Source organism: Mauremys reevesii, linkage group 3, assembly GCF_016161935.1.
Source record: "Mauremys reevesii isolate NIE-2019 linkage group 3, ASM1616193v1, whole genome shotgun sequence".
Classification (NCBI taxonomy): domain Eukaryota; kingdom Metazoa; phylum Chordata; order Testudines; family Geoemydidae; genus Mauremys; species Mauremys reevesii.
This window is the reverse complement of record NC_052625.1, coordinates 35,004,311-35,076,399: the sequence shown is the minus strand read 5'-3', so window position 1 is coordinate 35,076,399 and position 72,089 is coordinate 35,004,311.

The window sequence follows — 72,089 nt, the reverse complement described above, 5'->3', positions numbered from 1 at the left end:
ATTGAATTTACTGCGGGCATTATATTGCTTAGTCTTAGGTGTAGTCTCAGATATTAGAATCTTTTCAGGGCCTGATCCAGTGTCCAATGAAGTCAACAGGAGTATCTCCATTGATTTCTATGGATATTGGAACTGGCCCTATTGAAACAGGTGTGTGGGTCAAGATAAGGGATTCTTGAAAAGTGTAATTTTTTGTTCAGGTTTTTTTAAACATTCCCCTACACAGCCAACAAAGAAGATACCGGTGTACAGTTGATTTCATTGGGATCAGGGCTGGGCAGGTAGGCCCTGATTCAGCAAAATACTTTGCTGATTCAGCAAAAGGGCACAAGGGCACATTGTGACAACAACAGCCTCCACAGAGAGCACCACAATCGCTCCACTGCCAGAGGAAGGAAGACTCCTTGTTTGGCCATCCTGAAGATCTGCCCAGCCTCGTTACTCAGGCTAGTCACAGCAATAAGGACTTGGCCCTACGGATCCCTGGCTCATAGGACAATTTGGAAATGCATCATTTCACATAGATGCCCCTATCCTTATGAATTATGGCCTCTAATGTCTGCCAATTTGTTTTAATCATGATTCTGTTAAACTGGATAGTAAGTTCCAGCAGTTGTCATAGGACAACGCAGAACTGTTTCTTGGGCAAGGAAGCTTTTTTAAAAGTAACGCCGATTTTATAATTTAACATTTGATTAGGAATGGGGTCATTTATCCCAACTTTAAAGGTTAAATACAGACATGTGTGTCACATATGAGGTCGTGAGTAAATGATGTAATGTCGATGGCTCCATAACAACCAAATATATTTCAGTGCTGCATTTTGGCAGAGGTCTGACTCCATATGAAATCTAATGAAATGGAGATACATTTCATAGGGTGTGAATCAGTGCACTGTAAAATAATACACTATTTATTAAAAACTTTCCAAAAGGTTTGATTACATTAAGAAACTATTGCTCTGCCTTTAAATTAGCAATTTAATTAAATAGGTTTGCAGCAAATAGGTTAGCTTTTGTAGTTTTATTTCAGCAAAGTTATGGTATGAATTAGAGGCTGTTTCAACTGCAATATTTTAAAGTTTCCCTACAGTAAAATCAGTGATCTTGTGGCAGAAAATTTTCAGTCTTGAACTACATGCAGCCTCGCTCTTCACTAAGGATGAAATGCACCCCTTTGCAGAGTGCTTGCACAAGGTCTATTTGCCACTTACACCCTCAAAATAGGGTTTTAATGGGACTTCAGTAGTGTAGATCTTTCACAGGAGTGAATTTCACTGTAAGGGCCTGATACTTGGAAGAGTAGAGTGCCTCCTGCAAGGTGCCTTTAATGGAAATGGAGTGCACTACACACCTAGCAGATAGCACTCTGCTCAGTATCTCTATATCCCATTAGTATCTCAGTAACAGTTCAAGCTATATGTATATATGCCTGACTCTAAGAAATGGATTGAAAGTTTGAAACTGATAAATAAATGTCTGTAGGGAGCTACTGACAAACTAATAGGCAATCACAATAAGGAAAAAAAATCAAGTAAGGAAGTTAAGTTATCTACTGTGGGGCTGGTATCAAACGTCTGTATACACATTAAGCCCCTCAGCATTAACTGAAACAAACTAAGCTTCAAAAGACACTATGCCCATTCTACATACAGTCATTGAAGAGCTTCCAGATAAATACATTTCCAGAAGTGTTTTTTGGTAAAAGATGTGCTGAATTTTTTTTATATCAAGTCAAGGTTTGTAAAGGATACAGACTCTTAAAAATTCAATACTACCAGTAAATCAAACCTGTTTTAAGGAAGAAAAGCAAACCCACAGAACTATTACATTTAGGAGACAAAACTGCTGCTGCAAATTGAGTGCTCAAAAATGGATGAAGCCAAGGGTCCATTTGAAAATATTGGCCCTAGCTAATAAAGAGAATGATTAAAGGATTGGGAAACATGCCTTGCAGTGAAAGACGCAGCACTCAATCTGTTTAAGTTAACAGAAAGAAAGTTAAGGGGTCACTTGATCACAGTCTATAAGTACCTACATAGGGAACCAAAATTTGATAATACCGGGCTCTTCAAATTCACAGACAAAGGTATAACAACATCTGATGTCTGGAAGCAGAAACTAGGCAAATTCAGACTGGAAATAAATTGCATGTTTTTAACAGTGAGGGTAATTAACCATTAGAACATTTTATCAAAGGTTGGGTGGATTCTTAACCACCGGAAATTTTAAAATCAAAATTAGATGTTTTTTCTTTAAGATATTCTCTAGTTCAAAAAGGAATTAATTCAGAGAAGTCCTATGGCCTATGTTATCCAGAAGGTCAGACTAGATGATCGCAATGGCCCCTTCTGGATTTATAATCTAAGAATCTAGGAATTTGCACACACAATGTGTTCCAGTGAACTGTGGAAGCAAGACTGCACCTGCAAAAACAAAGACAGAATTGAGCCTAGATGAAAACTCCCTTCAGAGTCAGGCACACAGTCAGGACAGTGTGAAGAAGCCTACATTACACTATTCTGTAGATTAGCATAATTGGTAGCCAGAGAACTTCAATCCACTATTTAGAGATGACATTTGAATACCTTTCACCAGCATTAAACTCACTTTGAATGAAAGCAGACCTAATGAGAGAAAATGATCACATCTAGTAAGGAAGTATTATCTCTTTTCCTCTTGAAAGACTGATATCTGACACTCCCCTGCAAATTGTCCCCATAATAAATATGTTGTATTATTACAACGAGACACTTATACAGTCCATACAGTTTTGTAGATACTGATACTGGTTATGCCAGTGTGTTTTCCCTTGTGAAAATGATGACCTTCAACTGAATCTTTTCCAGGTTTAAATTTGAATTAAATATGGAATCTCTGAGGTATAATCTTAGCTCCTCAGAACCAGATCAATGGCAGGAACCTCCTTTGCAACTCCTGATCTTCAGGCTGCTGGCTCAGCCTAAGGACAATTTAGTGCAGTCTCAGGGTTGTTATGAGATGGGATGACCCAGCAGAGTCTGCATCCAGATACTGCCAAGTAAGAATTTGGGCAGTGGGGGTGGAGTTTTGCATAGGACCACAAATGCCACTGGGCAATGGGATTTCTGCTCCTAAATCACTATGGCTCTTTAGAAAATACCACTCCTGAAGGCTGCCAGAATCACAAGAATCACTCACAAGAACAGCTCAAAGCATAATTTCTGCTATTTCCATCTGCCATCTCCTTCCTCCTCCTGTTCTCTCTCTTCTAGCACCATCCCTATATGTGGGGGTCCCATTAGCTGTTGCTCTCTGGAATTACCTTCACCCTAACTTTTGGACTCTTCATGAAGGCATCAGCATCTGACATCCCCACCCCCACCCCACTCACACAACCTACCCCCATTCCCTTTTTAAACTATAAATCCCTGAAGCCTCTGCAGTTCCCTAGATTCTAGGACTTGTATATTCTAGGACAGGGTTGTCTCACTCCTCACAGGGTGGTTTGACTAGGAAGTGTCCAGCTGTGTCCCCGAAGGAGCCCAGAAGGAAGGGGACATGAAGTCTCCTCCTAGACGACAGCAACAGTAAATGTGGGGACTAGAATGGGAGAAAAGTGCTTAGGGTTAATCATATTTTTCACCCCCAAACTCCAGAACGGCAGTTCACTTTTTCCACCTTTGAATCTCACTGGATCCAAAATCCAGATGATAGATCCTTATCAGGCATTAACCATCCAGACACCCCAAAGACTAAGCCTGTCTCTAGTAACTTCAAAATTATTTCATATGTTATTTCACCAAGAAAGGATCAGATGAAGACTAAAATGAATCCCATACATAGCAGAATGCAAACCTAGCTCCTGATTGCTTTATTAGTATGGTTGCAGCTAAACTCAAGGGAAGATGATGCATGTAAAAAAATAACTCCCAGGTCACATGTCAATTATATATATTCCATGCTTTGTGTGAGCTACAGATTTATACAATAAGAAACAACACTTACAAAGCAATTTTCAGAAGGAAAGGGGTTGGATTCTGATGACTGATTGGATCAGCAAATCTTTAAACTTCATACCCACAGGGTGGTATCAAAATCTGCAAAATGGGCATATTGAATGACCTGCAGCCTGCATCCAGTACCACAAAGCAGATCTTAATCAGCATGGAAACACAAAGAGTGCTCTTATACTACCCATATCATGATTAATCAATTTCTGAATTTTTTTCTAATAGGCTTGTTCTTTTATGTTACTACAATGCTCCAGAAAATTTCAGCATCTAGGGGGAAGTTAAATGTTTGCTGTTCTAGGACCATTTGAAGCCATGTAGGCAAAGACGGCAAAATCACTTAAGTCTGCCTGCAGGAAACCTATCTTGGCAACCAGACAACTAGAATTAGTTATTAAAGGCTTGTCAAATGAATAAAGGTACCTCTGTAAGGAAAACTGCAAAAGCATTGACCTTTTCTAATGTGAATAGTGAGCTAATACTTAATAAGCTTTCATTTTCTACTCTCCCTTCACCTCCTGGACCAGTAAAGACACATCCAGTAAAGACAAACACAAGTGAAAACCATTTAGGTTTTTTGCATCTATTACAAGTTAAACATCCTTAGCAGATGTATATTAAATGGCACTGCCTGGAATTTAAGCAAACTCAAATACTCTGATGTGGCAATCTCCTTGTGGAACTGGTTCACTGAAAGGCAAAGAAGTCTGTGGTATTAAAGACCAGGCGGCACACCCACACGTACCAAAAGAAGCAGAAAGATATTTTTCCTCTTAGGAGAAAAAGAGGTAGAGGAGAGGAGAACCTTAAAGTTCTGTAATGAAAATTAACAGTAATTTGCAAGTCTATATTAAGGGCCACATTCTGTCATCCTTATTCACGATGTGTAGCCCCTTTGAAATCAGTGGGGCTACTTATATAATAAGAATACAGTGATACCATCTTTTCTACATGGGTGGACCACGTTTCCCGCACAGAACCCCACTGACTTCAACGGAGTTGCTCCAGTGTTAGATCAAAGTCAGGCAAATCAGCACACTGGATAGACTTGATCTAATAACACTCCAGTTCTATACTGCTAACCAATTTGTGACTGGAAACCTTCTTTAAGAGGAGTAATTCCTTGATGCAGAAAAGGACTTTATTCTAGAAAACATAACGGAAAAATTAAGATGCCTTTTCAAGGCTTATATAAAAATTAAGAGAAGTACTTTGGAGATAAATTGCCTTTCATCGCTTATTGAACATAGAACTGCCCTGACACATGCCTTTTTCTTACTTGGATTAAGTATTTTAGGGTATAAGAAATCAGATATAATTATTTAAAAATGAGGGTACCTCCAAACAAACCAATCACCTTCCAAAAGCAAGACAGGTATTTTGCCTACAAGTCTCACTCAAAGTTGCAGGTCATTTACCTTAACCTTCATGAGTTCTTTTAATAGCTGCCTATCTTACTTTAGCTGTATAATTTTATTGGTAGCATGCCCCTACAAAACTGTACACTCCATTCTTCTCCGATGTAATAGTTCATAAACTGGCTTCCTGCTCAATTTTTTTATTTCACATAAAATTGCTCTGTTCGTGTTTCAAGCTCTCCATCAGTCTCCTTTGCATATCTCATTGACCATGACAATTTACATTCTGTGTGGGCTTGTGATCTAGCTGAGCAGGTCTGGTAACTCCTAGATAAGAACTCGAGGCCTTTTAATAGGTTTGCCCCGAAGATCAGAAACCATCTCTATTCTGTGGTACAAAGGAAAGAGCCTCTTTCTGAATTTAAGACTTTAATACTAAGTAAATATTTGTATAATATGGTTTAGCATTTTCAATATAATCTATCACTTATAAATTACCTGGTTTTGTGCATAATCTGCCAGATTAGGCAGCTAGAGCTCTGGATTCAATTCCTGGCTGTCAAAAACTTCTTGTGTGATATTCAGTAAGTTACTTAGTTCCTCCTGTCTCGTTTCCCCCATAAAACTGAGGTAAAAATATTTATTTTCCCCATCATTTTACTGTCTGAATTAGACTAGGATTTGCAGGGCAGGGACTGTCACTTCATAGAATATTAGGGTTGGATGGGTCCTCAGAAGGTCATCTAGTCCAACCCCCTGCTCAAAGTAAGACTGATCCACAGACAGATTTTTGCCCAGCAAAAGTCAGCTTCCAGTATGTCTGCAATTCCACAGTGTAGCAAAATATATATCAGTAACCATCTCATTACTATCTGAATGTAAAAAATAAAAGAAATTAAAGGAACATTTTTTTATTTCTATAGGTACTGGTGGATATTGATTCAATAATATGACTCACTATTCAAAATAATAAATGCAAAAGCTTGTCTTGTGTAAAATTGTTCAATTATTTTTATTTATTTTTCATTAAGGTATCCAGATGCCTGTAGTGTGGTGAGTGGAACTGGAGACAGAGGGTTAGGTTTCAGGAGAAACATAATTTGGTGTAACACCAATGGCTCAAGAATGTATGCTGGGAGGAGTGAAGAGACTAACTGGCAGCCAGTACATTCTCTAGCTGGGGTAATCATTGGCAAGGAGCCAGGAGCAGAGGAGGAGGACAGCTGAGCTGTGGCATATGGGGGTGCTGAGAAATTATCTTTTTAAAAACAAGGAAATTAAAAAATTATCTCTAAAAATATGTTCCAGACTAAATTGGCAATAACTAAGACTCTGATTTTTTGTCATGAAAATCGAGAATAAAGTCCATGAAACTGAGGGGCACAGCGACCTAGTTTATTGGGTTCCAAAACCACTCAGGTTTGATCCGTCTGATTTTCTGCCTCCATCTATGGAGTGTCGGACAGGGCAAACCTGAGTGGAGCTAAATTAAATACCAAAATTATGGTTGTCTAGTGGTGCCTCATGTCCTTCCAGAATGTGGCAGGTGGCTAAACTTAAATCTCTGTAAACCAGGATATACACAAGTTAAGGAACATGCCACCCTTGCAATACAATATTAGGTCTGTCCTCTCTGAGCGATGCCCCAGTACACCAAAATCAGATACATTAGCACTCTACCCTTACAGATGTAAGGGGACAGGGCACATGGCAAAGTCTAAGACCTTTTCTTTGCTAAGGCAAAACTCAGTTTTAGTTCAGACATAGCAAACAGGAGTTGCCTGCACTGAGGCTACTCCATACAAACCACCCAGACTTGCTAAATGTTACCACCTCTTCATCCCTGCATGGAGGATTCTTTCTGAGACATTGATTTCACTCACCGCTCACTAAGCTCTGGAGGCCACTGTCATGTATACCACCACACTAAAGCTGTGTGAATAATGGATTTTTCAGTTCACTGCCAATTCTGAAAAATCAGGGGAAAGAAATGTACTTTTGGATCAACCTGAAAATGAAATGTTTTTGAAGGGTCAGCCAATCAAAAAAAAATGGTTTTGGATCAAGCAAAATGTTTAACCCAAATGTAAGACATTTTGTTTTAATTTTGAACATTTTAAAAGATTTTTTAATTTTTTTAAATCAAATTAAAGGAAATTTCAAAACAAAAAGTCATTTCAAACCAAAAAATCAAAATGTTTCATTTTGAAAACGTCTAACCAAAACGCTGACACTCCTGGGGAAAAAAAAATTCCCAACATGAACAATTAAGCAAAACCAACATAACCCATGAACATTTCTGTGTTGTCAAATAATCACGTTTCACCAAAATTTCCTCCCACCCCAGCATTATACCAGATACCAAGAAGACACCCTATGCACCTCTATTGACACAACCTATTCAGCACTGAAATGAGGCACATTTGATCTCTCAAGGAACATATGCAACTTTCTCTCTAACCATAGTCACAACTCTGCCAAACTGCTCCAACTAATCCCGCCACCATTCAATACAGCTACACATAAGAGTGGATGCAGCTGGAGTGCATGCAGAAAAATGCTGGAATTCAAATCTGTGAAACACAACATAACCAATTTGCCACGTTCTCTTAATTCTCCCTCCTGTCTACTTATTGTAGATTCATAGATTTTAAAGGTCAGAAGGGACCATTATATCAACTAATCTGACCTCTTGTGTAAAACAGGCCAGAGATTTTCATTCAGTTCCCGTATTGAGCCTAATAACTTGTGATTGATTAAACTATTTTCCAGTAAAGCAGCCAGTCTTGATCTGAAGATATCAAGAGATGGAAAATTACCACTTCTCCTGGCAGCTTGAGCTATTCCCAGTGACTATTGCCAGCTGTGGGGTGGGGTGGGGCAGTGCAGTGGAGTGGAGTGGAGTGGGGGGGAAGAGGGAGTGGGCAGAGTAAAGGTTGCTTTGCAGGGATAGTGTGTTCCTTAATTCTTCATTTCTTGGTTTTCAGAGGCTTAATTTTAGCCATGCTCCACATTATGGAAGGGCACAAGCCACCTCTGGACAGCCTTAACTCTGTGTGAATAAAGTTTCTGCATATTTAATAAATTATTTACAGTGGTTATTGAGGAGAATTCAATAAATACTCACCACAATTCCCATACAGTGGTACTGAAGATACCACAGTTATTTCATATTGTAAGCACATGTGGAACAGTAGTAGCTCTGATACCAATCTGTGGGAACTACGGTAAATAGGAAAGAACATAGCAACTGCCATATGGGATCAGACCAATGGTCCATCTATTTCAGTATCCTTTGTCCCAGAAGAACGAGTATCAGCTGTGTTGGATGTAGGTGAAATTAACCCAGCAATGGGCAATTATGGAAAAACTTGCTCTCAGGGGGAGTTTCTTCCTAGCCCTCATGAGTCAGAGGTTATTTTATGCCCTGAAGCATGAGAGTATAAATCTTTACTATTATAATATTGGATGTACTTGTTGTCCACATAAATGTCCAACCTTTTATTGAATCTTGCAAAGTCACTATCCCCCAGTGATATGTTGTAGTGCTCAGCTCCACACGTTAACTGTGTACTATCTGAATAAGTATGTCCTTGGTGAATTTTTAATGGCAACCATTGGCGTCTTTACTTGCAAAGCACGAGCTAGTTTTAGTACCGCCTGAAACCCGTCATCAGCTATAACAACCAAGCTCTTTTGCTTTTCAAATGTGCACAAAAAAGCTTTGGTACATGTTGGCCGCTCAGGGAGCCCAGGGTACTATTCTGCTATTTTGATTTTAAAGCAATTCCCTTTAGAAAAATTTGTCACTTGTCTTTACAGAGGGAAAACCATTCACAGTAACAGAAAGGGTGCTTGATTTAAACAGCCATGAATGAAAGACATTTACCGCAGGGAAAAAAACATAATTTCCCCATGTAAAATTAGTAAAAGCAACTGCTAATAGTGCTTGTTACATGCTGATCTCTCTATGAAACAGACTTGTTCCTTGTTTCTTCAAGAAGTCTCCCTATAAAACAGGGAGAAAGCTGGCTGGAATGATATCTAGTTTTTAAATGTGCTGCTTATCGCATAGCATGTTCACCAAACCGCCTCTGCTGTCAAATTTGCCTCTAAGTCAATCAAATCACGCAGGAAGAAAGGTCTCAGACAGCTCCCCTCCTTTTTCCTTCCAGGCGACACAGTGTGCGCAATGACGCTGTTTCATTTCAACAGATTATACCAAACCTCCATGTTATTGTAACTCCACCATTGAGCATGTGCTTAATTTCCTGTTCATCCTCAGTGCACCAGAGGCCGAGAAGTACAGCTTGTACTATTTTCTCACATACCAAGACAATAAGGAACCACGTAAGTTGTCCAACAGATGTCTGCCACTAAGATATGGTTTTAATCACTGGAGGAGAAATCTAGTAAGATAAGTATTTTTATCATGTGTGTCAAGTATTTTCTATGATCCCCTCAATGGGCACTAGCTATCTGCTTCTGATCACACAGTTACCAATAGGTCAGAAAACAGAACGAATCCCATCTCATTCACCAGTGTTTTGTAGCTTTGGCATGTTCATCTAGAACTTTGTATGCAAGAGCCAAATCAGTGCAAATTTGTACACATAAAACCTAAATTTCAGATTAGAGTCACAAATTTAATTTCCTATCCCTTTAATTCCACATCTTAGTTTTGTTTTTTATTATTTACATGAATTCTCTTTAATGGTCCTAAAATGTTGCCCGCTTGCTTTTTTATTTATTTATTTATTTATTTTTATTTTTAAGGTTGATCAGTTAAAAACTGATCAGTGCTTTAATTTTATTCCATTCTGGTTTTAGTTAGTTTCTGAAATGAAAGACAATCAAATGAGAATAATGAACATGCTCTTGAGATGATTAATTCATAATAACTAATCCATGTACTGCACCTCACAAAAGAAAACACATGAGGAACTAAATCTTTCTTTTTTAAGCCATAAAAATATAAAGAATACATCCTGTACAGCCAAATTGATCAGTTAATAAAATCCAGAGAAATTAGTAGATAGGTACAAAGCTGCATGAGAGTGCATTGTTGGAAAATACTGATTAATCAAACTGAATTTTTTCCCAGGAAAGGGTCCGTTTGACAAAAGTTTTGCTAGGAAGATTTCTCAGGGCCAGGATATGATTTCTGAACAAAACCAGAGACCTAACCCACAATGGCCAATAATCCAGTGGTTAAACCACTCATCTGGGATGTGGGAGACCCAGGCTGAGAGTCTTAACTATTCTGGGGTGCTACTCTCTCTGCATTTTTTGTGTGAAATTTGTTGAAAGGTCTCAGGTTCATCCTGATACAGATTGGGAAATTTTTTTGAAATCTTGAAAATTTTTGAAGGACAAGAAAACCTTTTTCTGCCCAGCTCTAATCATGAAAGAGTGAATTGGAGCACCATAAAACATGAGGGAAAAATAAAACTGTTTCCCCATAATTACTTTACTTTGGACGCTATAGCACTGTTTCAGGGCTAGAAGGTTAAAATCTAGTTTTCTTTGTATTTTTTGAACCACTGAATAACTCCCAAAATTTTGCTCTGCATTTGTTAATTTTTGCTTTAAATGTGGTTGTTTTATACATTTAAAAAATTAGGAATTTTTTTAACACATTACCGTTTTGCACCTTTACATGGTTCACACAGCCTACTTTCTGACACTATCTGACACTTGGAAATGACAGTGCATAAGAGAGGGTTTGCCAATGGGCAGGGAATTTGCACACCTGAACTCTGTTCCTGGCATTGGGTTTATGTAAGGATGAATTTTGTTTTTCTGTCACGAATTCTCATAGACTCATAGACTTTAAGGTCAGAAGGGACCATTATGATCATTTAGATTGACCTCCTGCACAACGCAGGCCACAGAATCTCACCCACCCACTCCTATAACGAACCCCTATTGAAGTCCTCAAATTGTGGTTTGAAGACCTCAAGGTGCAGAGAATCCTCCAGCAAGTGACCCATGCCCCATGCTGCAGAGGAAGGCGAAAAACCTCCAGGGCCTCTGCCAATCTGCCCTGGAGGAAAATTCCTTCCCGACCCCAAATACGGCGATCAGTTAAACCCTGAGCATGTGGGCAAGACTCACCAGCCAGCACCCAGGAAAGAATTCTGACTGAACTGATAATGTAAATATTTATCAAATGGACTCCCTCTCCCACCCCAACTTCCCAAGAAGTTTTAAAGAACACTTCGCAGAGACAAGCACTACTGAGTACAAGAGCCCCATAAAAGCAGAACATTTATAACCCTTTGAAATTTAGATGATTTTTCAAACAAGTTATGAATTGTGAATGTCTTCATAGTCATATTTACCATCCTTCAGAAATCTGATTAGAAAACATATGCAATGCATGTAGTATAGATTGCATTTTACAAGAGTATATCAGAAAACAGTATCCTCAAAGAAATTCAAGTTTTTTCTGTAGATTAATACTGTAGTAAGGATGCTGGATTTTTGCTTGCATGTCCCTCCCAGCTACTGCTAATGACTTTTTCTAATTGTACCTCATTCTTTCAAAGTGGTAGATGACTAATATAGTATGAAGGGGCCTATTGTAGAAGTAGAACATTTTAAGAGTGAAATATTTTAATACCCATGTACTCAGTGTAAGCAGTTTGCTGTGAAAACTATAAGAAGTTACTGGAATTTCCATTAAACAGCTTCCAACAGAATTCCACAGGGTAACTGTGATTTCCACAGACTGCGAATTTTCACCGATTACCTTAAACTTTAGTATAAACCCACAAAAAAGCCACAATTTCCATTGTGCATTATCCATTTCTTTACATTTTTGTAATCACAATACTTATTTCCATTTGGCCTTGATCCTGATTCTATTAATACACTATCACACTTTCATTAATCCTCATGTTCCCTCTCTTGATGTCAGTTTTACTGAACACATCTAGGGTTCAGGGCTACATTATACAAAGTTTCCTGAAGTGCTCAGAAATAAAGCTTTGTAATATAGGGTTGCTTGGACTTTTGAGTTATTATTTCCCTGATTGCAGTGGATTAAAATCAATACTGGCAGCATCAATGCTTTGCTTTTGGGAAAATGGAACATGAACATTCCAAGGCCAAGCCCACACCACTGCCAAAGCAGCAGCAGCAGACACTACAGCAGCGGTAGCAGCAGGGAATTTTGGAGTAAGGCAGCCAAGGTTGAGTGCTCCTCCCAGCTACCCCACTCAACGTCGCACATGACCCCTGTGGCCCATTCTCCCCTTTGGGGGCACCACATGAAACAGGAGCTCCCCCAGCTCCTGGAAAAGGGGGGAGAAAGAGAGATAGAAAGAGAGAATTGCATAAGGCTGGGTTCCTACCTGATAGCCTCCCCTCTGCCAACTTAGCACCTGGCCCAGCAACCCATTCCTCTCTCAGAATAACAACCTTTTCCTGCTGCTTGCTAATGTCGTCCTGTAGCTCAAATGGTAGAAGTCAGTGCTGAAGGTTCAGGGCTCAGACCTTCCTGATGTATGCATGATGTAGGGGGTATTACAGCTGCATTTAAAAAGAAAATGTAAAACCAAATTCTGTTAAAAAAAACTCAAGTAATTACATAAAAAATGTGTGTCCTCTCCTCTCCCAGGTGAGAGAAGCTGGAAAACACCTCAGCTGGTTGATCCCCAATATTTTTAGTCTCTTTGCTCTTGTTTTTGAACTCATGTCTGAAAATAAAGCCAGTCCTGAAGAAAAAGTTTTTGACTGAATATTTGTTGAGAGGTTTACTCTACCTTCCCTGGCTAGTGAGTTTTATTACTGGCTTACACTGGCATTTCCCAACTTTGAGTGCCTGACTTTTCACCCTACATAATTTTCTTTTAAAGCAGATTTTTCTTTGTATGTAATACCATATTACTAATATATCGGTAAGTAATCTCAGCTATACTGCTGTGAAAGTGGTTTGTGGTAAAGCATAGCACTAAATTATTACTAACCTGCAACCAAGAATACACGAGATGGTTGTGACACAGACATACCCAGGGATACCCTGCCGCAATAATTACTTCATTTGTGTCTACATTTTGTTCCTTGTGTCGGCAGTGTGCAGCCTCATCAGGAGGTGTGTTTGCACCAATTGAACTGTCAAGGTGGGGCATTGTGTGATGGCTTCTGAAAGTCAGCCACAGTCGATGTAAACAACGCAGTGTTTACACTGACACTACATCGACCTAGAATAGACACTTACAGAGTTAGATCAGCGTAAGCTGCCTCGAGTCAACCTAACTCTGTAGTGTAGACCAGGTCCTGATGTAGACCAGGTCCTCTGTGTAAGCTCAAAACCTTGTCTCTCTCACCAACAGAAGTTGGCCCAATAAAAGATACTGCCTCACCCACTTCTCTTACTGTGAAAAATTGACATCCATCAACTCAGTCAGCCCTGTATTTATATTCTGGGGCAGATGCAGACTTGAGCATTGACAAAGGGCTGGGACTGTACAAGAGAAGGAAAGAGGTCACAAATATTATCCACTATGGAGCCAACATTTTGCATCTTGGAGAGTCTCATAAAAAGTGGATACCAACCCCCAGGACTGGAAGGATGGACCACCGGGTGAGAAATACTTTAGCCAGGAAAGTAACTTGTTAATAAGTATAGGTTACAAACCACATTTTATATTTTTCTTTTACTTGTAACTTTATGTTTCCAAATCTTTTTGTTTTTATTTGAAGCTTTAACTCAAGCTTTGTTAAATAAATTTCAATTTGGTTTTACTATAGAGATGCCTAAGTGTCAGGCACTAAGCAAAGTGCTGAACTGAGATGTAGCTGGTAAACTGGGTGCACTGCTTCCAGGCAGACAGCAGATTGGTGTACATTGCAGGTGCCCAGAAGGCAGGGGACTGAGCATTCGAGTGTAACACAGTGCGGTGTGTAAATTGCTAGCCTATGGACAGAAAGAGCAGGGCTTGTGGAACCCAGTAGGAAGTGCTTGTGCTTCCAGCAGCAGCAGAGTTGAGAAGTTTTTTCCCCATGGGCACAGACAAGACTTTTTCACGCTGTAAGTAGATGGTAGTGATTCACCCCAGACACCTTGGGTAACAATTTGCTTTGATAATTTTTTTATGGCAATTGATAATTAAACATTAGGCTGCTTCAATCTTATGGTCTATATTACAATGGGTACACAAATACCCTACTGCAAGGTACAAGCATGGTTGTTGGAACTAGCGGTGCTGGGGTTGCAACAGCACCCCCTCTTGAAGTGGTTTCTATCATATATGAGGTTTACAGTTTCGTTCAATGACTTTGAGCATCCCCACCATAAAAATTGTTTCAATGCCACTGCGTACAAGAGAATCCCAATTATCCAATCACCCACTGTCCTTACCTCTCTTTCTAATGGACTACAGATAACTCTGATGTATTGTCTCTGTTAACTCAAGATAATTCAAACTTGCAGTTATCTGAACAGATGAGTTGTCAAGAGGTTCAGCTAATCGGGATTCTGGTGGTTGTATGAATATTTCAGTTTAGCCGCATAACAAACCAATCCATAAAGTTTTCAGAGAGCAGCATGCAGTCACAGGCAGGATGCCATTGGTCTGAAGCGTCAGGCATTCCTTATGCTTCTAAAACTCACAGGTGTAGCTGGTCCACTTTCAGAATTCCTGTAAAAGCAGCTGTATTCAAACCTCCAGCCGGACGGTTTCTCTCTCACAAGTCCTCCTCTCTGAAGAAGTTTAATAGCTTCAGTAGGACGAGGATTTGGCCCAAATTCTCTTTAACTCCTGTGCAAAACTTGTGCTTCCTTAAATCCACCTTCAACACATTGAAATCACTTTGTAAAAATATGTGGTTCTGCTGTCACTCAGCCAGGTGCCAAGCTGCCCGGTGTTTGCACGGCTTAAGAAAAAGGGAGACAAATTAATCTATTACATTTCAAAGGAAGCTCTGTTTTTAAGGCAATAAGCAAGACAATGTGGTAACAATTCCCTATGTAAGTGCCCTAAGTACTTAGTGCCAGATTCACTGGTGCTGATGCAAAGAGATGTAAATTACACCTCTCTCTTGACAAGCAAATCTCTTTTGCCATTTAAGCGTTATTCACTCTGAAGCTTTATCTTCAATACTTAAAAAGGTGCAGTTTTTACCATGGGATAACTAACATGCATTAGGTAAGCCCCCTGTATAACCCTAATGGAGACAAGGCACTGAAGTTTTACTGCAAGTAAATTAGGTGAGGTGATTCACAAGCAAGCAGAATAGTGCTAACCTCACAGGTGCCTTGTCTCCACTGGGGTTGTATAGTAAGATAATTAACTTACAAGTTATCTCAATAAAGAAACAAGATACTTCTTCTGCAGTGAAGATTTAGGGTACGTCCAGACTACCCGCCGTATCGGCGGGTAGCAATTGATTTATCAGGGATCGATATATCGCATCTCGTCTAGACGCGATATATCGATCCCCGAACGCGCTCCCCGTCGACTCCGGAACTCCACCAGAGCGAACGGCGGTAGCGGAGTCGATGGGGGAGCTGTGGCCGTCAATCCCGCGCCGTGAGGATGGGAGGTAAGTCGGAATAAGATATGTCGACTTCAGCTACACTATTCCCGTAGCTGAAGTTGCGTACTTACATCGACACCCCTCCCTAGTGTAGACCAGGCCAAAGATTGAGAGAATGTTCTTCAGGGTTCCCACTGGAAAAGGGCAGCTTTAACTCCTGCCTCAGGCTCCCTGGGTGCTGCACAGCCAAAGGCTGCTGAGGAGATGCATTGAATAGCTACTCTGGCCATGATCTTTTGAAGGCTTTGGTGGCTGCACATGAAACTCTCAGCAGTGTCAAGTAAAAGATGCAGCCACTTTCCAATGCCAGAGCTTCCTCTCCTGGTGGATTCCCAGTGCTATCGGCTATGGTTGAAGAAATCAGCGAGACCTGGAGTTACTTTCACTTATTTTGTCCTGCTGCCCAACCCATTCAGATGTTTTGTGGATCCCCTGGAAAGGTCTCTTTCTTTAAACCCTCTGCAAGAAGTCTCACCTTAGCTTTTTGTTGCAATAAAGTTAATGATTTCAATGCTTTACCACTGCTGCAGCACTATTTCTGTAACCCAGGTCCCTGAATTCAGATGATGGCTTAAATACTACGAAACCCAATTCTCCTCTCACTCACACCAGTGTGATTCCATTGTCCTCAACAGAGCTGATCCTGATTTACATCAATGTAAATGAAGAGAGTAATATAATATATATTTACGAGATGTGGCATTCCAAATGGCTCTCTCTTTGGGGACTAAGTCAGGGAGATTGAATGGTGATCTGAAAGATAACAACAAACCTGAAATCCAGAGTAGTCCCTTGAAAAGATTTGTGCCTGTTTATAACAATACTGCTTGGCTGTAGTGATTCAGACATTGAGTTGATATACCTGCGACAGTAATATTTTTTGACCTTTTAATCAATACCATTTTGCAAGTATTTGTTTGAAAACTGAAAGGTAGATACCGGACTCATTCTCTGGAGGCAATGGAAACTTTCCATCGAAGAACCATCTGCAGAGACAGATAAAACACATAATGACAGGATATGTTTGCAGAGGATTTGAATGCATTAAAAAAATAAATCTGGACCTGAAAGCAGATGATTTACAACAAAGGATCCCAAGAAAGATGTAAGGCAACAATTAGGCCTAGAAAATTAAAAATGCTGAGGAATTTAATCAAACAGGACAGTCTAATCAATGAAAAGCATACCACATGCTCTCTCAATAATTGCATTCCAGCTTTTTCATGGTAACAACCAGTACTTAAAGTAATTGCATTCCAATAAGGCTCAGTGGTCTATAGCTACCATTGCTTTAATATTTGACATATGGGGCCTGATCCTGCTTCCACTGAAGTCAATGGCCATTTTGACTGACTTCAAGGGGAGAAGGCTCATGATGATAATCTATATGTACAAGGACGAATGCAGCTGGATGACATAAGCAGTTTTACCATCTTTTGTTTTTATTGCCTTTTCTGTAAAAGATATTAGAATCGCTTGGTGTTACCATCCTGCACATTTTCCCATATTAATATAAACTCAGGCATTATGCCAGTTAGTAGGTCATTTGGGCAATGCTATGCTTCTGAATCTGGGATAGCCGTCAGTTAGTGAAAACTAGTCAGGAAACAGGAATGGAATATATAAAGCTGAAGAAGGTACAAATGCTGAAATAAATCGTCTCATTAAATACTAAGGTCAATGACAATAATTTTGCATCTATCTCTCTATATAGTGCTGTCGCCCAGATAGATCCTAGAGCTCTTTACAGATCTTTCTGAGGCCTTGTCTAGATTACTGTTTAAAGGTGTCGTGTGATGTTAGATGGAGTCAACTAGTGCAATCTTATTAACACCTCCTAGAACTCTAATCAAGACAAAGGGCTTGTCTACATTGCACCGATGTAAGTATGCAGTGTGGCCTACGCAGCGACTGCACCAAACTGCCCCATGCGGACGCTGCTGGCATGAACTAAAAGGTACCTAGTTTGCATTAATGCTAGTTAGAGCACAACATTTTGGTGAACTCTGCAGTTCACACTCCTGTACCTTGTGGTGCAGTAAAGTGTAGACCAGTGGTTCTCAGACTTTTGTATTGGTGACCACTTTCACAAAGCAAGCCTCTGAGTGCGCCCCCCCCCGCCCATAAATTAAAAACACTTTTTAAATATTTAGCACTATTATCAATGCTGGAGGCAAAGCAGGGTTTGGGTTGGAGGCTTAGAGCTCGCAACTGCCCCACATAATAACCTTGTGACCCCTTGAGGAGTCATGATCCCCAGTTTGAGAACCCCTGGTGTAGACAGAAGCAAAGCAATTATACCTTAGCATGAGATTATTGCTTGGTCGTGAATAGAGATTTTGAAGGTACTAATTGAATTGAGTTACCTAGTGTGGTTAGATGTTCGGCTGCGTGTGTGTCTTCTCCTTGTGTGCTGTCCCAGCTCTGCGCAGTCAGTTGGCACAGCAGATCTCGAGCAAACCGCCCAATGAACACAAGATCCATTAAGGTACGAAGGCTCCAGGACATGTTTATTGTTGCTAAAGCACGGTAATAGCACCTGGCAGACTCTACGAGGACACTCAGACTTGTGTGCCCATGACAATGGACGCAGCTCAGTGAATGGCGGGACTTTCCAGTCCCGCCTTGGCTGGACAAAGGTACTCCCTCTGAGATACATTTTTATACCCTGATACAAACAAGTTAGTACTCCCTCTGACATAGTTAGTCACTGTCCCCTGACGTGGCTAGTTATCACCTTGTACATGTTGGTTCAAACAAAGCATCTCTATTACATACTGTCATACTGACCATATCTTTTAGGAGGGTATAATGTGTTCCTATTATCCTTGGGAAATGTTTTTGTACCATCCTTGATATCGGGATGTGTTTGCGAGAGTACTCTGTGACTAGCACTTCTTAGGAATGTATATGTCTGCCATACCAGCCCTGTTCTTGCCAGATTCTATGAGCAGGTTCTGCCTCATACCAGGCCTCTGATATATCTCAGGTTCTCTTCCTACTACATTCCCCCGCTTTTTGTTTTTTTATGGAGAGGATGTTTACCCATTGTCCCATAGGCCTGGGAATGTTAGGTCCGGGACTTTGATTGAGGGGTGTAGCCACCTAAAATCACATCTTTCAATCCTAAACTAGGCAAGGCCTAACTGAGACTTGTTCTATACAAAGATTTTGTACTAGTAAAACTTTCAATTAGGGGAGTGACTTTTACCAATATAAACCCTAGTATTAACACAGTTTCCCAAATGGAAATAAATTATACCAGTATGAGCACCTCTGTACTGATATAACTGTCTACACTACTGGCTAAATCAGCCGGTAAACTGGCTAAATACTGCTGCAGTCAATGCAACTGTGTCGATTTAGTGGGTCTGGTGAAGACACACTAAGTCAAGGCAGAGTGCTCTCCTGTCAACTGCTGTACTCTCCTTGAGAAGAGTAAGGTAAGTTGGGGGAAGAGCGTCTCCCATTGACACAGCGTGGTACAGATGTAACTGAAGTAGCGTAGCTTCAACCGATTTAGCACTGTAGTGTAGACCAGACCTAAGGGAGGTTGTACTGCTTTAGCTATACTGGTATCATTAAAGTGGTACTACTTTGTGTGTAGACAAACCCGCCCTGTAGAAACAATGGATCAGATTCTGGTGTCAATTACACCTTGTAAACTTATTGAAGTAGTGGGGATGCATTGGTACAACTGAGAGGAGCCATCAAAAAGAGCTTTTAGTCTAAACATTCTTTCCTCTCTGGTGTTTTGCTGATTGCTCCAACCACTGCCTGACCTACCTCTCACAGGCTTAACACCTACTTCCCTCTATGCTCCTTTATTTCCATTTTCACCTTTTGCCCGCCTGCTTCCCTTCCCTCGTTGCTTTCAATGTTCCCCATTCCTTTCCTAGCTCTTTTCTTTTAGAGTATGTCTACACTTCCAGCTGGGGGCATAAGTCCCAGCTCAAAGAGACATAGCCATGCTAGCACTGATCAAGTGCTACAAGCTGCATGAGCAGTGGGAGGGTCTCTAGCCCATACATACCAGCCCAAGCTACTAGGCACACAATCAGCTGGCTAGCCCCTCCTGCCGCTGTCACTACAGTTAGTGCTAGCACAGGAATGTCTCCTTGAGCTTGGGATTACATACCTAGCTTGAAGTGTACACAGCCTAGTTAGTGAACCTTCTAACAGACCTTCCCCCCCAATAAATAAATAAATAAACAAAACAAATAAATAAATAACCGAAACAAATCAAAGTAAACTAAACAATGTGTGGAACAAATGCAATATTTGCAAGTCATTATATTGTTCACTCTGCTTGTATGTAATAAAGCGCATACAGTCAGGAAAGGAACTGAAATACTTTCCTCGTGGATTGTGTTTTCTAAATGGACAAGCTACCTACTTCTCAATTACTGAGGGACAATCTCCACTCATTGAGATATTTTGCTTTCCACAACCAAATCTCTGTACAATTTTTCATGAGTGATGTACCCGAGTATTTGGATTCTAATATCTAAACTGTATTATTAAATCTATTCATCTAAATTTGGGTTATTGCTGATTATGTTCTCTATGTATCATATGACTTTTAAAAACAAACTCTGTATTTGTGGATAATCTAAGCACTATATACAGATGTACACCCTTTTCTCAACCTATGTATTATGTAATTTTTTTAACATTAGCTTTAATAAAATGCTTAAATCCCTTCTCCATCCACACTTCACCTGTCTTGTCTTCTTTGATTATAAGCTTTTCAGGGCAGAGCCAGTCTCTTATTATAAATTTGTTCAGGACCATGCACAATGGGGTCCCAATCTCAGATGAGGCCTCTAGACACTACCTTAATACAAACAATAATGAGAATTTGACATGGTATCAGAATCATTTCACTTACCACTGAAGTATATTCTCTTCTAGGGTGTATTATGGAAGCTGTTAAACAGTAAACAGCAATACTACACAATCAAAATATTTGCTGTATACTAATATGCATTTTTTAAAAAATATTCTGAATGTATAGCCATTTATGTACAGCTTTGTGTATATTTCATTTTTACTAGTTACGCAGTCTGGCCAAAACTGTATATTTTATATAATTATGAGTGGCAAGGAGGAAAGATGCAGTTGCATTTTTTTCTTTACAAGACATGTTATTTCAATGCCACGATTACCAGATGAATTCAAGACAAGTGACATGCAGATAAAAGCACAACGAAAATATGGAAGGAGAGATAATCAAAAAACCCTAAAAAAATTTCACTGAAATTTCAAATTTTTGAAAAATGTCAACCACTCTACAAGCTGATTGAAAAATAGTAAAAGTATTTCACTAAAGTACATTCATTAAAAATGTTCTACCAGCCCTATCTGCAAATGTGGCAACAAACACTCTTGTGTATTCATCATAAAACAAAGGCGGAAGAATTATAGCTATTGGGATCATGGGTCTTTCAGCCAAAGGTCACCTTTTCTAGTGATGAAGATAGCAGTTGCCTCCAAGAATAAAAGGGGAAAAACAAGAGGTAGCCTTAGCAACTTTAAATTGCTTAGCCTGTTTATTCAGTTATCACGGGTGATTTCCACTAAACAAGGGCAAGGCTACCTTCATCTCTCATCTTATTAGAGTTATTCACTATCTTTGAGATAGAAATTTTTTTTAAAAAAAACCCAAGAGATGGTATTACCAGAAACATGAAAGATTAAGTGAAAACAAAATTACTACTTGAAATTATTTTGTATTTGTAACAGTTTTTCTCATTAATAAACCAGTATTTTATCTACTACCTGGTGTCAGATGAGGCTACGTTACTCCTGATTACGTTAACTACAATTTTGTAATGTTTCTATGTACTCACGGAACAAGTAACTATTGTCAGTCTGAATGACTTATTTTAGATTAAGAGAATAATAAAAGAGGAAAGAACAAAAGGTAAAATTACCCAATCTGAGACAACCTGCACTGAATTGAATTCAAAATGGCTACAAGTGTTTGCAGGTAGTAGGAGTCCTTATAGATTTAAAGAAAAAGTCACAGCAATTATATAGCTATATGCACATTTTGCATACTTTTGGATTAGTCCTAGTCTCAATTAAAATGTGTTGAATCACAATTCTTTGATCAAACATTCCATCAAACATTACAAGAGCTAATAATTGGGGTAGTATTTGGAATTATCATGATTGCCTGATTGGCAGGCTAAGGCCATTTTCCTGATAGAAGATTATGGTGATTTAATTAAAAGGTACCAGGTTTTAATAAGGGACTCATTTAATAGAAAAGCTGCTTTAGAAAAATGACAATTGGTCTAAATGCCAGTCTGTCTCTGGGACCTTCAAAAAGTTCTTTTGTATTTAATTACTTGTAGCCACAATAATAATCATGCCTTTGTTAATAATATCCCTATGTCCCAGTGGCTGCGAATCTGTGGATGTTGTGTATTTGGTTGTCATGGGTTTTGTTACTATGGCAACTGAGTTAGACTATTAAGGGATAGCTCAGCCGGTTTCAACCGGCTGAGGGAGCTCTCTGTATATCTGTAAATAAAATGAAGGTTTTGGTTAGCTGCCTGCTCTCTGGCCTCAAGTGATTGCTTCCTACACCGGCTGCCCCAAGGATATAACAGTGGACGTTAATTCTTTCAGTCTAAAACTTATCATCAGATCTCAAGGTGCACAAAATGTTTACAGACACAATAGCATAACTCCATGCTTTTCTTCACAGTGAACAAGTTGCAGTTAGGCCCATTGTCTTCCCAAATTTTGAGTACACCTCAATCACTGATTGCTGCTAGCTTCAAGGGTTACCATTTATTAGGAGTTGTACCCTCACCATAACTATTTTTGTGTAGAGAACTGGCAGCTTTAGCAGTCTTTACAAAAAACACAATACTGTGTGCATAAAAACCCCAAACTCATTAGTGAACTGAAGTAGCTGGATTTGGAAAATCAAATAAAGAGTTTCACCTTGTAACACTTATTCAGGCTAAACCTTCACTGAAATCAGTGGATATTTTGCTTGATTAGAAAATGCAGCATTAAGCCTCCTAAATGGTCAAAACTGAAGCCCTGACAATCAGAAATAATCTTGTATTTAAATCTGTCTCCCTTATTATTCTTAAATAGTAATAACAACATCAGGGAAAACAAACATAAAGCTATAATGTTGCAGTAATCAACAGTCTTGTTTATCTATTATGGGTGTTTCTGAGGCTCCTAGCACCACAGAACCTGAATACTGACCAAAAATTTAAGATAGCATTAAGTAACGTCCAATTCTCGGTTTCTTCTCAACTGACAAACTTTTTATTCTTTCTTCCTCCTCCCTTTCTATTCTCTTTATTCTCCTTTTGTCCTTCAACTTTCCCATCACAGACTGGCTATAAGAGCAGGTGCTTTTATTCAGAGAAAAGGTAATAATCATAAAGTTGTTCCTCTTCATGTTTACTTCTGTTCCTCTGTGTCCTTCATGTGTTTGATACGCTCAGGCTAGGCTTATTTTTAAATGTTTCATACAACTGAGTACCTATACCAAAAAGTACCTATACTATTTGCTAGAGCACTGAGTACCTATACCAAAAAGTACCTATACTATTTGCTAGAGCACCTTTTGGGATATGTAAAAGGTGTTATGGCGATTGTACCATTTTGTATATATAAATGTGGGTTTTACATGAAGACTACAATTTTGTGAGTGCTTTTTCTAGGCTTTTTAAGAGACCCATCTAGTGTCATTGTGTCCAAGTACTGGTGTGTCATTCTTTTTAATCCACACTGATCCAAAGCAATTTTGAAAATTCTAAGAAACCAATTTATTGGCCTTGAATGAAGGAGTTAAAATATCCAATAAGAGGAGTGTTTTGAGTGAGTCACTTGGCAACTAACTTTTACTACCATCCCTATCAGTAGTGATATAAGTTGCTTTGAAAAGAAGCATAGAGATTTGGTATTTGTAGAATTTATAGATAGTAAATACTATCGCTCTTTTACTTTAACATATCTTCTTCTTTAAACAATGCCCTTTTAAGTATGATTGTATTACAGATAGGACTTATGTGAAGAATGTATTAAAGGGAAAACATGACATTAAAACATTGTCAAGTGTCATGACAAAAGCAATTCCAATTTAAGAATCTCTACTCAGACCCTATGCCACCAGCACTCCCAGCTATCTCCGTGACACCACTGATTTCCTGAGGAAACTACAATGCATTGGTGACCTTCCAGAAAACACCATCCTGGCCACCATGGATGTAGAGGCTCTCTACACAAACATCCCACACGCTGATGGAATACAAGCTGTCAGAAACAGTATCCCTGATGATGCCACAGCACAACTGGTTGCTGAGCTCTGTGCCTTTATCCTCACACACAACTATTTCAAATTTGATGACAATATATATCTCCAGATCAGTGGCACCGCTATGGGCACCCGCATGGCCCCACAATATGCCAATATTTTTATGGCTGACCTGGAACAACGCTTCCTCAGCTCCCGTCCACTCACGCCTCTTCTCTACCTATGCTACATCGATGACATCTTCATCATCTGGACCCATGGGAAGGAAACTCTGGAAAAATTCCACCACGATTTCAACAGCTTCCACCCCACCATCAACCTCAGCCTGTACCAGTCTACACGGGAGGTCCACTTCCTAGACACTACGGTGCAAATAATTGATGGTCACATTAACACCACCCTATACCGAAAACCTACCGACCGCTATGCCTACCTTCATGCCTCCAGCTTCCATCCCGGGCACACCACAAGATCCATTGTCTACAGCCAAGCACTGAGGTACAACCGCATCTGCTCTAACCCCACAGACAGAGACCAACACCTACAAAATCTCCACCAAGCATTCTCAAAACTACGGTACCCACACGAGGAAATAAGGAAACAGATCAACAGAGCCAGACGTGTACCCAGAAGCCTCCTATGGCAAGACAAACCCAAGAAAGAAACCAACAGGACTCCACTGGCCATCACATACAGTCCCCAGCTAAAACCCCTCCAGCGCATCTTCAAGGATCTACAACCCATCCTGGACAATGATCCCACTCTTTCACAGGCCTTGGGTGGCAGGCCAGTCCTCGCCCACAGACAACCTGCCAACCTGAAGCATATTCTCACCAGTAACTGCACACCACACCATAGTAACTCTAACTCAGGAACCAATCCATGCAACAAACCTCAATGCCAACTCTGCCCGCATATCTACACCAGTGACACCATCACAGGACCTAACCAGATCAGCCACACCATCACCGGTTCATTCACCTGCACGTCCACCAATGTTATATATGCCATCATATGCCAGCAATGCCCCTCTGCTATGTACATCGGCCAAACTGGACAGTCTCTAAGGAAAAGGATAAATGGACACAAATCAGATATTAGGAATGGCAATATACAAAAACCTGTAGGAGAACACTTCAACCTCCCTGGCCACACAATAGCAGATCTTAAGGTGGCCATCCTGCAGCAAAAAAACTTCAGGACCAGACTTCAAAGAGAAACTGCTGAGCTCCAGTTCATCTGCAAATTTGACACCATCAGCTCAGGATTAAACAAAGACTGTGAATGGCTTGCCAACTACAGAACCAGTTTCTCCTCTCTTGGTTTTCACTCAACTGCTAGAACAGGGTCTCATCCCCCCTGATTGAACTAACCTCGTTATCTCTAGCTTGCTTCTTGCTTGCATATATAAACCTGCCCCTGGAAATTTCCACTACTTGCATCCGAAGAAGTGGGTATTCACCCACGAAAGCTCATGCTGCAAAACGTCTGTTAGTCTATAAGGTGCCACAGGATTCTTTGCTGCTTCTACAGAACCAGACTAACACGGCTACCCCTCTGATACAATTTATGACTGACACTCCAATCTGACCTTAATCTGTTGTGAGTCACTCTTAGAGGTGTTTCAAAATGGTTTGTGATTCCTTATCTACGGAATATGGGCTTTAGTACCTAGAAACACATCTGAACTGATGCAATGAACAAATTTAAAAAATAAACACATTGTATGTGGGCTCTTATGCTGAGTTTCAGTTAAAAAAATTATAATGTTTGAGGGGTAAATACTCAATAATAGAGAAATATTGAAATGTGGATGCCTAAAATTAGGCCTTTGCTTTCCTGTTTGAGTATCTGAAAAGTTTTTAGGAGTCTGAGCATCCCACAGCTCTCATTGATGGAATTGTGAGTGCTCAAAGCAGGCCATTTATTTAGGTACCTAAATCCAAATTTCAGTGCCTTACTTTGAAAACTTTGACCAGAACTTAAAATAAAAATGCTGGAAATCCTTTAAAAAGTGGTGCTGCTTTACACCAATATATAACAGCATCCTATTATGCAGACTATATATTTGTATCAGTAGAATATACATTCTTGAAAAACACAGCAGAAGGTATTAAACAGTGCAAAGCAATTAGAGTTGAACCTTCATGTTCTTCTTAGACTGCTGAGCTCTGTATAGGTATTGTTCAACTTTTCAATTACAATGCGGCATAGAGCTATATATTTCAAAGTATTCCCCTAAAAAGGAATATATAGTTCAACTGGTGTGCTATCCACAGCATCACCACCAAGGCCAAACGGATAAGGTTACCTCTGGGAATAATTTTGCTATGGCAGGTTGATTTAGACTTTGTAAATGACAGCAGCTGAACAATCAACTCCTATTTGTTTTTGCTACTAATGGGAAGCTGTTAGGAGGGACGGCCTTGTAACAAAGGTATTCTGTTAGGAAAAACTGCCAGTCTTATTAACAAAATTACAGCACTGATAATAATAAGTAGGAAGGCAAACAGGTAGGAGAGCTGCATGAGTTATTAATTGAAAATAACGTATCTGCTACATTTTGACATTGTCAGATAATCACAACTTTTTTTTAATTATTCAGTCATCTGGAATATGGCCTGCTTAATAAATAATGAGACTCTGGGATAAAAAACCAGAGCTACCATGGTTAGCTAGATACATATATAGCAGGTATAATTTTTAAAGAAGTGGGTCCTGAAATCTGGAGATTTTAAGCAAATGACTTGTTGCTCTAATTTGCATGTTAAATGAATATGCATCACCTCCTTTACATCATCATCATAGCTTATGGCTCCAAAACTCCAGGACCTAGTGTTGTCACGTATCTCAAATAACTTCCTTGGGAGTACAGGGTGTTGACAGGGGCCTCTGCATCAGGCAGTGTTCAAGTGTTTGTCTATGCTCTGGGCATTCACATTTGGGGTGGTTTCTCAGCTTCCACGTGATCATACTATCACCATGTATTTAAAATGTTTTCTGTGTTAGGTGTTTTACCTTATGAATAAAGTAAGCTTGCTTAGAAAACTCTGTGTGGTAACATATCTGTAGTAATCACTCTGGTATCAGTCTTTTTCTAAAGAGAAAGCAAGCAGACTGTCTTTACTGGGAAATACACAGGGAAGGCAGGGAACTGTACAGCCTGAAAATACCCTACTCAGAAAGGAGAGAGATGCACGTCCCCACCCAAGAGAGACAACAGCTGGGGAGCTGGAAGCCTGAGAGTGGCTGCCCTTGCTCAATCACTGAGGGGAGATACAGGTGCAATTGCCCTGAACCGTGACATTGCTTGTATGGGCATTCAAGAACCATGTGCAATAGTGTTTTCCAGATGTACTCAGGGAACCAGTTAGAATGTGTTCAATGTTCCCAAATCTTTCAGCCTGGGTGGTGATCCAAGATCCTCTGTACAAATGAATCTTTGCATGTCAGGGAATTCTGGCTGGTCCCTTGAGTAGATATTAAACAGCAAGGGTGATAGAGCAACTGAACCTTGGGGCAATCCATTCCACTGAGTATACCACTGACATTTCTGACTATCCATCTCAACAAAGAAACATTGATTCTCAAGCAAGGAGGAGAGGACCTGGACCATCTTGCTATTTCCCAAGTTCTTCTTCAGGAAATGTGCTGCTTAAAATGGAACTCTGTGTAGTTTGAAAGCTTGTAACTACCACCAACAGAACCTATTTTGTCTCTCACATCTTAGGACCAATATGGCTACAACACCAATTTCTAACTGCTGTCAAGCAGCGTAGTCATATTAAATCTAATCTGAACATACTTCAGTCTGAGAAACAACAGCCTCACACACTGAGGTTTCACTGTTGAGGAATTAAATCCAACATCTGTTATACTCTGAGTTGCCTGAAGAAAGCAGTTCTGCTGTGCTTTGGCCTGCTTCTTAGGGTACGTCTATACTGCACAAGGGGGTGTCAGTGGCAGCTTGTGTAGATGTACCTGTGCTGGCTGTACTTCATAGAATCATAGAATCATAGAATTCAAGATCAGAAGGGACCATTATGATCATCTAGTCTGACCTCCCGCAAGATGCAGGCCACATAAGCCGCTCCACCCCCTCCTTTAGCAAGCGACCCCTGCCCCATGCTTCGGAGGAAGGCGAAAAACCTCCAGGGCCACTGCCAATCTTCCCTGGAGGAAAATTCCTTCCCGACCCCAAATATGGCGGTCAGCTGAACCCCGAGCATGCGGGCAAGACTCTCCAGCCATACCCTCTTGAAAAAGGTTATATCACATCATTGACCCACTGTACTATTTACTTCAGTGTGGCACTTAATTGACCTATTGACTAAGCCCGTTATCCTATCATACCATCTCCTCCATAAACTTATCTAGCTTAATCTTAAAGTCATGGAGGTCCTTCGCCCCCACTGTTTCCCTCAGTAGGCTGTTCCAGTATTGCACTCCCCTGATGGTTAGAAACCTTCGTCTAATTTCAAGCCTGAATTTCCTGACTGACAATTTATATCCGTTTGTCCTCGTGTCCACATTAGCACTGAGCTGAAATAATTCCTCTCCTTCCTGGTATTTATCCTCTGATATATTTAAAGAGTGCAATCATATCTCCTCTTATCCTTCTTTTGGTTAAGGAAAACAAACCGAGCTCCTCAAGTCTCCTTTCATACGACAGGCCTTCCATTCCTCGGATCATTCTAGTGGCCCTTCTTTGTACCCGTTCCAGTTTGATTTCATCCTTCTTAAACATGGGAGACCAAAACTGCACACAATACTCCAAATGAGGTCTTACCAATGCCTTATATAACGGGACTAGCACCTCCTTATCCCTACTAGAAATACCTCGCCTAATGCATCCCAAGACCGCATTAGCTTTTTTAACGGCCACATCACATTGCCTACTCATAGTCATCCTACGATCAACCAGGACTCCTAGGTCCTTCTCCTCCTCCGTTACTTCCAACTGGTGCGTCCCCAGCTTATAACTAAAATTCTTGTTAGTCATCCCTAAATGCATAACCTTACACATCTCACTATTGAATTTCATCCTGTTACTAATACTCCAGTTTACAAGGTCATCCAAATCTCCCTGGAGGATATCCCGATCCTTTTCCGAATTGGCAATACCTCCCAACTTGGTGTCATCCGCAAACTTTATCGGCCCACTCCTACTCTTGGTTCCCAGGTCAGCAATAAATAGATTGAATAAAATCGGACCCAAAACCGAACCTTGAGGAACTCCACTGGTAACCCCCCTCCAACCTGACAGTTCCCCCTTCAATACGACCCTCTGCAGTCTCCCCTTTAACCAGCTCCTTATCCACCTCTGGATTTTCATTTCGATCCCCATCTTTTCCAATTTAACCAGTAATTCTTCATGCGGTACCGTATCAAACGCCTTACTGAAATCCAGATATATTAGATCCACCGCATTTCCCTTGTCTAAAAAATCTGTTACTTTCTCAAAGAAGGAGATCAGGTTGGTTTGGCACGATCTACCTTTCGTAAATCCATGCTGTAATCTATCCCAGTTGCCATCGGCCTCATGCTCCGGAACCACTCTCTCTTTTAAGATTTTTTCCATGACTTTGCATACTACAGATGTTAAACTAACAGGCCTGTAGTTACCCGGGTCACATTTTTTCCCCTTCTTGAATATAGGAACTACATTCGCTAATCTCCAGTCAAACGGTACAATCCCCAATTTAGAGATTTATTAAAAATTATCGCTAACGGGCTAGCAATATCACTCGCCAATTCCCTTAATATCCTAGGATGAAGATTATCCGGGCCCCCCGATTTACTTCCGTTAAGCTGTTCAAGTTTGGCTTCTACCTCAGATACCGTAATGTCTACCCCCATATTTTCATTCCCATCGGTCCCTCTATCACTATTCCTTAGCCCTTCATTAGCCTCATTAAAGACCGAGGCAAAATATTCGTTCAGATATTGTGCCATTCCAAGATTATCCCTAATCTCCACTCCATTTAAAGTTTTAAGCGGTCCCACTTCTTCTTTCTTGGTTTTCTTCCTATTTATATGGCTAAAAAACCGTTTGCTATTGGTTTTAATCCCCTTCGCTAGGTCCATCTCCACCCGTTGCTTTGCCTTTCTCACTGCTTCCCTACACCCTCTGACCTCAATAAGGTAGGTTTCTTTGCTGATCCCTCCCATTTTCCACTCCTGGTACGCTTTCTGTTTTTTCTTAATGACCCCTCTAAGACGCTTGCTCATCCAGCTCGGTCTAAAACTGCTACCTACGAGCCGTATTCCCCTTCTCGGGATACATGCCTCTGACAACTCCTGCAACTTCAACCTGAAGTAACCCCAGGCGTCATCTGCCTTTAGATCCCTAAATATGTTAGTCCAGTCCACTTCCCTAACTAGTCGCCTTAATTTAGTAAAGTTAGCCCTTTTGAAATCGTAAACCTTAGTCTCAGATGCACTATTGATTATCCTCCCATTTATTTTTAAACGAATTAGCTCATGATCACTCGAGCCAAGGTTGTCCCCTACAACAATTTCCTCAACAAGGTCCTCGTTACTCACCAAAATCAAATCTAAAATGGCATCCCCCCTCGTCGGTTCAGCAACCACTTGATGAAGGAATTCATTAGCTATTACGTCTAGGAAAAGCTGAGCCCTATTATTATTACTAGCATTTGTTTCCCAATCTATATCCGGGAAGTTAAAGTCCCCCATGATCAAGCAGTTTCTATTAGTATTTACTTCCTTAAAAACATTAAAGAGCTCTCTATCAGTCTCCAAGCTAGATCCCGGCGGTCTATAGCACACCCCAAGCACTATCCCGGGTGAGGCTCTGGTAGTTTTCTTCCCCAATGTGACCATTGCCCAGACAGACTCCGTATTATCCATTGCATTGCTAGTTATTTCATTACATTTCACCTCATTATTGATATACAATGCTACTCCCCACCTTTACCTTTGCATCGGTCTTTCCTAAACAGCACATACCCTTCCATACCTGTACTCCAGTCATGGCTACCGTTCCACCATGTTTCGGTTATTCCTACGATATCCGGTTTCAATTCCCGGACCAGGAGCTCCAGTTCCTCCATTTTGTTACCTAAGCTTCTTGCATTGGTGAACAAACATCCTAATTGTTCCTGTTGGGCTCCTCTCCCTCTTTTCACCCAACTTGGTAGGGACACAGTACTTCCAGTATGACTTGTAGATCTAGTATCCGTCCCCCCCCCTCTTCCGTACACCTAACCGTCCCCCTCTGGCTATATCTGTTGTTATCTTGTTGTTCTCACTCCCAATGTATAAATTTGGCGTGGAGAGCACCAGGACCTCTCCCAACCATCTCCCCCCAGTGTCTAGTTTAAAGCTCTTTTAATCAGATGAGCCAGCCTCCCTCCTAGAAGTCTAACTCACTAAAAATAGACATGAGGACTCTATGGAGTAGGTTTCAGAGTGTTCTGCACAAACAAATAAGTACCCTGGGGACCAAGCAGACTTGTGCAGTCTGCGCTGAAGTCCGTGTCATGGCAGCATCACCTCTGTTTTTAGCAAGATAGCTAGATTACAGCTAGTGCAGGTACATTTATGAACTACCATTCATACCCCTGACTGCAGTGTACACATACCCTTACAGTGCCTTCCTCACCATACAGATCAGCACTCCTCTCACAACCATGTGAGGGAGGTGCTTTATTCTAGCCCACATCTCTGAGTTTAGAGTCCTGAGGTGCTGAGCAGTGATTGCAAGAGTCCTGCTTTATTCTGTGTCTGATTTCATCTGGCTGTGCATAACAAGAGCCTTACGGCACCCCACTCAGACTCTATCTGGGAACCTCAGCCCTTAAAGTCACAGCTCCTAATACCACATACTAGTATCTGGGCTCTAGTACCCCAAGGCATATGCCATGGCATAAAATTTACATTCCTTTAATTTCGGTTTTCAGCCTCCTTTTGAGGACCCATACTGAAAATGGCACAGCTACTTGGGGGATAATGGGCTAACTGCACGCAAAGCAGAGGTGCAGGTTGGGAAGGGAGTGGATCGGCATCTACAAATATATAATGGTACTACACATCCACTGGCATCCAAACTAGGCAGCATTAATATATGAATACATTACTCACCATAGCACTATTCTCAGGCAGTGATGCAAAGCAGTCATTAACCCAATTTAACTGGCTGGTTAAACTGAGGTTTACAGCTGCTTCATGCTGCTGTCCTGGAGAGGTGCACAGCAGCTGGATCCCAGAACTGAATATGACCCAGACTTTGCATTATCTACCATTATGAGACTCCCCAATTACTGTAATCAGACCGTTCAACAGAATATCTCAAAAGATACCACAGGAACATCACCACAGTGCAACTGTTCAGCTGTTTCTTGCAGAGTTTAGCCATGTATCGTAGATTTTTAAATAATGCACAGTAATTATTCAGTGCTAATATCATCTGCATTTCTGAAGTTTTGCTTATAACATCATCCTTGCTGACTTGACAACTTCGCATTTTTCTTGAAGTTACAACAGATTACATCATTTGTATGTGAATTTCTCTTGAATGGGCTAACACCTTGTAAAGTGCTTTAACAAGACAGCAATGGTAAAATAAAATTTGGATTTGGTTTCAAAGATTTGCCCTTTAGGAGACCACAATAAATTCAAACCCCAAATTGACACCCAATTCTCTCTATAAATCTACTTTTCTAGGGTTCAGATTTCTGCATGGTGCAGCATAATTGCTTTATAAGGAAAGACTACAAAACTGTTCTATAGTTTCAATTGCTTTTCCTGGCTTTTGGGAAGTATATGGCTTTACAATTAAGCATCAGGGATGCTCCAGTCTGTCACTTATTTTGGTTTGTTAAATCCATCAGCAAGCGGTAAAATCCCCAGTATTCTGTGATTTTTACTGTTCATATTTTATTTTCTTCCTACTCTTTTCCCCCCAGCTTTTCTTTCCTTCCACGGTTTGCTGGTTCCCATTTTATTTACCTAACCCCTGATTAGATGATTCGAGATGCTGCCAATACTGATTCACAGCTAAGCCACCAGGGAGTACCGTATCCTCTTGGGCCATGCTCGACCTCTGCTGTCTATCAAGCTCTTCTTCATTATTGAGCCAGGATTTCTGTCAGTGGTCTCAGATTCTGTATTTTAAAATCATATAAAGGACAGTGTGAAGTAGTTTCAGGTCCCAAACAGAGGCGGTGTTGTTGTTTGTTTGTTTGTTTGTTTGTTTGTTTGGCGGGTTTTTTGGGCAGGGGGTTGGTTGGTCGGTTATTTTAGTTTCTTTGTGTTTGTTTTATGGGGTGGGGGTTAAGTAAGGAGGATTAAAACTCGGTAGGTGCATTTTGCACACACAATCCCAAGTACCCTGGCTTTGAGCAGGAAATTATGGATGTAAAGAGCAGCAGGAGCCCTTCCAAACCCCATCTGTGTGGATTCTAGACACTGGATATCACCCGCCCTCAGTAACTCATCCCAAGTTGGCTTGTCCAAACCATCCTCCATTGTGCAGAACACAGAGGTTGCAGAGGGTAACCTGCTCAGCTGCTCCTTCCGTGTCCCCCGCTAATGCAAACCCTTTGATAAGAGTCCAGTTGCATGGTGGATTTGGCTTGTGTTGCTTGTACTACAGTGGAACCCAAAGTTCCCAGCCAGAACTGGGGCTTCATTGTGCTAGTCACCACTTGAAAACAGCTTCCATATGAGGAGAGATTAATAAGACTGGGACTTTTCAAATTGGAAAAGAGATGAGTAAGGGGGGATATTATAGAGGTCTATAAAATCATGACTGGTGTGGAGAAAGTAAATAAGGAAATGTACTCCTTGTAACACAAGAACCGGGGGTCACCAAATGAGATTAATAGGCAGCAGGTTTAAAATGAACAAAAAGAAGTATTTCTTCACACAACGCACAGTTAACCTGTGCAACTCTTTGCCAGAGGATGTTGTGAAGGCCAAGACTATAACAGGGTTTTAAAAAGAACTAGATAAGTTCATGGAGGACAGGTTCATCAATGGCTACTAGCCAGGGTGGGGAAGGATGCAAAACCATGCAAAACAAACAAAAAAAAAGGAAGAATTTATAATCTAAGAAGAAAAAATAGATGAAGAAAGATAGAGTCCAATACATAAGAAAAATGGTAGAGCTGGTCCTGAATTTTCTGTCAGAATGATTTTTTGATGAAAAATGCTGTTTCTGCAAAATCAAAGTTTTCCATCTTTTTAAATTATCCATCATGAAAATAGAAGCAAAGTATTTCTTCAGGTTGGTCTATCCCAAATCATAATATTTCAGTCTGATTAACTGAATCTACATGTTTTGTTTCAAATCATTCCCTATTCTAATAGGGATATTGGTATTGCCTGATATTGAAAGTAATGGGGACTTCCTATGGGCCAGGCTCTCTGGCTGGACTATATGTCCCATGATGCAACACAGTGTCCCCTCTAACCAAATGAAAGGTTTTCTCCTGGGAATTATATGGCTATGGGCAGCTGTTTGTAAAGAGACAGTGTCCTTAATATACGTGAGTATTTGGAAGGACCTTCTCTTAAAGAAATACCATCAACATAGACAGGTCCAAAACTGTATTAAAATGTAATGAGTAGCCATGAAATTTAAGTTAGCAATGGCTTTGCTGTACATAGATTTGCATTCATTTTTCATCATACCGTATAATAGCATTCCTGTTCCACTATATATGTGTATAAGCTATATTCTTTGGATGGACTGAATCTATCATATGACCAGCACATGGGTGGTCATAGCTAGTGGTTGGAGCAAGAATCACAGCTAGTAGTTAGAACAGGAGTCAGTAGCCAGAAATTGAAGCCCACGAGCCAGAGTGAGAGATCAGGAATCAAAGCCAGGAGTCAGAACTAGGTTAGCCAGAACAAGGAAAGGCTGGGGCCAGTGCAGGAGCAGGACTGGGAACAAGAAGGCAAAGAAGCTTTCATAGCTGTGAGCAAAGGCTATGAGCAGCCACTGAGCTACTGCTGCTGCTGAGCTCAAGAGATGGTCTGATGACTCTTCCAACCAACCAGGTGGTATAGCCAACTGGGCAGCCTACTACAGGACAGCTGCGCTTGTTAGGTTGTTCATAGACTGGCTTTGATGCAGGCCCTCACTCATGACAGAATCTGAAGGTCTTTATCAATCATGTCAAACTAGATTCCATGCATAATTACTGTGTGGAAAATAATATACTTCTTTTCTTGTATTGGTTTGTTCCAAAAAAAAACCTGAACAAATAATTAGTTCAAAGTACACATAAAAAAATTATGTGTTCAGTTTTAATTAGTCCAAATTTCAAAAACCCTTGCAAGTTTTAGTGTACAGTACTTCAGATCGCCAAAAACTATACAATAAGCATCTGCTTGTCAGAAGTTGATTAAAAAGTTCATTTGTGAAACCCTGAATCAATGATCCAGTTACCAAATGCCAACTGTAGGGATATTTTTCAGCATTAACCTATCAGAGCTTTAGTGGAGATTCATATGCCTATAATTTATAAGGCCTGTAGTCTGATAGTCTAAAATGGCTATCCAGGGGTTGAAATAAAAGGAAAATGATCCCCGTGCCACTGAAACAACATACATTTGTGGTCTATGCTACAACTTTATTGGCTGGGAACACTCCCAAAGCTAGAAAGACATGAATTACATTTCATTTTGCTAACTAGAGTTAATAGCCAAGATATGACCAACATAATTAGGTAGATTTAAAGTAATTTAGGGCAAAGATTTTGAAGTTGTTTGATCCTAGGTTAAACATTAACCAATGATGTCATACAAGCCAAACAAACCACAACTGTGAAATGTTTAGATTTTTTTATTGTCCTACTTACCATGATACATAGGCTTTTTGGAAACTGAAACATAAAGCGAGATGTTATATTCCTCAGATTAAGGAAGCATTCTGATTGACTGATGAACAGTCTAATGTGGAGCTTTAATCTAGGCAAACCACAGGGCTCAGCCAAAACAGATGTTCAGTGTGCTTCTCAACTGACAGCCCCATCTTCTTTTAGCAGAAACATACACATTTTTATTCTGGTCCCAGCTCCCCCAAATATGCTGTTTTAGGATACACTAAGTTAGTAAGTAGATGGAGGCTATCCTGATATAATCACACCCATAGCAGATTAGAAACACTTCACTGCACCTTGTGCTTCATTAAAGCCACTGGTGTAATTAATTTGTCAAATATACTTCTGGAGGTACTTATTGATCAATTAAAATAGAGTGTCTCTCAGCTCGGCCCCTCTTGTTGAATCTTACTTTCCACTAGTTTCTTTCTTTAAGAATATTTGTGTGGTATCTCTCAGTGCATACAAATACACAAACCCATTGATAAGTACAAAGAAAGGAGATATTTCAAAGAGAACAGTAATAAAATGCAGTTAGTTTTTAGAACCAGGTTGCCTATCAACAAACAAGTAGCATACAACAAAGTCCAACAGATCAAAATTAATAAACTGAAAGCTGGCCAATTTCTTTGGCTTGTTTAGATGAGGATCTTACTTGACATTTTCAATTAACCATAGCCAATTGGCTCAGTCATTAAGTTTGGCAAATCTCTTTTTTCCCCCATGATAGGATTTTCAGATTAACCTAGAAAAATCTTAAAAGTAGAAAAAAGTCAATTAGGCACAGTCGGAATCTGGCTCAGGATTAGGCTTGGGCAGGAATCTGAGGCTGACTCAAAGCTCAATTTGGAGTTCAAGTTCACAGGATGCCAAAAATCTCACACGCAGTTCTTGCGAGATTAGGGTTTCAACAGGCAAAATTCTTGTAAAATCAGCTTTTGTGAGAGATTTTCACCATCTTGAGCCAAACTTTCACAAGAATAGTTTTTCACACAGGATTTTGGGAACTGAACTTGGAAAATAGGCCTTTGTGGTTTTGAATCCTGCCTGGAGAAAATTCCAGGCATTTAATTCATACCCTTTCTCCTTTGAAATTCAAAAGGGTTTTCTCCAAGATTCCAGTTTTGGTTCATCTCTTAAAACATGCTGGCATTTATCCTCACTACAGGAATAAATCCTTTCTTCATATATTAGCCATTAAAATTTCTGAGTCATATTCACTGGCACACTCCGATGATACTAAGTAGCCATGAACCCAGTTTAAGAAGCGCATTAAACAGAGTTTCTAAACTACTTTTATCATCCGAGTAGCTAATGCAGAGAAGCCAGTTTCCCAGTGAATCCAGCCATCTTTTCCAGTATCCATATAAGATAGTGAGTATTCTATCTAGAAAAGTGTTCTTCCAAATTTCAGCCAACATATAAATATTACATTATATGGGCTAAGAAATGTAATGTAAACCCAGCCATATTCTGAATTCTTAAAGAGAACAACACTATGTAATTTAGAACCTGAGGGCCAGATTCAGGATATGCTCCAGATAGTTTGTGCTGCCGCACTATTGCAAAGAAGGTATACATCCAGGCTAACTGCAAACCAAGTATGCAGCTGCTTTGTGTTGCCACAGTGGAGCAAAACAACCACTGAATACTGCTGCACCTGGCCCCAAATTTCCATTTCCGTACCTCAGATACCGCGGTATGACAAATGTTGACCTTTTAGGGCTTGTCTACCCTTACCGTGGATCGACGCTGCAGCGATCAATCCACCGGGGGTCAATTTAGCGGGTCTAGTGAAGACCCACTAAATTGACTGCAGATAACTCTCCCGTCAACCCCGGTACTCCACCAGAACAAAAAGCATAAGGTACATTGACGGGAGAGTTTCTCCCATCAACCCATCATGGTGTAGACTAGGCCTGCACAACTCATAAAGCGGCAAGGGCCACATTACTCCAAAGAAAACAGCTGAGGGCTGAAACCTCCCGGCCCCACAGAAACACCCCGCCCCAGGGCCACCCAGCACTGCAGAAACAAACCCTCCTTCCCCAGCGCCACCCCGCCAAAACAGCTGTGGGCCAAAAAGGAAGGTTGGGGGTGGGGAGGTGATACTTTATTTTAAATCAGACAGAGGCTCCCAGCTGAAAAGGTGGCTGGGAGCCCTCAGAGTCAAATTAAAGGGCCCGGGGCTCCGGTGACTGGGGGAACCCAGCAGGGCCAGCTCTAGGTTTTTTGCTGCCCCAAGCAAAAAAAAAATTTGGCTGCCCCCCATCCCAGCCTTGGGCTCCCCCCTGTACACCTCCTGCTGCCCCAGTCCTGGGCTCTCCCCCCCACCCACCCCCACACACACCCTGCAGCCCCAGCGCTGGGCTTCCCCTTTCCACCAGTGCCCTCCCCCCACCCCGCTGCTGCCCCAGCCCTGGGCTCCCCCCCACCAGTGCCCCCCCCCACCTCCTGCGCCCCAGCCCTGGGTCACTGGTAACTCGCTCCCAGGGCAGGTCATTCAGCAGGAATTTTGGATGTGCACAGAACACAGACAGGATTGGGTCCCATATGGTTACAGAGCTGCAGTAAAGTGAAACAATTTTCAGCTTGTGTGATTGGAGGATATCTGGATGCATATTATAAGACTATCCTCCATAAATGAGGAAAAGATGAGGTGCCTTTATTATTCTTTTGTTCCACTCTTTCTTTCTATGGGGAATTTGCCAATGCAATATCACTGTCTTCCTTTTAAACAAACAAAAAAGGCAATGGCTGTTGAAAATAGCAATTCCAGTCCTAAGAAGCATTTCTTGCTCAATTTTATCTTGTTTTTTCTACAGCAAGTTACAGTGGATCAGTATATTTGATTTGGGAGAAATGAAGTAACAGCTGCCCAAACTGAGCTTGAGCACTCCTGAATTTTGAGGTGTTCAAATCTGGAAGGCAGGTGCTGGGGGAGAGGCGGGGGGGCTGTGGGCTCCGCAGGGGAGCATGGCAGCAACGTGTCTGGAGGTGCATGGAGCCAGATACGCTGGTCTGAGTGGCACGGTAAGGGGGCTGGGGGTTGGAGAAGGGGTAGGGGTTCTGGGGGCAGTCAAGGGACAGGGAGCAGGGGTTGGATGGGCAGCAGTTTGGGGGCAGTCAGGAGACAGGGAGCAGTTGGATGGGCATGGGAGTCTCAGAAGTTTATCAGGGGACAGGTAGGGGGTGGGGTCCTGGGGGGAAGTTGGGGGGTCTCAGGAGGGGGCAGTTGGGGACAAGGAGAAGGGAGGCTTAGATAGGGGCTGGGGTCCCAAGGGGCAGTTAGGGGCAGGGGTCTCAGGAGGGGGCAATCGGGGCACAAGGAGCAGTGGCATTTAGATAGGGGGTGGGGTCCTGGGGGGCAGTTAGGGGCAGAGGTCCCAGGAGAGGGGTCTCAGGGGACAAGGACCAGCGGTGCTTAGATAGGGGGTGGGGGTCCTGGGGCACAGTTGGGGCAGGAATCCGGGGAGGGGGCAATCAGCGGCTGCGGGCTGGGATTCAAAGTGCTCTGGGCTGCCCGCAACCGTGGGGAGCTCTGAGCCCTTTAAATCCCAGCCGCGGCTGGGAATCTCTGTGGGCAGCCCAGAGCCCTCTGACTCCCGGCCGCGGCTGAGATTTAAAGGGCTCTGGGCTCCCCGCGGCTGCGGGCAGCGCAGAGCCCTTTGCTCACCGCGGCCGGGATTCAAAGGGCTCTGGGCTGCCCGCAGAGCGCCCTGTGTGGGGGATTTAGAATTCCCCCGCGGGCCCCACAGTGAGGCTCCGCAGGCCACATGTTGTGCAGGCCTGGTGTAGACACTGCAATAAGTCAACCTAAGGTACTTCGACTCCAGCTACATTATTCACGTAGCTGGAGTTGCATAACTTAGGTCGACTTAACCCCGTAGTGTAGACCTGCCCTTAGTAACCACCACAATAGTAACAATGTAGAATCGACAGATACAATGCAAGTAAAACATTTGGGGAGAGCTGGATCACAGCAAGAGCATTTGCCTGGCAGCCTCCTTAAATAAACAGAGGCATCACATATTGATTCTGCAAAATAATGCTGACTTCAATTGAATATCAATTAAGGATGTTAATTTAGGGTACTGAGCATCTCCTGAAAGGTGTGGGGTATTAAATCTACTCCCATTGGAGTTACTGGGAGTTGAGGGGACTCAGCAGTAGAGAAAAATGCAGTTTGGAGTTGACCAAAACTACTCATAAATTTGGGTCAAATTCAATGAATAGTTGTGGCTGAGATAGAAATTAAAAAAAATGGAAAAGTCAACATATTTTTCTGTCTTTTCATTTCCAAATGACATTTCAATTCAAAATATGCCTAGATTTATTTATAAAAACACACACACAAACCTGAAAAGGGTTTTTAAAAAACTGAAAACAAAAAGAAATGAAGAACACACTGAAAAAATCATTTTGGGTCAAGCAAAACATTTTGTTTGACTCTAAACAAATGTTTTTCAGAATTTTCTATTTGGTCACTGAACTGAAAAATAAATTATTTGCTTAGCTCTAGTTCAGCATCTTTCAAAAATCAAGCCAAAGCGCTTGGAAACCAGAGAAGACCTTATAAAACCTGAAGTTAATTGGCACAGTGAAGAGATAAGGGCTTTGTCTTTGGCAAGCCAGGCTACGAATTTATACTGCATCAGCTTGCTGCGTAGTAACAACCAGTGTCGACACTGCCACAGAGCACGGGAATTCCCAGAGTGCAGCTTGGTTTACCAATAGTTGAAAGTCTAGTATGCTAAGCCATACTCTAGGACTTTCACTGTCATAGAGCAGTGTCCATACAGCTCATGCACTGTAGATTCACACCACATAGTAACTTGCCATGTAGACAAGCCCTAAGGAAAGGGCTGGTTGACGTAATAAAAAAGACGCCCCAAAAGATGGTATCGGTAGAAGTGCAAGGAGATTTTATATATAGTGAGACGGTTTATGGAATGCTTCTGTTGAATTCTACATTGTGTTTATAGAATAATCTGTTGGCTTTCCATTAGGAAAGGGATAGATAATATGACAGAAAACATCATAATGCCACTATATAAATCCGTGGTACATCCACACCTTGAATACTGTGTGCAGTTCTGGCAAACCCATCACAAAAAAGATATATTAGAATTGAAAAATGTACAGAGAAGGGCAACATAAATGATTAAGGGTATGGAACAGTTTCCATATGAGGAGAAATTAAAAAAGACTGGGACTATTTAGCTTGGAAAAGGGAAGACTAGTGGGGGATATGACAGAGATCTATAAAATAATCAGTGGTATGGAGAAAGTGAATAAGAAAGAGTTATTTCCCCCTTCACGTAATACAAGAACCAAGGGTCATCTAAAGAAATTAATAGGCAGCAAGCTTAAAACAAACAAAAGAAAGTATTTCTTCACACAACGCACAATCAACCTGTGGAACTCGTCAGGGGATGTTGTGAAGGCCAAAACGATAACAGGGTTCAAAAAAGAATTAGATAAATTCATGGAGGATAGGCTATTAGCCAAGATGGACAGGGCTACAACTCCATGCTCTGGGCTTCCCTAAGCCTCTGATTGCTAGAAGCTGGGAGTGGATGAGAGGGGATGGATCACTTGATGATTGTCTGGTCTGTTCATTCCCTCTGAAGTTCCTGGCATTGGCCACTGCAGGAAGACAGGATACTGGGCTAGCTGGACCATTGGTCTGACCCCATATGGCCATTCTTACATTCTTATCACTCCCAGCAGCGACATTCTCCAGGTTGGAAGTTCATGAAATAAAGAGACTGTTGGGTGGTACTGTTGACAAAAGTTGGCAAGGGATTTGTATTTTGAGAGAGGATTATCAGGATAATATAGACCACTGAGGGTGATGGATATTGTAAACGGGTTTTTTAAGACGACATTCAGATATTTGCAGGGAATTCTTTTACCAAAATAAGCCCATCTAATAGTAACTCATTCCTTGCTTTTCAGTTTTGTAGTAAATGAGAGCCTTCATTGTGCACGAACAACTGTTCTCCCCTTTCTTGGAACTAATCTCAAGAAACAAGAGAAAAGTTAGAAGAAAACACAGTAACTCAGGAAAAATTTATAGACAGCACGAACCGAAAAAAAATGAATAATCTCGTATTCAGACTGAGCGCTAAATAGAGGTTTTCTAAGCACAAAGGTGAATTCCTCTATAACCGTCACACCAGCTGCTTCTGTTACATGTGTATATGCACCCAGTTAAAGCCAGTTTTCTAATGCAAATCCTTGTTCTGCATTTGGGTTAGCACATCATGACAACATTTGCTTTCTCCTTAAGTAGCAAAGCAAATATTCTCGGCAGCAGCCAATTAGCTAATTGTAATAATAATCAAAGAAATGTAAATTCCTGGGAGCTGAATATATTCCTCTTAAAACAGCAGATGAGTGATTTTCTTTGGGGTATATTTCTCCCAGTAGGTGTTTCAGAGTTCTTGTATTGGCATGGTGTTGCCTTCCTAAGTTCCATAAACAATGTGCACTAAGAAGTTGTCCATATGTACTGCAAACACAACCATTTTCATGACCAGGCTGCTGCCAGGACATGAACAATAATCCAGTTTCTTCCACATATTCATGATATTTTTCTTTAGAAAAATCAGATTTCACTCACAATGAAAATTGATATTTTAACCAGAGATAAGCTAGCCTTTGGGGCTAGGTGAGTAAACAGCCAACCATCTGTAATACTATGCTGCTGTGCTGGCTGACAACTAACATCTGAGTTCCAAGTGGCTGAAAATAACACAGACTCTAAAAATAGCCCCTTGCCAGAACACAGGGAGAAAGAAAAAAATGCAAATACCTGTCTACATTCATGAGGTCCACACCTTCTTCCTGGAGAATTGTTCAAGCAGTACTTGGGGAGTGTGGGGGAGGGTTACTTAGTGTTGTGAAGATCTGCATCCACACATGCTCATAGAAGTTAAAACAGTAGCTATGCACTTTAATTCCAAGTCCTCAGTTAGTATACTCATTCAGTAAGGTCCCAGGATGCTAACTCCACCACAATGACTACAGGTTTCTGCCACACCGTGACATTTGGTTTACAGCATTCTATTGCTGTATGGAAACCATAACACAAAAAATTTCCAATCTTGCTTCTGAGAGACAAGGTGGGTGAGGTAATACCTTTTATTGGACCAACTTCTGTTGGTGAGAGAGACAAGCTTTCGAGCCACACAGAGCTCTTCTTCAGGTCTGGGAAAGGAACTTCCTTCCATCATCACAGCAAAATGCAAGGTGGAACAGATTGTTTAGCATAAGTAGTTAGCACATACTGTAAGGGACCATTCAAGGTAGCAAGTTGAGACAGCAGCTGCTGCCAACAAGCTCCCTCACTCCGGAGCCCTGTCATGTGTCCCCCCACTCTGTGGGGAGGGGGACACCCTGACATCAGCACCCCTCTTCCTCCCGACCCTCACACAGCAAGCAGGAGGCTACCGGGAGCAGCTCCAAGGCAGAGGGCAGGAGCAGCACATGGCAGTGGTGGGAGGGAACAGCACACGGCAGTGGTGGGAGCCCAGCAGTCTCCCACAGCTCCCTTAAGTTCCCTGTGTGGCAGCCACCCAATTGATAGTCTGCTGGGCAGCTGCCACACAGGGAACTTAAGGGAGCTGATGGGAGACTGCCAGTCCACCCTGGTTCCAAGCCCCCACCAGCTAGCTCCAACGGGCTGCTCTTCCTGCAAGCAGTGGACAAAGCAGGCAGCTGCCAAACAATGTTATAAGGGAGCATTGCGCAACTTTAAATGAGCATGTTCCCTAACTGATCAGCGACGTAACAATGAAACAACGTTAACCGTAACAATGTTAAGTGAGGAGTTACTGTACATGGCTAGACATTCATACGGCAGTGGTTCTCAAAGCCAGTCCGCCACTTCCTCAGGGAAAGCCCCTGGTGGGCCAGGCCGGTTTGTTTACCTGCCGCATCTGCAAGTTCGGCCAATCACGGCTCCCACTGGCTGCAGTTCACTGTTCCAGGCCAATGGGGGCTGTGGGAAGGGCGGCCAGTACATCTCTCGGCCCGCACTGCTTCCCACAGACCCCATTGGCCTGGAGCGGCAAACCGCAGCCAGTGGGAGCCACGATCGGCCAAACCTGCGGACGAGGCCAGTAAGCAAACTGACCCGACCTGCCCGGGGCTTTCCCTGAACAAGCGGCAGACCGGCTTTGAGAACCACTGCACTAGGAGATGAGACGCATGGGAATTACTTTTGAAATCCCTTAGGCATCAAGGCAGGAATATGAAGAAACACCTCCAAAGTCACAGTGTGTACAGACTTGTACAGTACAACTGACATGCCAAGTGTTGTTTCCTGTTTGGCTTGTTAACATAGAGGCAGTACCTTTTCAAAGGCCCTAAAACACCAAGGTGCAGGCAGACATCAAAAAGAAAAGATACACTCTAGTGTGTTTTCAGATACCTGGAGACTTCTCCACCAATGCCTGCTGCTGACAAACAGAAATAAATTAGTCTGTTGCGATCTCCCTCCCTCCCTAGAGCATTAAATTGCAATGTTGATGTGCTGATGGTCTTATAAATTGTAGCACTCTGACTGGCCTAAAAAGCAGCTATTTTGGAATGCTGTTGTGATTTGAAAAATATATTGTTTAAAAGGAAAACATAGCATCTGAGTGGACACCCATCAGGGTCTGCCAGATCTACAGCAGTGTGAGCTGCAGATGTTTATCACAGTACCTTCACCAGGATAGTTCACTGCTAACCTGAACAAAAAACCCTATTGATGGGTTAACCTTCTTACACAGTTGCTAGCTTCACTGCTATGCTGCTGCAGGTAACGGATTCCTACAGGAGCTAAAAGTCAGTTCCTGTGTTAGGCTGAATAGTTACCAGTGTCTCAGTTCTTTCAGGGGCTTTTTTCCCTGTGACAGTCTCTTAAAACATTTTAGTCATATCAGGCTTGCCATCTGCTTGAATAAATTAGCCTTTAAAATAATTTGTCAATCTATCTACATTGGCAACATTTATTTAATTAATTGGAAGAATTAGCTCTTTGTAACAAGTCAAAGAATGTGGAGCCAAAACATACTGTACTTTCTCCCAGGTGACCGGCAGACCCTTGGACGAACTCTTGGGGTGCCATTAAAATGAATAGTTATACAGAAAAAATATCATTTTTGTGTTTGTTTAATGTTTCTACCTTTCCAAAAAAAGAACTTTCAACATTTTTTAACATCTGGTTGCCTTATTTTTTAGTTTATTTCTTCAGCGATATGAAAAGAACGTCTTCAATTTAGAAAATACAAGTCTAAATTCTTATCCACACAGATGCTATTAGGTGGCAAGTAGTGCAGAGGAAGAAAGATGCTTCTTTAAAAAAATCTTTTATGACTGAAATCTGAAATTTCAGAGGGCCAAGTTCCACTCTCAGTTACACTAATGAGGTCAATGGAGTTACTTTCAAGTGCAATGGTGTAAATTAAAGCAGATATCTCTCATATTAAACACGCCAGACATTGCTGCATGTTAAGCAGGCAGCTACTATGTGTCAAGGCCTGGTGGACAAGAGGCTAGATGGGGACCGAACAGGGATGCAGGAGACCTGGGTTCCATTTCTAGTGGTGACTTAAGTTCAGTTCCAATCCTTAGACCTTCCTTTGTTTGTGCTGGTAATTTTGAGGTTGTCTTTTGTAAGGCTTTCTTATTCAGAATTCCTCCTGCAGTCAATTCCTTGGATGGAGCACGATGTTACATAATCACCAATGCAGGAGCCCTAGGATAGACAGTTTCCCCGTTTATTTCTAATAGTTTGGCCACCATTTCCAGAAAAGAAATAAGGCCACAACATTAAATTCTCTTACATATTTGCATCATTAATCACTTTATTATGAGATAATATGGGATGGAATAATTTTTGCTGGTCTTTCTGTAGCTAAAATGAATGCTCTCTTTGGTGCAGTTACTCAGAACACAGTGACAAGTTAGTGGTATCATTCATTACAATGCAGCATACAAAGCAATAAATGACTTTTATGGCTGGCTAAACTCTAAGGCAAAGCTGGGGTGCTGAATAACTGCAAAATGCTGTTCACTGCAAGTACACCCCAACACCACTATTCCTACTATAGGAGAAAATGCAAAAACATTAAATTAAAAGCTTCTTTTTTAAAAAGAAAGAAAGAATATTTCATTAGGGCTTGAAAGTACTATGTGGCATCTTTCATAAAATGTCTAGATCTAAGTTTTCTAAACACAACCTCCCTTTTTGGAAGTGTAATTTGCATCCCTAAAAACTGCATTATTTTTCTTTTTTGGTCCTCTCAACTAAGTGCAGGGAGAAAGAAAGAAAACAAGAAAGCAAGAGGCAATGTTTGCTGACACAGTACTGCTCCCCCAAAAAAGGGAGGATGGGCTAAGGCCCAGCTGAAAATCAGGCATCAGCGCATCAGCAAGTGTTTTTGTGCCCTTGTCTGAGGAATCATATTTGAATTTTGGGAGAGCTGTGACTGGATGCAATTCACATTACAACAGCAATGGCAAGCCTTTAGCATCTTCAAGCTGCTTTGCAAACTTAACTCACTAATCCTCACAGCTTCCCTCAGAGGTGAATATTTTACTCAAGGGAAATACTTTACAGAAGGGAAATCTGAGGTTGAGAGGTTAAGTGTTTTGCCCAAGACTATAAAAGGAGTCAGTAAAAGAGTCAGGATTAGAAATTAAGAATGCCAAGCTTCCAGTCCTGTGTTCAGGTCACACAGCCTTCAAGGATAATGGATACTGATTTTAAAACAATTGCCATCAAACTGTTATATTATTACTTTGTTTTGCAGAGCAGAAATAATCATGTGATTGCTATGTAATCACAAGACAATTGATCCCTGCAATATGGGTAAAGTTATGCTGCTTGATTTGTATTTTTTCACTAGCTGTGCATTTCATGTTTATCAGAGGCATCTAGACTGTGGGAGAGGGCCTTATTAAAAATTTAAATGTATGTAATTTGTTTAATAGGGAAAAATATTCACCTTGCCTCTAGGGCCCAGATCCAGCAAAGCACTTACGTACATGCTTAAATGTAAGCATGTGAGTAATCCTGTTGAAGACAGTGGGACTACTCGTGTGCTTGAAGTGAAACATGGGCTTATAGTAAATGCTTTCCGGGACTGGGGCCAATGTCTCTAATGTAGACAGACAGTGTGAACCTATAGCAAGATATATGTGTGTGTGCTTCGGGTATATTGTGAATTATTATGTAAAAATGTCATGTCTACCCCAGGGAAGTTTGCACTTGTTTTCCAGCAAGAGTACAGCTATAGCAATGTTCTACGAACTAGCAAACCTCTCCATCTCTCTGAACTGTGTGGTCCATTTCTCGTTAGGGCAGGTTGTCCTGCTGCTCCACCTCAGTGGGCAGAATTCTCAGTTGTGCTGTTCTGCCCTACTTCTCTCTGCTCTTAAAGGAGCACAGATGCCTCCGTGGGAAGAGAGCAGAGCTGCTTGAGAGCTCAGCTCATGGCTGTTTCTGAGGAGACCATGCAGGAGGACCAAGGAAGCAGCCGGGGCCGCTGCTTTTTTCACAGGAGGGAGTTGGGGAGGCAGTCCCTGAAATGCTGCACTCTTTACTGGCTGGGCATGAGGAGAGAAGCAGCATTCCACGACTCCCTTCCCTCCTGTGAGCAATGTACCAAGAGAGCGGACAGTATGGATTACATTGTATTGAAGAGGACAGGGCAGCATGGATTGAATAGAGAGGCAACCTGGACAGGGAACACCCCTTGTGCCATAAACCATCTCTCTCTAGCATCAGACAAGAAGCCAGGACTGGGACCCTATCCCCAAACACCACGAACAGCCTCAGCAAAAGAGTCAGACAGGGAGGAAACATCCTTTAAAGCAAGTGTTATATTTAAACCCCATTATAATCTGTCAGTTACAGTGGCAGTGTGCAACGAAACCTACATGTTCCACATTTCAACCATTTGTCACACATCCAGGTAGTTCGAAAGGTTCAAAGGCTGAGAGGTGTTTTCAGTCCCACATTAATGAAACTTGCTTAGAGCTGCCCTGAGCCCTGTCTCCACTAGCACGTATATCACCTGTGCTGGAAACCATTTTCTAGCAACAGGTATGTCTACTCTGCAATCAGAGGTGTGACTGCAGCATTTCTATTCATACCTGAGCTAGCTTGGATCTAGCTAGCTTGAATAACAATAGCAGTGAATCCACAGCAGCATGGACAGCAGCATAGGCTAGTCACTCGGGTACATCCCCAGTGTCCTGGGCTGGGTTGTATGGTCTGTGCTGCCACCTGTGTGCCATGGCTATCTCTGGTATGTCTACATGTGCTGCAGTGACACCTCTGACAGCAGCATGCAGACACACCCACAGACAAGTGTCCTCTACCTCCTGAGAAGCATGCATGTGCATCACTGTCCTTCTAGGTGTGCATTATCACCTTTGGGTAATATAATGTACCTCTGGATGTGTAAACTAATTCCACCACCCACACAGGTAAGTTACTCAGGACCAGACAAGAGGATTGGATGGGGCTGTTATTTTTGTATAGTTATTCATAGTGAATAAACCTCATCATATACTAAGATTGTTCCCAATATCACCTCGCAGAATACAGGTTGACTGGGAGATGCACCTAAGGCATGTGTTTAAGGCAGTAGGACTCAAACCATGGTCCTTCCTAGCTATACCTTAGGGCTTGTCTACACTACAAAATTAAGTCGACTTTATCTAATTCGACCTCGAGCCTCCGAATTAATGAAGTCGATTGTGCGTGGCCACACCATGCTCATTGTCTCGATGGAGTGCATCCTCACTAGCAGTGCCTGCATCAATGCACAAAGCAATGCATTGTGGGTAGCTATCCCAAAGTGCAACTTGCCACAGTGTGTTTTGGGAAGTTTGTGCAATGTCTCAAAGGACCAAATTATTGTTGCAGGGGAGAATGGGAACATTGCGTCGGCATCCCATGATGCACTGTGCTCAACGGCAAACAACCCAGTGGTTTTCGTGCCTTAAAACCGCCACGCATATGCCATAACCCCAGAAGCATGAAGCCTGCACAGTTGTGCACTCTTTCTGTGAGCATCTCAAACACCTCGTGCCTTCTGCTGCAGTATTTCCAGAGCCAAAGTAGGATCTGCTGCACAGAACATAGCGATGTCCTGCAAGCAGCCCTGTTGCAAGCCACTGAAAAAAACAATTCACAGTTGCTGCTGGCAGTCACAGAGCAGCTGCACTCTGTTGAGCGCCGTTTCTGGTCCCATCACACAAGAACTGACTGGTGGGACTGCATCCTTTTGCAGGTATGGGATGACAAGCAGTGGTTGCAGAACTTCCGAATGTGGAAGGCCACCTTCCTGGAACCGTGTACAGAGCTTTCCCCTGCCCTGCAGCACAACAAAACACAAAAATAAGAGCTGCTCTAACAGTGGAGAAGCGAGTGGCGATTGCTATTTGGAAGCTTGCAGTGCCAAACAGTTACCGGTCAGTGTAAATCAACCATGGGAGCTGCTGTGTTCCCAGTATGCAGGGCCATTAATCGCCTTCTGCTATGAAGGGTAGTGAATTTGGGAAATGTGCAGGACATAGTGGATGGTTTTGCAGCAGTGGAGTTTCCTAATTGTGGTGGGGCGATAGATGGCACACATATCCCCACTTTGGCACCAGACCACCTTGCCAAAGAGTACATAAACCACTAGGTGCTGCAAGCCATAACATAATCAGAATCCATAGCCATTCACTGTGCTGTTTTGCTGCTCCAGCCATGGTGAGGAGGCCCCACAGGTCATGGGTGACCACATTTTTAATGAAGTTTATGGCAGGCGCATGTTGGGAGTAGAGGTACTTAGTCGAACAGTGGCCTTTCCCCATAGCACCTCGAGAAGCTGTTTATGAACGGGGCTCAGGGGGAATGTTTTCACTCTCAAATTGCGGAATCGCTCATGTGGGGCCCCAGTCCCCTATCAGCCAGTTTAAACTACTTGCCAACCCATGCCAAGCACATTAAAGGTGCATTAGCATCCGGGTGGTTTGGGGGTCTGGAATGTGTGTGTATGTGTGTGTGGGGGGGGGTCTATATGCCCTTTTTTTTCTTGTAAGAGCAGTTTTAATGAGAACTTCCCTCCCGTTTTCCCTAGGCAACCCGATGTGATATCAGTCTCCTGAGGATAACAGAGGTGGAAAGGAAGAAGATGCGGCAAGCGTCTGGGTATAGACCTGGTCCTTATGCTGCTATGCTGTGTACCGCAATGATGCCAGCAGAATTAATTCAGGAGTTGCGTGGGAAAGTGTCTTTCCATGGTGGAAGAAATAAGACTGCCCTGCCCAGAAACCTTCTGCAAAGGATTGCAGAGTACCTCCATGAAAGTTTCCTAGAGATATCCATGGAGGATTCCTGGGCTATTCCAGTTCACCTAAACAGTCTTTGCCAGGGGCCACCCTCTGCGTAGCTGGAGCAGCCTCTTATAAGCAGAGAACCACAGCACCTCAATTTTTCTTCACAGTAAACATGCAATACCACTGAATGCGTGTGCCCAATAAAGTTTAACTGGACTTTGATTGTAACTGTACACTCACCAGAGGTGCCTTCCCCGGCATCACGGTCGGCCACTGTGATGTCCTGCAACCCACCGGGCTCCAGGGTTAAAGATATTTCCTGGCTCTCGGGGAGAATGGATCCACCGCTTGACTGTCTCCCATTCTCCTCCTCTTCTTTCTCATCCACCACATCATCCTCCTTGTTGTCCCTTGACTCACACACCTATGAAGTGTCCACGTTGCTTGTGGGGGTGCTGGTAGGGTCACCCCCGAGAATCGCATGCAGCTCGTTGTAGAACTGGCATGTGTGGGGTTCAGCACCAGAACGACTGTTCGCCTCCCTTGCCTTCTGGTACGCTTGGTGAAGTTTTTTTATTTTCACACAGCAGTTCTGTGTGTCCCTCGTGTAGCCCTTCTCCCCCATTCCATGAGTGATCTTTGCATAGATGTCAGCGTTTCTTCTGCTGGATCGGAGCTCTGCCTGCACAGACGCTTCTCCCCACACAGTGATGAGATCCACCACCTCCTGTGCAGACCAGGCTGGAGCGCATTTGGGGCATGTAGTCTCCATGATCAGCTGTGCTCAAGCTGGCATGCTCCCAATGCTGATCAAACAGGAAATGGGAAATCAAAAATTCCCAGAGCTTTAGCCAGGGAGGGGCTGTTTCCTGTGTACCTGGCTGCAGTGCAGCAGAGTTGAGAATGATCTCCAGAGTGGTCACAGATGAGCATTGTGGGACACCACCTGGAGGCCAATTAAGTCGAATTCCACAACGCTACGCCTGCACTACCTTGCAGTCAGCCCATGAAAATTGAATTAAGCACTACACCTCTCGCAGAGGTGGATTACTGACATCAACATTAGAGGTGACTTAGGTTGGCGTAAAGGACCCGTAGTGTAGACACATACATTAACAGGTCAACTTAAGGCATCTTCCATTGACCTAACTTTTAGTGTGGACCAGGCCTCAGTCCCACATTTCAGGGCTATCAATGCAGCTCCCTGTGTGGTCTCTGAAACCAACAGCAGCCAGGAGAGAGGGAAAATCTGCCTTTTTTATTTATATAAAACCAGCTAAAAGTTTTATTTATTTAGAAAGGAGCTTAAACTGCGCTTGACTCTAAATAAATAAAACACATTATTTTCCCTCTCTACTGGTTGCCACCAAGCCGTGTGCATTTCAAAGACCACACAGAAAGCAGTGGTAGCTATAGCACTGTGCACTGAAATGTGGGACTAGGGCAAGTGAGTGAGTGCGCCGGAGACTGCATTTAGCAAAACCTACAGGTGAAGGGGGTTAGGAGAAGAATATTTTAAGGCCAGGGCTGAGTACAGTCCCTTAAGTTACATCTATGTCCCAGTACATGTCAAAGAATGTCCACTCCTTCACTATATCTGCCTGCTCGGACTAGACTTCCCCCTTTATTCACACTGAGTAGGACCTTAGACTGCAAATAGTTCCAGTCAATCATCCTGACTAGTCTGTTTGAATAATGATGGCCCGGAGGGAGAGGAATGCTGAGGACAGAGACAGGAAAAACAGCAGGACAACACTCACAGAATGGGCCAAGTGTTTTTCATTCCAACTTTAAATTAACTAGAGAGCGAAAATTAGGGAAATATCTCAAAGATTTATGTCAGCCTGGTTATCGCTGAGAACTAACCAGCTTCAGATCCTTGAAAAAATAAACACTCAACGCAGAGAAATCTGGAAGGTGAATGTTTCCTTGGGGTCCTTTTTTTCCTCCCAGTCCACAAAACACATTTCTGTAATACAAACCCCTAGCAAAAAAAGAGAAATAAATCTCTCCTTCAGTTGTCAAGCCATAAACACAATGGGCCAGCAATTCATAGTAAGTACAGTGATTAATTCGGCTCAAACTTCTATATAAGAAAGATCAGCTGAAAAGTAATTGCACAACAACTCCCCCATTTCCTGCTTCAAGGGTGAATCTGATCTCAGTGCCTGATCAGCAAAAGATACTGAGTCTCAACTACCTCCCACATCTGATTGTCCCACTTGTCTCCTCACAATAGGTAATTGGGTAACTTTAGATGAACCCGTAGCTGGGCTTTTTGGCAGTGCTGTGTTCCTTAGCAATCCGTCTCTGAGGGGAGACACCTGCTTCAGCTCTGTTGATTGGGGGATGAAGTTTTAACTCTTTTTCCTGCCAGCATCCACCTAAAAGCAGCCTATTTTTTGTTCACATACAATCCACTCATACCAGATGCTACACAAAAACTGATCATTCAAACCCTCAATTAAATAAACAACAAATCCCTGTTGGAGTTGAAGCCTTATCTCATGTCTGCACTGCTAAGCTCTTGACTCAGACCCTTGGTTGCCCTCTCATCCCAGCTTTTATGTTTTTTAAATCCATGCAGAATGAATCACAGAAGTCAACCCATCAGTTTACACCTTACTGATATTTACCAGGGCCTCTGTCCTATCAGATTTGGCTCCAAATGATTTGTGGTTTGTTACCCAATTGCTATCAGGAGAAGAAGTGGCCTACATGATTTCAGGGAAGTCATCCATGAGACAATCTCTCTGTTACGATGTGGCCCACAGGGAATGTCTTAGAGACAAAGGACTATATCTTTATCTCATTAAAGTCAGAATTTTGCCCTTGACTTCAGTCAGACCAGGATTTGTCCTCAGAATATCAACAGTAAGCATTGATCCTGGCCTGAAAAGTCTACCTCTAGAGATAAGAAGGTATAATATAAAACTTCTGTTAGAACTTTGTTCTCAACGGAGACTGCTAATGAAGGGCTACATTTGCTAATTAAGGCTAAATGCAGTAGGTAGCTGTTTTATGATGCAGACACATGTCTACTAGGATTTACACTGAACCAGCAACTCATTTCACAAGCCCCCAATAGTCATAGAATGGCAACAAAGTTTAATATATACTTACCTGGAGCTTTTTTGATCTGGTGGTTGTATTATACTTCACCAGTGGTGAGCACCAAACTACAGCAGAAGGATTGGGACCCAAATTAGTAACAGGTGCTAGAATTTTCCTTCCTTTTTGGGAGGAGAGGCGGCTCAATGAAAGGTGAGAAATAATTTGCCTCAGCGACTGGCACAGCAGAAGACAGGAAGAGAGCAATAGGGCTACCATGAGGTCACACCCTGAAACTACACATTTTTTCCAAATACGGCAGGGCTTCAGCTGCTATGGTTTTTGAGGCACCCAGCCAAAGTGTGACAGCTCCAAAACCCCACCACAGAAAATCCATTGCTGAGCATAACGACACACTTGGCTTAGAACTGGTTGTTGAACAAAAGGCCAGTGGATAGTCCTCAGTGTAAACTGTTTGTTGAGCATGAAATGACAAGCAGCAGCTGCGAAGCATAAAATATTAGAGCAGCAACTAAAATTCCGTACTTGGGGATGCTGCAGAAAGTGCAGCTCTCACTGGCCACTTAAAAACCGCAAGCCATTTTAAGATGGAAAGAGGCCAGGAAACTTAGTTGGAGTCATCTTCTCCTTTGAGTCAGTGGTTATATCCAACAGGCAGGGCTGGTTCAGACAATGGTGCTAAACCAGCAGCCACACAGTGCCCACAGGTGTAGAGGTCCCTGCAATAGCAGTGCGGTATTTTCAGTTAGTGTTCCAGAAGCACATGATGAGGAGCTTATGCTGCTTCATGCCAGCTACACGCTCAATGGGAATAATCATTTGAGCTCCCTGTGTAACTGGGATGTCTCCCTCTGTATCCTAGCTGTTGCCAGGACACAATGCATGTTCTCACCCTTCCCATCTAACAAACCTCCATCCATAGGTCAACTTCCCCCACCAGCTCTAGGCAATTCATTTTCTCTCTCACGCCTCAGACCCTGTGGTCCTTGATCCCTCACCCCTGCATCTTGGACGGCACAGGAGTTTGGGATAAAGTGCAGTAAAATTTTAAAATATGCAGTTTTCTAGGGTCATCTCTTTTTGAAGAGATGTACAGGAAAGGCAAAGTCTAGCAGCGATGGCTGATACTGATAGACACAAAGCAAGCTTGCCTGCAAAGTCCTGCCAATCCACTGCAATCCTGACCTGAAATAGCTTTGCCCATCCTGGCCCTCTATGGGGAAGAGAATACCAGTCATTCAGGGGGTGCACCATGAGGACCACTCTCTACTAGGATGTCACTGCCAAACTCATAACACAAGTCAGGAAGTAGATCTCTGTCTCTCTTTACAGAGGGAAGGCCTATAAATATACCCACTGTGCTACCTAACCTGAGACACTTTTGCTGCTGTTTTTAACCAGAAATCTGAAGTTTTAATTCCAGTGCATTCACTGTAATAATGTAGGTTTAATATACAAGTTAATACATATGTTTTATAAGCAGAAATGCAGACTTGAGCAAAATTTGAAGGCAAGGTTAATGGCTAATGCACTAAACCCGCATGCCCCCTCCTATGGTCCTTCTAATTAAAGATAGGGTAGGCATTACATTAGTACCTCTCTGCCTATCAGAACCATCCAAACGTGCCTTCAAAGCAATTTTCAAAATACTGTATTCTAGTGGGTTAGCGAGTTTGTTGGGGGTGTGTGTTGTCAGTTCCCTCTCTACTTCCACATCGTGAAGGGGACTCATCATTTGTCTTCATTCAGATTTCTGGGTGGCAAATGAGACAGAAGACCTACAGCTGAAACCTCATCAGATATGAAGCCCCCCTATAAACATGTGTGGTCTTGAATTTTTGGCAGTCTTCAGACATTTTAAATCCCTATTCACCTTTTCTAGTTCAACTCTGATTTCCATTAGTATTTCCTCCACTATAGAAAATTGATAGGTATCTTTGTTTCTGGCATCTGTTTCGTATTCACCTTTGTGAAGATTGCAGTAAATAAGTAATTGAGGGGGACCGAGAAGTCTTCCTATTTTCCCTTTAGGGCAGGCCTTGTATACACTGGCAAGTTTCTGCACAGTAAAACAGCTTTCTGCACTGTAACTCATGAGGTGTACACACTGCCAAGCCACTTAGTGCACAGACACTGTGCGGTTGCAGCACTGTAAAAAAAACATCCCGATGAGAGGCGTACAGCTTTCTGTGCTGGGGCTACAGTACCGCGGTGCCATTGTAGACATCCTGGTCGATGACAGTGCTGCAATTAGCCTCCGGGAGGTGTCCCACAATGCCTGTTCTCGCCTCTCTGGTCATCGGTTTGAACAGTACGGCCCTGCCCTCAGGTGACCAACCGTCATCCCCACCCCTTAAATTCCTTCAGAATTTTGAAAGTCCCGTTCCTGTTTGCTCGGTGATGCATGCAGTGATCTCAGCACATCTTTACAGGTGGCCATGCCTGCTCTACGCACCAGGGGATCCCCTGCTTGGAGCAATGCCGAGCTGCTGGACCTCATCAGCATTTGGGGAGAAGAGACTGTCCAGTCCCAGCTGCGCTCCAGCCATAGGAATTATGATGCCTACGGACAGATTCCATGATGCATGACAGAAAGGGGCCATGACCGGCACACACTGCAGTGCAGGGTCAAAGCAAAGGAGCTGCAGAACACCTACCACAAGGCGTGGGAGGCAAACCGCTGCTCCAGTGCTGCGCCCACAAGGGGCCGGTTCTACAAAGAGCTGGACACAATACTCAGTGGAGACCCCACCTCCACTGCGAAGGCCACTGTGGATGCTTCGGTGGCTCACATGCTGGTCGAGAGTGGGCCAAGCCAGGAGGAGGAAATCTAGGATGAGGCTGCAGAGGGGGAGGGGGATCCGGAGGCAGAGGACGACTTGGAGGTCAGAGATGCATGCAGCCAGGAGCTCTTTTCAGCCCCAGAGGAGACTAGCCAGTCACAGCTGACAGATGTTGGCGAAGTGCAAACAGGAGAGGAGGCCCCTGGTAAGTGGCTTTGATTTGGGAATCCCTGAAGAGAGTTGTTGGGGGCAGGAGGGTTGCAGAAAGCAGGCTTGTGTCTGTATGATGTGAGTACCACCACATGCCTAGTCTGAACAGCAAAACAGGGTGTTGATTGTCTCTCTCACTTCATGGGAATCTGCCTCAGAGATCTCCAGGAAACTCTCATGGAGATACTGGGCAATCCGCTGCCGCAGGTTCCTCGGCAGAGCTGCTTTGTTTCTTTTACCATTAACAGTAACTTTCTGTGCCACTCTGCTATCACTGGCGGGGGCGGGTCATAGCTGCACACAAGCAAGCCACATAAGGGCCAGGATGTAGCCGAAGTCTTGGAGAAGGCCCTCCCTTGATTCCCTGCTCACCCTCAGCAGCAAAATATCTTCCATAATGAACAGCCTGTGGAAAATGTGGGGACAGGAATGATTATAAGACCACCCCTACAGTGCTGGCTGTCCCCAAGAGATACATGTCCAGTGTACAGTAGGGTCCGGGAACACTGATTTCCCCTGCTCCTGCGGCTACTCACCGCTTTGGGGGTCTTGTGGCTCATGTGTGCTTGCCTGGGGTCAGCCAGTTAGTGACAGGTTTGTGAATAGTGGCTGTGTTTGAAATCAGTGAATCGGTGTTCTCTGTGTTGCAAACAATATTGCTTCTGTAAAATTTTGCGTTTTGGCTTCACAGAGATGACCTTGGGAGCACAGCCTCCCTCTTTGTTATTGCCAGCTGAATGGCAATACAGAATTAGAAAGCCGCCATGAAGAACTAAGGAGGACTTTCTGCGTGATGTTATGATGCACTCCGCAGCCGAAAAACAGGAATTGAAGGAATGGCGGGACAGCAAGAAGAGGGACCAAAAGGAGAACGCGGCACACCAGAATGAAGCCACGGAGCAGCTCTTAAATGTTACGGAGTGCCAAGTGGACATGCTCCAGGCAATATTAGCACTGCAAATTGAGCAGCTCCGTGCCCGCCCTCCCCTGCAGCCGCTGTTGCAAAACTCTTTCCCACTCTCCCCCCAGACACAGACAACACACCCTTATCAACCTCCTGGCTCCAGTCTGTACCCGCTGCATTCCACTCCTCCCGCCTCACAGTCCAGCCCTGCAGACTCCCAGTACCCACTGCACTCAACACCCATCCCTCTGCAGTATAGCCCTGCAGTACAGTACCCACTGCATTGTACTCCAAAGGAGAAGGTTGGATATGATCTTTAACCGTCCCAGGACCCCACCTCTTCCTGGGACCTTCCATTCCCCCATCCCCCTCAGTGCTAATGTGTTTTTTTGGTTTGGCTCTCTGCTCTGGTTGTTGTTTTTTAATAAAATAATTGTGTTGGTTTGAAAGCAACCTTTACTCTATTAACTATCTTAAACCTTCATATTGCATCATCTGCACTAATCACAATCACCTCCTAGCATTACGAGCATAGGTGCTGACTTCCCCCAGTGAGTGTTCAACCCCCACATCCCTGGCCCCATCCCTGGCCTGCCTCTTCCCGCCCCTGCACCACTCTCGCCCCACCCCCATTCCACCCCTTCCCCAAAGCCCCCGCTCCCTCCCCCCAAAGTCCCCGCTCCTTCTCCATCTCCTCCCCTGAGCACGCCGCATCCCCACTCCTTCCCCTCCCTGCAGGAAAGTCCTAAGTGCTGCCAAACAGCTGTTAGGCGGCAGAGGGGCAGGAAGTGCTGGGAGGGAGGGGGAGGAGTGGGGACATGGTGCACTTGTGGGAGAGAGGAGGGGAGGCGGGGGGAGCTTGGCTACCGGTAGGTGCCGAGCACCCGCTAACTTTTCCGCATGGGTGCTCCAGCCCTGGAGCACCTACAGAGTCAGCACTTATGATTATGAGCAGTGCACTTCCAAGCATAGCAACAAATATTAGTGGCTTTCAGCTTCAAATTGCTCCCTCAAGGCATCCCTGATCCTTATGGCCCCGCGCTACGCCCCTCTAATAGCCCTGGTCTCTGGCTGTTCAAATTCAAGCGCTGAGTGAAGCTGTCACCCTTCCCTTCACAAGTATTATGGAGCGTACAGCATGCAGCTATAAGCATTGGAATATTGTCATCAGCCAGGTCCAGATTCCCATATAGGCAATGCCAGCGGGCCTTTAAATGGCCAAAAGCACACTCAACAGTCATTCTGCACTGACTCAGCCTGTTGGTGAATGGCTCCTTGCTTGCTGCCCCATGTATGGCTTCATAAGCCACGGCATTAAGGGGTAGGCAGGATCTCCCAGGATCACTATGGGCATTTTGACTTCCCCTACAGTGATCTTCTGGTCCGGGAAAAAAGTCCCTGCTTGCAGCTTCCTGAACAGGCCAGTGTTCTGAAAGATGTGTGTGTCATGCACCTTTCTGGACCAGCCTGCGTTAAAGTCTGTAAAATACCCATGGTGCTCCACAAGAGCCTGGAGAACCATTGAGAAATACCCTTTCTGATTAGTGTACCCGGTAGCTAGGTGGTCTGGTGCCAGAATTGGAATATGCGTGCCATCTATCGCCCCTTCACAAGGAAGCCTATTTGTGCAAAGCCATCCACAATGTCATGCACGTTGCTCAGTGTCACGGTCTTTCAGAACAGGATGTGATTAATGGCCCTGCACACTTCCATCAACATGAGTCCAACGGTTGACTTTCCCACTCTGAACTGGTTAGCGACTGATCGGTAGCAGTCTGGAGTAGCCAGCTTCCACAGTGCAATCACCACGTGCTTCTCCAGCGACAGGGAAGCTCTCATTCTCGTGTCCTTGTGCTGCAGGGCTGGGGCGAGCTCATCACACAGTCCCAATCCCAGATATGCATGATGATGTGATCCTGCCATGCAGTGCTTGTTTCCCGAGCCCAAAGCAGCTTCCCACTGTGCTCAGCACCTTCGTGAATGCCGCAAGCAATCTCGTGTCGTAGCTACTATGCGTGGTGAGATCAATGTCACACTCCTCTTGCCTTTGTAGTTTAGGAATAACTCCATTGCCACTTGTGACGTGTTAATCAGAGCAAGCAGCATACTGGTCAACAGTTCGGGATCCATTCCTGCAGACCGAAGAGGCAGAGCGCGGAGTATAAACCATTGAAATATGGCGCCAAATGTGGATGGAAGCACAGGGATGGCTGGGATGCAAAGCAATGCATCACGGGGCATTGAGACAGGACCCAGGATGCCCCATGACCTCCGCAGCCTTCCAACTCTTAGCTGCAGGAAAGGAAGAGATGCTCTGTGAGATAGCTGCCTAGAGTGCACCGCTCCCAATACCGCTGCAAGTGCCACAAGTGTGAACACGCTATTGCGCAGGCAGCTGACAATGTGAACACACAACAGTGGTTTCCCTTCAGTGCCCTCTGATCCGCGCTGTAACTGCTGGCATTGTAACTCTGCCAGTGTGGACGTACCCTTACAAACATCTTGTTCTTTAAGGCAGGTCTACACTAGACAATTGAACATTCACAGTTTAACTGGTCAATGTAACTGGTCAAGGATTAAATGGTTTAATGTTTTTACATTGGCCATGCTGGTTCAGTTTAAGAAGTGTTATACCTCTCTACAGCCACACTAGCACTGTTCTAAAGCAGTTCCGTTGCACTGCTCTCTGGGAAGATGTTGTATCTTTTGCTCTTTACACAACAACATCATAAGAATGAACTACACAGGCACAATGGGGTCCAAATAACCATGCTTACTAACTCTATACCATACGCAAGACCTGACTATATATACACACTGCTGCTCTCGCAGGAATTTGGTGGCTTTGGAAACACAGAAGACAGTGGGAGGAGCAAGAGGGTTCACAGGCTATTTAAAGGGATACTACCCAATTCTTATACATTACAGTAGGAATTCCAGAGGTCTTGACACAACTCTCAGCTGTATTACCAAGGGCCTCTGAGAGTCCTCATGAATGTTAGATAGTAAATTCTTTGGGGCAGGGATTGTCTTTTTGTTCTGTTCGTAGAGCACCTAGCACAAAGGGGTCCTGGTCCATGACCAGATGCTATTACCATACATCTAATAAATAACTATCATATAATGTATGTGAGCTTTTCTGTTGTTATCGGATCATACGCATCCTATATGCCAAGGATAATTTTTTATTTATTACCATTGAAGTTCAAATTTTATTTACTACCATTGAAGTACAAACGACACAGCACCTTTTATTTCACAAAATAAGCTTTGTTGTAAGAGGCTATGCCAAACACTGAAGGGCCAGCTGCCCACACGAGATTTTCCATGATGCTAAATTCTCTTTTGTGTGCATATGTTTCAAGATCTCCTCTACATTATTCACCTACTATTCATATACTGACACACAGGAAGGAATCCAAATATCTTGTAACAGACTCTGTTCTCGGTCACCCTGTCAGTGGGGTTGTAGCGGGACGGCTGAGACCAAAACTTGTTCATCTGCCCACCCCCAAAAAAGGTGGCAGATTTCTCCTATATCAAGAAAAAATGCAGTGGTCTGAAGGAAGCTACAGTGCAACATGGCTATAATATTATCATGTGGTTGCTTTCATTTAAAATATTGAGTGCTAGATTGTGCCCAGCCCTGTGTGAGTGTGTGTGTGTGAGAGAGAGAGAGATTACGAAGGGGGAACCAGAGTTGCAGAAGATTTCTCTCCCTCTGTATCCTTGTGTAAAGGCTAATCACAATCAGGTTGAGGGGCAGAGGCAATGGTCCCTGTTGCACCTCCAGTGGTGCTGCGCTCTGGAAGTGTAGAGTGGAGCTATGCTCCTACCCCTTCCAAACCAGTCCACAGGACTGGCCCGGCCTGGAGGGAATGCATGCTGCACTGCTTCAGCAAGTGGCAGAGGAAGCTGACGTTCCAGAGGGCAGCCCCTGTAGTGCCAGGAGCAACGGCTCTAGTGCCACACCATTGCGCCCAACTCCAACACATGCTGTGGCTTAGAGCCACATCTTAGCCTAAACACTTTTTGATTCCTTATACTTTTTTCCATGTCTCTGCACTCATCTTCTAGACTTTCTCCCAACTGAATGGGTCTATAACTTCTAGGGGCTTAGAGACCTTAACATCCATTTTTCCAAAGCCCAACATGGTGCCCTGGAGATGTTTCTGATAGCAGATGCATGGTGAGGTTATACATTCCCTCTCATCACTAGGAAAGAGATTGCAGAAGAAAGTTCCAATTTTTGTAAGCTATGGAAAAAGTAATCAAACATTTCACTGACCACTAAAATGTCATTGCTTCATAGGTTTGAAAAGGCTTCTCCCACCGAGTTCGATGGGTCTGGAGAGACTCCAGTTCATGTGGGTTGCACACATACCTCCCATTTTGTTTCGAAATTAAAAGCCTAAATTCAGCTTTAAAAAAAAAAAGCTTTTAGTGGTTTGCTATTGACCCATAACATCACAGCAACCCACCTGATTTCTATTATGATCTGACAGGGTCTTTTCAGAATGTTTTCCACAAAAGTTGTGTGCAGAGCATTTTCTCCAGATGATCTGACAAAAATGACTATTGCATATAAAGAAAAAGAGAGCATAACACGGTAAACTTATTAGTAATCATTTGGGAAAGAGAGTGACAGACCCTAAACCGCATAACTTAACACAGAAGTTAGGGCCCATTCCCATTCCCAGAGAAGTGAGATCACCAGTGTCCTAATTTTTAGTTGCTAGTGTGGGTCTGTAGTCGTCCAGCCCCCAGCTGGGCTTAGCCATAGACTTTTTGAACCTCATCCCCCGGAGTTCCCTACGGGAGCACCCACTCTTATGCAATCTCACAGTTCCCAGCACAAGTTCAACTCATCCCAGAAGTCTTTTCAGAGTCCAACTACAATTCACTTGTCTGTAGTCCCGGGAGGCGCTCCCCAGGTCCTGCCACAGGTCGCTGGCAGGAAGCAGCCCTCCAGGGCTCCTTGTCCATATCACGCTCATAGTGTAAGTCTGCCCCCAACCAATGGGGCAGGGGGGAAGGAAAGGCTAGCCACTGCCTTGGGCTAGGCTTCCCTTGCTACGGTAGCCCACTAGCAGCACCTCTGCTGCTGGGCAAACTACCCCCTTCACTGTGGCCACTTTCACTTTATGAAGGTCACTACTCCAGGTGGTGCTTGCTCTGCAGGTGTGCCTAATTGGAGCTGCCTGAGGGCAGGAATGCTCATTAGCCTTCCTACCAGTGGGATGGGAGCCTGACCCACCACATGGTCTTTTATAACTATTTTAACATAGCTGTGCCTCGGCGGATTGTTTACAGTTATCACTAGACTGTACACCAGCGACGGGCACAGGCCACACATAGTCCATCAGGGTGATCTGCTGGCGGGCCACCAGACAGTTTGTTTATATTTGCACAGCTACCCATAGCTCCCAATGGCTGCGGTTCGCCATTCCCGGCCAATGGAGCTGTGGGAAGCAGCGTGGGCCACAGGGACGTGCCAGCTCCCATTGGCCAGGTCTGGAGAGAAACTAGTTCATGTGAGTTGCACACATACCTCCCATTGGCCGGGAACGACAAACTGCAGCCACTGGGAGCTGCGGGCAGCCATGCAAATGTAAACAAACTGTCTGGCGGCCCACCAGCAGATTACCCTGACGGGCCACAGGTTGCCCGTGACTGCTGTACACCATGGCCACTCAGAACTTCACTGCACCAGCGCAGAGAACTCAGACACTCTTGCTTGAAAAAAGAGGCCCCCCAACACTTGAGCTATAATATAATAATAATTGAAGATATACCAATCTCTTAGAACTGGAAGGGACCTTGAAAGGTCATTGAGTCCAGCCCCCTGCCTTCACTAGCAGGACCAAGTACTGATTTTTGCCCCAGATCCCTAAGTGGCCCCCTCAAGGATTGAACTCACAACCCTGGATTTAGCAGGCCAATGCTCAAACCACTGAGCTACCCCGCTCAAAAAGAATCCCTATTGGCTGTTAGCAGTATAGGGCCTATAACATACAGCTGAGCAGTTCTGATTCCATCCAGTAGAAGGCAGGGTAGGACATAGCCATATCTTTTCTAACTATCAATGTTTATATTGCGGTAGTGTCTGTAGGACAACCAGTTCAGGGCCCTGTTTTGTTAGGTGCTGTACAAACACAGTAAATGAGAGTCATCAAAGAGTTTACAATCTAAAAGACAAAATATAATGCATGGATGAGGCAAACAAGAGGGTTGGGTAGGTGGGTGAGATATACACGGTAACAAAAATAATAAGATGTATGCAATTCTTAGCCAAGAGGAGAAGTAATCACAACTCATCACATTTCTATTACAAGCAATCATTTGCCTACATTTGTACTATTTATTTTTCATGCAAGGTGCCTAAACAGAGGAGAGTGAGAGAAAAGTGATTTAAAATATGACTGTAATTATGCCTTTTTAAACGTTGCTTTATTGCAGAATACACAGTATTCTGTGTTGCTTTAATCTGAAGGCACATAGCTTTGGATTTAAGGCAATAAAACACATCTCATTAACTTTCTTTTACTTTTCTCTTTTACGGCAAAGTTTCATAAACCAATTTGCTGGAGAACTTGTGGGTGGAAGGCGAAAGAAGCCATGCTAGTAAATGACCACATAATGCATTGTTTTTCTTTCTTTGGCTTTGTAACATATTCATGTCTTTTCTGTTTTGCCTACAAAACCTGTTGATTACAAAATGAAAAAAAATATGAGTGATAATGCTGTGATGTGCTTAGCAATCCTATTTAGCTCTACCTGTAGGCTGTTAAAATATTGTTTCTAGAGTATAGATGAGCTTTCACCTTTCATTTCCACTCATGTAAACTTGTGTGGAGCTTTACTGTATGTAGTAATGAAAATTAAATAAAATTGAGTTTGATGTACACCTTATTGATTCCAGACCCAGTTCAGTAGATTGTGACACTTCAATGACCTTCACATTCTACACATTATAATCTATATTTTACACAAATGTCTTGTACCAAAGACATAAACTAATGCCTTCATTGGCCACATCCAGCAGAAAGAAACAGGCAGAAGACTAACTCAGTGAGAGAAAGAAGAGATGTTTTCCAGATGATTTTAATGGCCATATTAAGGAAAAATAATACTTTCGTTCTCAATAACAATTTAATGGGAATTACACAAGATATGGAATATACTTTTGGAGTCAATATATTTTAGGGGGGGAATAAAGATATCAGGATATGTATGAATAAGTAATAGCTTTTAGTGCAGCTTCAAAACCATACGTACAGTAGCCTTGTCTCAGTGAGCTTATCAATGTACTAGAGGGCATTATATATTGTGACAAAGTTCCTCCTCTACCTTGGTGGGTCCTGCGCTTATTGGCAGATTTGCTCACCTCAGTGATTTTCCCCACAGTCTGGGTCAACTTCTCCTGTGTCTGATCAGGAGTTGGGAGGTTTGGGGGGGACCCGGGCCCGCCCTCTACTCCGGGTTCCAGCCCAGGGCGCTGTGGATCGCAGCTGTCTATAGTGCCTCCTGTAACAGCTGCATGACAGCTACAACTCCCTGGGCTACTTCCCCATGGCCTCCTCCAAACACCTTCTTTATCCTTGCCACAGGACCTTTCTCCTGGTGTCTGATAACGCTTGTACTCCTTAGTCCTCCAGCAGCACACCCTCTCACTCTCAGCTCCTTGTGCCTCTTGCTCCCAGCTCCTCACACGCACTTCCTCTCCTCTGGCTCCCCCTCACCTGACTGGAGTGAGCTCCTTTTTAAACCCATGTGCCCTGATTAGCCTGCCTTGATTGGCTGCAGGTGTTCTAATCAGCCTGTCTGCCTTAATTGGTTCTAGCAGGTTCCTGATTACTCTAGTGCAGCCCCTGCTCTGGTCACTCAGGGAACAGAAAACTAGTCATCCAGTGACCAGTATATTTGCCCTCTACCAGACTCCTGTACCCCACTGGTTTGAGTCTGTCACAATATAATTGGGTCGATCCTCAAACCCTACTCACCTGAACAGTTCCATTGTCTCCAGTGGGACTAATCATGTGCATATCAACTACTCACAGGAGACAGGGTTGGTAGGACTGGGCCAGTTATCTCTACAGCCAGAATTGCCATTATGGGGGGAAACTCAATGCATTATTCATGATTTTCAATTTCCCATAATCCCTTAATTCTGCAATTCTGAGGGTAGCAGCTTTTTCTTAACAGCAGTGCCAGAAATAATAATCTGGAATTGCATGTTTATGAAATGAGGTCTTAGTGACTTATTAGGATCAACTGGGCTTGAATTAACATTGGCTAATGTTCAAGAGGACTGAGCAGACAGAATAAAACTTCAAATATTTTGGAAACATTTAAATGGCTATTTGTTGTGTAGTCCCAAAATATTAAAAACATATGAGCACATCAGATAATAATTTTCTCATATGGTTATATATAATTTATATACAGTAGAAAAATAAATAATTTTGCATGTTCATATTCTTCTCACATTATCTAATGCCTCTTTCATTAGCTATTAAAATCACCCTGAGGGCCTGATCCTGTTCCCAATTAACCCAGTGGCAGATGTTCTATTGTTTTGAATATGCACAAGATCAGGCTCTAAATCCAGTAAACAATGAAAAACTCTTGTTAAACTAAAGGTCTAATCAAACTCCAGTGAAAGCCTAGAGGAGTTTTGGCATTGACTTTAATGAGAGCAGGAGCAGACCCTAAAATGGTATAATTTGAGGAGGAAAAAACATTCTTTATAGGATGATTAGGCACTAAAAATGGTTTCATAGGATGGCAGCATATAAAATCAATATATCATTGCACCGTTTGAAATTATAGCTTCATTTCCACTGGTAACTGAATTTGTAAAGAGACTAGCAATTCGATACATCACTTTTCACTGCTAATCACTGGTTCAGATTCAGCTGGGACTGTTAGACACAGCAAGTTGTTAGCATCTGATGGTTGTATCATGACCTGTGAATGATGAATTGCTGGTCTTAGTGGACAGGTATCCATATTGCATTCGGCAATCTATATTGGGGCTTAAGTGGGGCTTAAATAGTATATAAGTCTTGTGTTAGACCTCTATGCAGTGAAGTCGATAGTGTACCTTCTCTGTGGCTAAATATGTCACTTCAGTCTCTGTCACTAAGTTTAGTGATCTCACAGTCAGTCACTTCAGTTCTAGCAGTCAAGCCCATTTTACAGGCACTTAAATTTACTTTAAAATTAAAGATTTGTTCTCTCTGTTAACAACACCATTCACAGGAAAAGCAGATAGCATCTAATATTTCAAAGCTTATCTTTCAAAGCTTAGACATGAGTGATTTCTGTAGATAAGTCATAAGAGATACATGCCCATTTATGTTATTCAACTCATTTATTGGCCACCTGTCACAAAGGATCTAAGCACTGCACTATAAAATCAAACTACAAGATGTTTAAAGACAATCAAAATGTACCGACTAGTCCCAATATGCAGCCAGACAGAATGAAGACACCAACATGAGGAAACTCAAAGACAGTCAACACAAACTGCTTCAGCACAAAGGAGTCATTTCCCAATTGATAGAACAGGATGCAGGAATGGGGGGAGAGTCAAGGATGGGCCAGTTAAAACATAAGAACATAAGGACGGCCATACTGGGTCAAATCAAAGGTCCATCTAGCCCAGTATCCTGTCGTCTGACAGTGGCCAATGCCAGGTGCCCCAGAGGGAATGAACAGAACAAGTAATCATCAAGTGATCCATCCCATGTCGCCCATTCCCAGCTTCTGGCAAACAGAGGCTAGGGACACCATCCAGATGGGACATGTAGCTGGCAAGTCAGGATGGATCTCTTCCAGGAGGGAATTCCACTGCTTGAAGGCCACTGCCTGTGAAAAATTTGCCCACTTCTGGTACTGACCAAACCTACAGACCAAGGAGAGGCTCACTCCAACTGACCATGACTAGTAGGGTGAGGTAGGGAGAGAGAAGAAAAGGGGGGGAACATTTACTGAAAACCAATTTCTTAAACAAAAAAAATGGATTTCTGGTTTTTCATCACAGAAAATCATCCCAGAAAAATTTTTCAACAAAATAATTGACCAGCTCTAGTAAATAAGTACCCAAGAAGCAAGGCAATGGTGAATTGAGCCCATAGAGCATCAAACTCACCACAGGTGAAATTACTCCAGAGATGTATCTGATCCATACATTACTCAGTCAGGATGTTCCGGTCCTCTCCTCACACCTTCCTCTGACCACTCCCAAACATTCCCCACAGCTACTGCCGAGGTATCCTCTATGGAGCTTAGCTCTGCACCATGCAGATTATGCTTTAATAAACTCAGAGACATGTTTCATACTAACGTAGCACATTATCTTGGAATCATAGAAACATAGGGCTGGAAGGGACCTGAAGAAATCAAGTCCAACCCCTACCCACCTGAGGTGAGGCAGGCCAAAATAAACCTAGACCATACCTGACAGGTGTTTGTCCAATCTGTTCTTTAAAATCTCCAGTAATAGGGATTCTACAACCTTCCTTGGAGGCCTATTCCAGAGTTTAACTACACTTATTGTTGGAAAGTTTTTCCTAATATCTAATCTAATCTTTCTTGCTGTAGATTCAGCTCATTACTTCTTTATAGCTTATAAGATATTGCTTTATAACTTATCGGATATTGCTTAGACATATCACAACTCTAGACATGCATATTCAAAGCTGTGATATTAAAGGTGCTGGTCAAATTTTCAAAGTAACTAGTGATTTGGGTGCCCTGCAACAGTCACCCTAAAGGGGGGCTGATTTTAAGAGGTTGGGTGCTCAGCCCTTTTTGCAAATAAGATCCTTTTGAGGTTCCTCTAGTTGGGTACCTTAAAATTGAGGCATGCAAAATCACTAACCATGCCCAAAGATCTTGATACTAACTAATGTAATGTAAATAATGTATAATCTGTCATGCATTTCATGCATTCCACTTGATGCACTTAATGACTCACAACAAAACAGATAAAGATAGAGGAGAAGAGAGAGAGAGAGATATAAGATCATAAATAATAATAAATAAAGCAAATATAGGCAAATGGTGGGCAACCTGCAGCACATCCCAGTAATCTGATTGCGGGCTGAGAGACATTTTGCTGCTGTTGACCATCCGCAGGCATGGCCTCCCACAACTCCCAGTAGCTGTGGTTCGCCATTCCTGGCCAATAGGAGCTGCGACCTGCAATCAGATTACCCTGATGCGCCGCGTGTGGCCCATGGGCAAGTACTGCTGGAAACTAAGACCTAGAAGTCATGTTTACAGAATGTCCATGAACAAAATCTATTGTACTATGGAGGCCATATTATATGAAGGCTATATTAGTTGGTGTGTGGAGGAGGAGGTGTGGTGAAAGGGGTGGTGGAGGGAGGGGAGGTGGAGGAGTGGGGGGATTTGTGTGTGTGTGTGTGTGTGTTGTGTGTGTGTGTGTGTGTGTGTGTGTGTGTGTACAGTGTGAGTGACAAGGCTTGCTGCTGGACTGAATTATACCATGTCGTCTGCTTGTTTGGGGGACTGTGTGCTGACAGTGTGAGTGCTGAGCCAAGGCTGAGAGCTGAGAGCTTCTTAACAAGGCTTTGATCCCTAAGCCCTTTAGCACCCATCAGCCCTTAACCAGGGGGCGAGGCTACTCAGGAAGACCAGGGCTTTAAAAAGCCCATCCCTGAGCAAGCAGAGGTACTAGCAACCAGGAGCAGCTAACAGGGGATTTTTGCGAGGGACTTTATAGGGGAAGTGTGAGTGGGGCTACATACACTTAACATTCCTTAAACTTTTTTAAACTTAAACCCCAAAACACCCCCTGATAAAAACAACAACAAAGGAACAAGCTTCAGGGGTAAAAAGATAATGCAGGCAGAGGTCCAGCAACAGAGTGGGGGCTACCCAATTTATTGCACCCCATGCAGCATGTATGATCACCTGCCCTATGGGGGCAGGTGGCGTATGTGTGAATTTAGTGCAAGGAGCTCCTGGCGCTTGGAGATGGTGTATGGGCTTGGAGACCAGAGTGGCAGAGCTGGAGGAACTAAGGGAGACAGAGAGGTACGCAGATGAGACTTTCCAGGACACAGTAGAATGGTCCCACCCCAGTCTGACAGCCTCTGTGCTGTTGGGGAGGATGAAAGTCTCAGGGAAGGAGAACATCCAACTGGAGCAGAGGGAAACAATCCCATAGTTGGGACCGTCCTTTCAGATGTGGTATCCTCTCACACTGAGGATACTTCTCCAGGGGAGGGAACTCTAGTTATTAGGAAGAGATTAGTAATGAGAGATTGGATCATTAGAAACATAGATGACTGAGAGAACCGCATGGTGACGTGCCTGCCTGGTTCAAAAGTTGCGGCTCTCTCGAGACATAGAAGCCTGGTCTACACTAGGGGGAGGTGTCAATGTAAGATACGCAACTTCAGCTACGGGAATACTGTATTTCGACTTACCTCCCGACCTCACTGCGTGGGATCGACGTCCATGGCTCCCCATGTCGACTCCACTACCGCCGCTCGCTTCGGTGGAGTTCCAGAGTCAACGGGAGTGTGTTCAGGGATCGATATATTGCGTCTAGATGAGACGTGATATATCGATCCCCAAAAAAATTGATCGCTATCCACCGATACGGCGGGTAGTCTGGGCGAACCCCTAGATGTGTAGTGCTGGGGAGGAGCCAGTAGTCATGGTACATGTAGGTACCAATGACATAGGGAAGGATAGGAAAGTAGTCCTAGGAGGCCAAATCTCTTAGGCTGCTAGGTAAGAGATTGAAGTCCAGGATCTTCATGGTAGCATTCTCTGGAATGCTTCCAGTTCCACATGCAGGGCCAGTTAGACTGGCAGAACTGCAGGATCTCAATGTGTAGAGGAGACAATGGTGTAGGGAGGAGAGGTTTAGATTTATTAGGAACTGGGGAAACTTTTGGGAAAGAGGAAGCCTATAGAGGAAGGATGGGCTCCACCTAAACCAAAATGCACATTGAAAAACATAATCCCAACTATGCACATAAAATAATGGGGGCTAAGTTAGCTGTTACCACTCAAGAAAGAGATCTTGGAGTCATTGTGGATAGTTCTCTGAAAACATCCACTCAATGTGCAGCGGCAGTCAAAAAAGCGAACAGAATGTTGGGAATCATTAAGAAAAGGATAGATAATATGACAGAAAATATCATTTTGACTCTATATAAACCCATGATACGCCTACATCTTGAATACTGTGTGCAGATGTGATCGCCCATCTCAAAAAAAGATATATTGGACCTGGAAAAGGTTCAGAAAAGGGCAACAAAAATGATAAGGGGTATGGAACGGCTGCCGTATGAAGAGAGATTAATAAGCTTGGGACTTTTCAGCTTGGAAAAGAGATGACTAAGGCCTGGTCTACACTAGGACTTTAATTCGAATTTAGCAGCGTTAATTCGAATTAACCGTGCACCCATCCACACCAGGAAGCCATTTAATTCGACATAGAGGGCTCTTTAGTTCGAATTCTGTACTTCTCCCCGACGACGGGAGTAGCGCTAAATTCGACATGGCTAGCTCGAATTAGGCTAGGTGTGAATGCAAATCGAACTTAGTAGCTCTGGGAGCTATCCCACAGTGCACCACTCTGTTGACGCTCTGGACAGCAGTCCGAGCTTCGATGTTCTGACCAGCCACACAGGAAAAGCCCCGGGAAAATTTGAATTCCTTTTCCTGTCTGGACAGTTTGAATCTCATTTCGTGGTTGGACATCGGGGCGAGCTCAGCAGCACCGGCAGCAATGCAGAGCTCTCCAGCAGAGGAGTTCATGTAATCTCTGAATAGAAAGAGGGACCCAGCATAGACTGACCGGGAAGTCTTGGATCTGATCGGTGTGTGGGGCGAGGAGTCTGTGCTTTTGGAGCTGCGCTCCAAAAAACGGAATGCAAAGACCTACGAGAAGGTCTCCAAAGCCATGAGAGACAGAGGATACAGCCGGGATGCAACGCATCGCCGCGTGAAAACCAAGGACCCCAGACAAGGCTACCAAAAAATCAAAGCGGCAAACGGACGCTACGGAGCCTGCCACCACTGCCCCACCAGTGACCATGGACTCTGACGATGGGACAGTGTCAACGGCCAGTTTCTCGGCGATGTTCGCGGACGGGGAAGATGAGGAAGGGTTTGTGGAGGACGAGGCAGGCGACAGCGCTTACAATGCTGGTTTTCCCGACAGCCAGGATCTCTTCATCACCCTCATGGAGATCCCCTACCAACCCTCCCCGGCCGTTAACCCGGACCCTGAATCAGGGGAAGGAGCAGTCAGTAAGTGCTTTAAACATGTAAACTTTTATTCTTAATATAACAGGAATCTGAAGTATGTGAAAAGGAGGTCTCTATATATATGGGGATAGAACAGAAATCCTCCTGGGAGATCTCCACGAAGCTCTCCTGGAGGTAGTCGAAAAGCCTCCGCAGGAGGTTCCTGGGGAGAGCTGCCTTATTGGGTGCTCCGTGGTAGCACACTTTTCCGCGCCAGGCTTTCATGAGGTACTCAGGGAGCATTGCCTCCCCAAGCACGGCTGCATAGGGCCCTGGTTTGTGCTGGCTTTCACGCAGCATGCGCTCTCTATCTCCTTCAGTGACCATCCTCAGGGTGATCTCGCTCGGAGACTCCTGCATTTAATTAGGGGAATTACTGTAATGTTACGCCTGGTCCAAAGTATTTTTAAAAAATCTCCAGACAGACGGCGTAGCAGAGACTCAGC